Source organism: Mercurialis annua, linkage group LG3 (genome assembly GCF_937616625.2).
Source record: "Mercurialis annua linkage group LG3, ddMerAnnu1.2, whole genome shotgun sequence".
Lineage (NCBI taxonomy): Eukaryota > Viridiplantae > Streptophyta > Magnoliopsida > Malpighiales > Euphorbiaceae > Mercurialis > Mercurialis annua.
The window spans coordinates 18,804,981-18,877,069 of NC_065572.1; the positions used below are offsets into that span (position 1 = coordinate 18,804,981).

At 31.4% G+C, this 72,089-nt stretch overlaps 2 protein-coding genes across 2 annotated transcripts; one reads left to right on the forward strand and one right to left on the reverse strand.

Moving 5' to 3' along the window:
• Positions 1 to 30,850: 30,850 nt before the first annotated feature.
• Positions 30,851 to 39,837, forward strand: LOC126673970 (uncharacterized). The gene is made up of 12 exons (XM_050368305.2): positions 30,851 to 31,120; positions 31,711 to 31,863; positions 31,970 to 32,136; positions 36,314 to 36,406; positions 37,534 to 37,695; positions 37,780 to 37,962; positions 38,086 to 38,331; positions 38,420 to 38,629; positions 38,713 to 38,805; positions 38,906 to 38,963; positions 39,126 to 39,456; positions 39,567 to 39,837. The coding sequence occupies exons 7-11, from the start codon at positions 38,230 to 38,232 to the stop codon at positions 39,161 to 39,163; spliced, it is 501 nt and encodes a 166-aa protein (XP_050224262.1). The 5' UTR covers positions 30,851 to 31,120; positions 31,711 to 31,863; positions 31,970 to 32,136; positions 36,314 to 36,406; positions 37,534 to 37,695; positions 37,780 to 37,962; positions 38,086 to 38,229; the 3' UTR covers positions 39,164 to 39,456; positions 39,567 to 39,837.
• On the reverse strand, positions 35,321 to 36,166 carry LOC126672414 (uncharacterized). The gene has a single exon (XM_050366364.1). The coding sequence runs from the start codon at positions 36,164 to 36,166 to the stop codon at positions 35,321 to 35,323; it is 846 nt and encodes a 281-aa protein (XP_050222321.1).
• Positions 39,838 to 72,089: the final 32,252 nt, after the last annotated feature.

The following is a 72,089-nucleotide window of genomic DNA, read 5'->3' on the forward strand; positions in this document are numbered from 1 at the left end:
TTTTGTAACGTTTGTAAACGTTTGGCTTAAATTTCAAAAAAGGTAAAACACTTGAATTTGATTCAGAAATTATTATTTGTAAACGTTTGGCTTAAATTGCTAAAAAGGTGAAACGCTTGGATTTGTTTCGTAACGTTTGTAAACGTTTGGCTTAAATCGCTAAAAAGGTGAAACAGTTGAAATTGTTTCAGAACATTCGTAAATGTTTGGCTTAAATTGCTTAAAAGGTGAAACGCTTGGTTTTGTTTCGTAACGTTTGTAAGGGTTTGGCTTAAATCGCTAAAAATGTGAAACGTTTGGATTTGTGTCGTAACGTTTTAAACGTTTGGTTTTGTTTCGTAGCGTTTGTAAACTTTTGGCTTAAATCGCTAAAAAGGTGAAACATTTGGATTTTTTTCGTAACGTTTGTAAACGTTTGGCTTATATCGCTAAAAAGGGGAAACGTTTGGATTTGTTTCATAACATTTGTAAACGTTTGGCTTAAATTGCTAAAATAGTGAAACGTTTCGATTTCTTTCGTAACGTTTGTAAACGTTTGGTTTAAATGGCTAAAAAGGTAACACGTTTGGATTTGTTTCTTAGCCTTTTGTAAACGTTTTGCTTAAATCGCTAAAAAGGTGAAACGTTTGGTTTTGTTTTTATACCTTTGTAAACGTTTGGCTTAAATCGCTAAAAAGGTGAAACGTTTGGATTTGTTTCGTAACGTATGTTAATGTTCTGCTTAAATTGCTAAAAAGATGACATGTTTGGATTTGTTTCGTAACTTTTGTAAACGTGTGGCTTAAATCGCTAAAATTATGAAATGTTTGGATTTGTTTCGTAACGTTGCTAAACATTTGGGTTAAATCGCTAAAAAGGTGAAACGTTTGGATTTATTTCATAACCTTTGTAAACGGTTGGCTTAAATCGCTAAAAAGGTGAAACGTTTAGATTTGTTCTGTAACGTTTGAAAACATTTAGCTTAAATCGCAAAAAAGGTGAACCGTTTAGTTTTGTTTCGTAACGTTTGTAAACGTTCGGCTTAAATCGCTAAAAATGTGAGACGTTTAGATTTGTTTCGTAACGTTTGTAAACGTTTGGCTTAAATAGCTAAAAATGTAAAACATTTGGATTTTGCTAAAAAGGTAAAACGTTTGGTTTTGTTTCGTAACATTTGTAAACGTTCGGCTTAAATCGCTAAAAAGTGAAACATTTAGATTTGTTTTGTAACGTTTGTAAACGTTTGGCTTAAATAGCTAAAAAGGTGAATTGTTTGGATTTGTTTCGTAACGTTTTAAACGTTTGGCATAAATAGCTAAAATGAGGGAACATTTAGATTTGTTTCACAACGTTTGTAAATGTTTGGCTTAAATTGCTAAAAAAGTGAAATGTTTAGTTTTGTTTCGTAACGTTTGTAAACGTTCGGCTTAAATCGCCAAAAAGGTGAAATGTTTGGATTTGTTTCGTAACGTTTGTAAACGTTTGGCTTAAATTACTAAAATAGGGAAACATTTCGATTTCTTTCGTAACGTTTGTAAACGTTTGGCTTAAATGGCTAAAAAGGTGACACGTTTGGATTTGTTTCGTAACCTTTTGTAAACGTTTGGCTTAAATCGTTAAAAAGGTGAAACGTTTGGTTTTGTTTTTATACCTTTGTAAACGTTTGGCTTAAATCGCTAAAAAGGTGAAACGTTTGGATTTGTTTTGTAACGTATGTAAACGTTCTGCTTAAATTGCTAAAAAGATGACATGTTTGGATTTGTTTCGTGACTTTTGTAAACGGGTGGCTTAAATCGCTAAAATGGTGAAACGTTTGAATTTGTTTCGTAACGTTGGTAAACATTTGGCTTAAATCGCTAAAAAGGTGAAACGTTTGGATTTTTTTCATAACGTTTGTAAACGGTTGGCATAAATCGCTAAAAAGGTGAAATGTTTGGATTTGTTCTGTAACGTTTGAAAACATTTGGGTTAAATCGCAAAAAAGGTGAAACATTTGGTTTTGTTTCGTAACTTTTGTAAAGGTTCGGCCTGAATCGCAAAAAAGGTGAAACGTTTGGTTTTGTTTCGTAACTTTTGTAAACGTTTGGCTTAAATCGCTAAAAATGTGAGACGTTTAGATTTATTTCGTAACGTTTGTAAACGTTTGGCTTAAATTGCTAAAAATGTAAAACGTTTGGATTTGTTTTGTAACGCTTTAAACGTTTGGTTTAAATTGCTAAAAAGGTGAAACGCTTGGATTTTTTTAGTAACGTTTGTAAACGTTTGGCTTAAATTGCTAAAAAGTTGAAACGTTTGTAAATGTTTGGCTTAAATCGCTAAAAACGTGAAACGTTTGGATTTTGCTAAAAAGGTGAAACGTTTGGTTTTGTTTCGTAACATTTGTAAACGTTCGGCTTAAATCGCTAAAAAGTGAAACGTTTAGATTTGTTTCGTAACGTTTGTAAATGTTTGGCTTAAATAGCTAAAAAGGTGAATTTTTTGGATTTATTTCATAACGTTTTAAATGTTTGGCTTAAATAGCTAAAATGAGGGAACATTTGGATTTGTTGCATAACGTTTGTAAATGTTTGGCTTTAATTGCTAAAAAAGTGAAATGTTTAGTTTTGTTTCGTAACGTTTGTAAACGTTCGACTTAAATCGCTAAAAAGGTGAAACGTTTGGATTTGTTTCATAACGTTTGTAAACGTTTGGCTTAAATCGCTAAAATTGGGAAACCTTTCTATTTCTTTCGTAACGTTTGTAAACGTTTGGCTTAAATGGCTAAAAAGGTGACACGTTTGGATTTGTTTCGTAACCTTTTGTAAACCTTTGGCTTGAATAGCTTAAAAGGTGAAACGTTTGGTTTTGTTTTTATACCTTTGTAAATGTTTGGCTTAAATTGCTAAAAAGGTGAAACGTTTGGATTTTTTTGTAACGTATGTAAACGTTCTGCTTAAATTGCTAAAAAGATGACATGTTTGGATTTTTTTCGTAACTTTTGTAAACGTGTGGCTTAAATCGCTAAAATGGTGAAACTTTTGGATTTGTTTCGTAACGTTGGTAAACATTTGGCTTAAATCGCTAAAAAGGTGAAACGTTTAGATTTATTTAATAACGTTTGTAAACGGTTGGCTTAAATCGCTAAAAAGGTGAAATGTTTGGATTTGTTCTGTAACGTTTGAAAATATTTGGGTTAAATCGCAAAAAAGGTGAAACGTTTTGTTTTGTTTCGTAACATTTGTAAACGTTCGGCTTAAATCGCTAAAAATGTGAGACGTTTAGATTTGTTTCGTAACGTTTTTAGACGTTAGTCTTAAATTGCTAAAAATGTAAAACGTTTGGATTTTTTTGTAACGCTTTAAATGTTTGGTTTAAATTGCTAAAAAGGCGACACGCTTGGAATTTTTTAGTAACATTTGTAAACGTTTGGCTTAAATTGCTAAAAAGTTGAAACGCTTGGATTTGTTTCGTAACGTTTGTAAACATTTGGCTTAAATCGCTAAAAATCTGAAACGTTTGGATTTTGCTAAAAAGGTGAAACATTTGGTTTTGTTTCGTAACATTTGTAAACGTTCGGCTTAAATCGCTAAAAAGTGAAACATTTAGATTTGTTTTGTAACGTTTGTAAACGTTTGGCTTAAATAGCTAAAAAGGTGAATTGTTTGGATTTGTTTCGTAACGTTTTAAACGTTTGGCATAAATAGCTAAAATGAGGGAACATTTAGATTTGTTTCACAACGTTTGTAAATGTTTGGCTTAAATTGCTAAAAAAGTGAAATGTTTAGTTTTGTTTCGTAACGTTTGTAAACGTTCGGCTTAAATCGCCAAAAAGGTGAAATGTTTGGATTTGTTTCGTAACGTTTGTAAACGTTTGGCTTAAATTACTAAAATAGGGAAACATTTCGATTTCTTTCGTAACGTTTGTAAACGTTTGGCTTAAATGGCTAAAAAGGTGACACGTTTGGATTTGTTTCGTAACCTTTTGTAAACGTTTGGCTTAAATCGTTAAAAAGGTGAAACGTTTGGTTTTGTTTTTATACCTTTGTAAACGTTTGGCTTAAATCGCTAAAAAGGTGAAACGTTTGGATTTGTTTTGTAACGTATGTAAACGTTGTGCTTAAATTGCTAAAAAGATGACATGTTTGGATTTGTTTCGTGACTTTTGTAAACGGGTGGCTTAAATCGCTAAAATGGTGAAACGTTTGAATTTGTTTCGTAACGTTGGTAAACATTTGGCTTAAATCGCTAAAAAGGTGAAACGTTTGGATTTTTTTCATAACGTTTGTAAACGGTTGGCATAAATCGCTAAAAAGGTGAAATGTTTGGATTTGTTCTGTAACGTTTGAAAACATTTGGGTTAAATCGCAAAAAAGGTGAAACATTTGGTTTTGTTTCGTAACTTTTGTAAAGGTTCGGCCTGAATCGCAAAAAAGGTGAAACGTTTGGTTTTGTTTCGTAACTTTTGTAAACGTTTGGCTTAAATCGCTAAAAATGTGAGACGTTTAGATTTATTTCGTAACGTTTGTAAACGTTTGGCTTAAATTGCTAAAAATGTAAAACGTTTGGATTTGTTTTGTAACGCTTTAAACGTTTGGTTTAAATTGCTAAAAAGGTGAAACGCTTGGATTTTTTTAGTAACGTTTGTAAACGTTTGGCTTAAATTGCTAAAAAGTTGAAACGTTTGTAAATGTTTGGCTTAAATCGCTAAAAACGTGAAACGTTTGGATTTTGCTAAAAAGGTGAAACGTTTGGTTTTGTTTCGTAACATTTGTAAACGTTCGGCTTAAATCGCTAAAAAGTGAAACGTTTAGATTTGTTTCGTAACGTTTGTAAATGTTTGGCTTAAATAGCTAAAAAGGTGAATTTTTTGGATTTATTTCATAACGTTTTAAATGTTTGGCTTAAATAGCTAAAATGAGGGAACATTTGGATTTGTTGCATAACGTTTGTAAATGTTTGGCTTTAATTGCTAAAAAAGTGAAATGTTTAGTTTTGTTTCGTAACGTTTGTAAACGTTCGACTTAAATCGCTAAAAAGGTGAAACGTTTGGATTTGTTTCATAACGTTTGTAAACGTTTGGCTTAAATCGCTAAAATTGGGAAACCTTTCTATTTCTTTCGTAACGTTTGTAAACGTTTGGCTTAAATGGCTAAAAAGGTGACACGTTTGGATTTGTTTCGTAACCTTTTGTAAACCTTTGGCTTGAATAGCTTAAAAGGTGAAACGTTTGGTTTTGTTTTTATACCTTTGTAAATGTTTGGCTTAAATTGCTAAAAAGGTGAAACGTTTGGATTTTTTTGTAACGTATGTAAACGTTCTGCTTAAATTGCTAAAAAGATGACATGTTTGGATTTTTTTCGTAACTTTTGTAAACGTGTGGCTTAAATCGCTAAAATGGTGAAACTTTTGGATTTGTTTCGTAACGTTGGTAAACATTTGGCTTAAATCGCTAAAAAGGTGAAACGTTTAGATTTATTTAATAACGTTTGTAAACGGTTGGCTTAAATCGCTAAAAAGGTGAAATGTTTGGATTTGTTCTGTAACGTTTGAAAATATTTGGGTTAAATCGCAAAAAAGGTGAAACGTTTTGTTTTGTTTCGTAACATTTGTAAACGTTCGGCTTAAATCGCTAAAAATGTGAGACGTTTAGATTTGTTTCGTAACGTTTAGACGTTAGTCTTAAATTGCTAAAAATGTAAAACGTTTGGATTTTTTTGTAACGCTTTAAATGTTTGGTTTAAATTGCTAAAAAGGCGACACGCTTGGAATTTTTTAGTAACATTTGTAAACGTTTGGCTTAAATTGCTAAAAAGTTGAAACGCTTGGATTTGTTTCGTAACGTTTGTAAACATTTGGCTTAAATCGCTAAAAATCTGAAACGTTTGGATTTTGCTAAAAAGGTGAAACATTTGGTTTTGTTTCGTAACATTTGTAAACGTTCGGCTTAAATCGCTAAAAAGTGAAACATTTAGATTTGTTTTGTAACGTTTGTAAACGTTTGGCTTAAATAGCTAAAAAGGTGAATTGTTTGGATTTGTTTCGTAACGTTTTAAACGTTTGGCATAAATAGCTAAAATGAGGGAACATTTAGATTTGTTTCACAACGTTTGTAAATGTTTGGCTTATATTGCTAAAAAAGTGAAATGTTTAGTTTTGTTTCGTAACGTTTGTAAACGTTCGGCTTAAATCGCCAAAAAGGTGAAATGTTTGGATTTGTTTCGTAACGTTTGTAAACGTTTGGCTTAAATTACTAAAATAGGGAAACATTTTGATTTCTTTCGTAACGTTTGTAAACGTTTGGCTTAAATGGCTAAAAAGGTGACACATTTGGATTTGTTTCGTAACCTTTTGTAAACGTTTGGCTTAAATCGTTAAAAAGGTGAAACGTTTGGTTTTGTTTTTATACCTTTGTAAACGTTTGGCTTAAATCGCTAAAAAGGTGAAACGTTTGGATTTGTTTTGTAACGTATGTAAACGTTCTGCTTAAATTGCTAAAAAGATGACATGTTTGGATTTGTTTCGTAACTTTTGTAAACGTGTGGCTTAAATCGCTAAAATGGTAAAACGTTTGGATTTGTTTCGAAACGTTGGTAAACATTTGGCTTCAATCGCTAAAAGGTGAAACGTTTAGGTTTATTTCATAACGTTTTTAAACGGTTGACTTAAATCGCTAAAAAGGTGAAATGTTTGGATTTATTCTGTAACGTTTAAAAACATTTGGGTTAAATCGCAAAAAAGGTGAAACATTTGGTTTTGTTTCGTAACGTTTGTAAACGTTCGGCTTAAATCGCTAAAAATATGAGACGTTTAGCTTTGTTTCGTAACGTTTGTAAACGTTTGGTTTAAGCTGCTAAAAATGTATAATGTCTGGATTTGTTTTGTAACGCTTTAAACGTTTGGTTTAAATTGCTAAAAAGGTGAAACACTTGGATTTTTTTAGTAACGTTTGTAAACGTTTGGCTTAAATTGCTAAAAAGTTGAAACGCTTGAATTTGTTTCGTAACGTTTGTAAATGTTTGGCTTAAATCGCTAAAAATGTGAGACGTTTGAATTTTGCTAAAAAGGTGAAACATTTGATTTTGTTTCGTAACATTTGTAAACGTTAGGCTTAAATCGCTAAAAAGTGATACGTTTAGATTTGTTTTGTAATGTTTGTAAACGTTTTGCTTAAATAGCTAAAAAGGTGAATTGTTTGGATTTGTTTCGTAACGTTTTAAACGTTTGGCATAAATAGCTAAAATGAGGGAACGTTTGGATTTGTTTCATAACGTTTGTAAATGTTTGGCTTAAATTGCTGAAAAAAGGAAATGTTTAGTTTTTTTCGTAACGTTTGTAAACGTTCGGCTTAAATCGCCAAAAAGGTGAAACGTTTGGATTTATTTCATAACGTTTGTAAATGTTTGGCTTAAATCGCTAAAATAGGGACACATTTCGATTTCTTTCGCAACGTTTGTAAACGTTTGGCTTAAATGGCTAAAAAGATGACACATTTGGATTTGTTTCGTAACCTTTTGTAAACGTTTGGCTTAAATCGTTAAAAAGGTGAAACGTTTGTTTTTGTTTTTATACCTTTGTAAACGTTTAGCTTAAATCGCTAAAAAGGTGAAACGTTTGGATTTGTTTTGTAACGTATGTAAACGTTCTGCTTAAATTGCTAAAAAGATGACATGTTTGGATTTGTTTCGTAACTTTTGTAAACGTGTGGCTTAAATCGCTAAAATGGTGAAACGTTTGGATTTGTTTCGTAACGTTGGTAAACATTTGGCTTAAATCGCTAAAAAGGTGGATTAGTGCAATTATTGGTAGCATTATATTGAAGATTCCAAAGAATTCCATACTTATACTGAGTTTGGGTTTTTTGATTATTCCCAACCCATATAATGAATAATGAAATCGAATCGAATACCATATCTTTTCCGGTAACGCATACACAAATAAAATTTGTATTTATTTGTATGTACCATACAAAATAAATACAAATTGTTTTAATAGAATCCTTTAAATCTGAAAAGTCTCTTTTTTTTGCTTCGATTTTGTGCAATCTCAATTACAAATTTGAATTTGAAACAATCTATCTCATTAAAATTCAAATTGGTAGAAATTTCTCGTTCGAAAGGAAGTAGACTACTCAAGAATTTCACATTTCATGGGAATCCTACAAGATCCATTCGTTCTTTTTTCTCTGACTGATCGTCAGAACTTCATCTGGGTTCGAATCCTACGGTCGTAACGTTTGTAAACGTTCGGCTTAAATCGCTAAAAAGGTGAAACATTTGGATTTGCTTCGAAATGTTTGTAAACGTTTGGCTTAAATCGCTAAAATAGGGAAACGTTTCGATTTCTTTCGTAACGTTTGTAAACATTTGGCTTAAATGGCTAAAAAGATGACACGTTTGGATTTGTTTCGTAACCTTTGGTAAACGTTTGGCTTAAATCGCTAAAAAGGTGAAACATTTGGATTTGTTTCGTAACGTTTGTAAACGTTTGGCTTAAATTGCTAAAAAGGTGACATGGTTTTGTTTCGTAATGTTTGTAAGGGTTCGGCTTAAATTTTTAAAAATATGAAACGTTTGGATTTGTTTCATGACGTTTTAGACGTTTAGTTTTGTTTCGTAACGTTTGTAAACGTTTGGCTTAAATAGCTAAAAAAGTGAAATGTATGGATTTGTTTCGTATCGTTTGTAAACGTTTGACTTAAATTGCTAAAAAGGCGAAATATTTGGATTTGCTTCGTAATGTTTGTAAACGTTTTGCTTAAATCACTAAAAGGAACGTTTGGCTTAAATCGCTAAAAGGAACGTTTGTCATAAATCGCTAAAAGCGTGAAACGTTTGGATTTGTTTTGTAACGTTTGTAAACATTTGGCTTATATCGCTAAAAAGGTGAAACGTTTAAAATTTCGTAACGTTTGTAAACGTTTGGCTTAAATTGTTAAAACGGTGAAACGATTGGATTTGTTTCGTAAAGTTTGGAAACGTTTGGCTTAAATTGCTAAAAAGGTAAAACGTTTGGAGTTGTTTTGTAACGTCTGGTTTTGTTTCGTAACATTTGTAAACGTTCAGCCTAAATCGCTAAAAATGTGAAACGTTTGTATTTGTTTCGTAACGTTTGTAAATGTTTGGCTTAAATCGCTAAAAAGGTGAAATGTTTGGATTTGTTTCGTAACTTTTGTAAGCGTTTGGCTTAAATTGACAAAAAAGGTAACACGTTTGGAATTGTTTCATAACCTTTGTAACCGTTTGGCTTAAATCGCTAAAAAGGTGAAACGTTGGATTTTGTTTCACAACCTCTGTAAACATTTGGCTTAAGTCACTAAAAAGGTGAAACGTTTGGATTTGTTCCGTAAGGTTTGTAAACGTTTTGCTTAAATGGCTAAAAAGGTGACACATTTGGATTTTTTCGTAACCTTTATAAACTTTTGGCTTAAATCGCTTAAATAGTAAAACGTTTGGATTTGTTTTGTAACGTTTATAAACGTTTGGCTTAAATCGCTAAAAAGGTGAAACGTTTGGTTCTGTTTCATAATTATTGTAAACATTTGGCTTAAATCGCTAAAAAGGTGAAACGTTTGGATTTGTTCCGTAACGTTTGAAAACGTTTGGCTTAAATCGCAAAAAAGCTTAATGTTGGTTTTGTTTCGTAACGTTTTCAAACGTTCGGCTTAAATCGCTGAAAAGGTTAAACGTTTGGTTTGTTTGTAACATTTGTAACGTTTGGCTTAAATCGTTAAAAAGGTGCAACGATTAGATTTGTTTCATAATGTTTGTAAACGTTTGGCTTAAATTAATAAAAATGTGAAATGTTTGGATTTGTTTCGTAACGCTTTAAATGTTTGATTTAAATTGCTAAAAAGGTGAAACACTTGGATTTGTTTCGTAACTTTTGTAAACGTTTGGCTTAAATTGCTAAAAAGTTGAAACGCTTGGATTTGTTTCATAACATTTGTAAATGTTTGGCTTAAATCGCTAAAAAGGTGAAATGTTTGGATTTGTTACGTAACGTTTGAAAACATTTGGCTTAAATCGCAAAAAAGGTGAAACATTTGGTTTTGTTTTGTAACGTTTGTAAACGTTCTGCTTAAATTGCTAAAAAGTTGAGACGTTTAGATATGTTTCGTAACGTTTGTAAACGTTTGGCTTAAATTGCTAAAAATAAGAAATGTTTGGATCTGTTTTGGAACGTTTGTAAACGTTTGATTTTAATTGCTAAAAAGGTGAAACACTTGGATTTGTTTCATAACATTTGTAAACGTTTGGCTTAAATCGCTAAATATGAGAAACATTTGGATTTGTATCGCAACGTTTTAAACGTTTGGTTTTGTTTCAACGTTTGTAAACGATTGGCTTAAATCGCTAAAAAGGTGAAACATTTGGATTTGTTTCATAACGTTTGTAAACGTTTAGCTTAAATTTCTAAAAAGGCGAAACTTTTGGATTTGTTTCGTAACATTTGGTAAACGTTTGGCTTAAATAGATAAAAAGGTGAAACTTTTGAATTTGTTTCGTAACATTTAAAAATGTTTGGCTTACATCGCTAAAAAGGAGAAATATTTGGATTTGTTTTGTAACTTTTGTAAACTTTTGGCTTAAATAGCTAAAAGGGGAAACGTTTGGATTTGTTTCGTAACATTTGTAAACGTTTGGCTTAAATTGCTAAAAAGGTGAAACGTTTGGATTTGTTTCGTAACATTTAAAAATATTTGGCTTAAAATGCTAAAAAGGAGAAACGTTTGGATTTGTTTTGTAACGTTTGTAAACGTTTGGCTTAAATCGCTAAAAAGGAGAAACATTTGGATTTGTTTCGTAACATTTGTAAATGTTTGGCATAAATCGCTAAAAAGGTGAAACGTTTGGTTTTGTTTCGTAACCTTTGTAAAAGTTCGGCCTAACTCGCTAAAAAGGTGAAACAATGTGATTTGTTTCGTAACATTTTAAACGTTTGGATTTGTTTCGAACGTTTGGATTTTATTCGAAACTTTTGGATTTGTTTCGTAACGTTTGTAAACGTTTAGCTTCAATCACTAAAAAGGTGACAGTTGGATTTGATTCGTAACATTTGTAAACGTTTGGTTTAAATCAATAAAAATGAGAAACGTTTGAATTTGTTTCCTAACGTTTTTTTCGTAACGTTTCAAACGTTACTTTTTGTTTCGTAACGTTTGTAAAGATTTGGTTTAAATCGCTAAAAAGGTGAAACGTTTGGTTTTGTTTCGTAATGTTTGTAAGCGTTTCGATTTTTTTCGTAATTTTTCAAACGTTTGGTTTTGTCTTGTAACGTTTGTAAACGTTTTGCTTAAATCGCTAAAAAGGCGAAACGTTTGGTTTTGTTTCGTAATTTTTGTAAATGTTTGGCTTATATCGCTAGAAAGGGGAAACGTTTTGATTTGTTTCGTAACGTTTGTAAACGTTTGGGTTCAATCGATAAAAAAGTGAAACGTTTTGGATTTGTTTTGTAACGTTTGTAAACGTTTGGCTTAAATCGTTAAAAAGGTGAAACGATTAGATTTGTTTCGTAACGTTTGTAAACATTTGGCTTAAATTGCTAAAAATATGAAATATTTGGATTTGTTTCGTAACACTTTAAACGTTTGATTTAAATTGCTAAAAAGGTGAAATACTTGGATTTGTTTCGTAATTTTTGTAAACGTTTGTCTTAAATTGCTAAAAAGTTGAAACCCTTGGATTATTTCATAACGTTTGTAAACGTTTGGCTTAAATCGCTAAAAAGGTGAAACGTTTGGATTTGTTCCGTAACGTTTAAATACATTTGGCTTAAATCGCAAAAAAGGTGAAACGTTTGGTTTTGTTTCGTAACGTTAATAAACGTTCGGCTTAAATCGCTAAAAAGGTGAGACGTTTAGATTTGTTTCGTAACGTTTGTAAATGTTTGGCTTAAATTGCTGAAAATGTGAAATGTTTGGATCTGTTTCGGAACGTTTGTAAAAATTTGGCTTAAATCGCTAAAAATGAGAAACGTTTGGATTTGTATCGCTACGTTTTAAACGTTTGGTTTTGTTTCGAAACGTTTGTAAACGATTGGCTTAAATCGCTAAAAAGGTGAAACATTTGGATATATTTCCTAACGTTTGTAAACGTTTGGCTTATATTTCTAAAAAGGTGAAACTTTTAGATTTGTTTTGTAACATTTGGTAAACGTTTGGCTTATATCACTAAAAAGGTGAAACGTTTGAATTTTTTTCGTAACATTTAAAAATGTTTGGCTTATATCGCTAAAAAGGAGAAACGTTTGGATTTGTTTTGCAACGTTTGTAAACGTTTGGCATAAATCGCTAAAAAGAGGAAACGTTTGGATTTGTTTCGTATCGTTTGTAAACGTTTGGCTTAAATCGCTAAAAAGGTGAAAGGTTTGGATTTATTTCATAACATTTAAAAATATTTGGCTTAAATTGCTAAAAAGGAGAAACGTCTGGATTTGTTTTGTAACGTTTGTAAACGTTTGGCTTATATCGCTAAAAAGGGGAAACATTTGGATTTGTTTCGTAACGTTTGTAAATGTTTGGCTTAAATCGCTAAAAAGGTGAAACATTTGGTTTTGTTTCGTAACCTTTGTAAACATTCGGCCTAAATCGCTAAAAAGGTGAAACAGTGTGATTTGTTTCGTAAAGTTTTAAACGTTTGGATTTATTTCAAAACGTTTGGATTTGTTTCGAAACGTTTGGATTTGTTTCGAAAATTTTGGATTTTGTTTTGTAACGTTTGTAAACGTTTGACTTCAATCACTAAAAAGGTGACGTTTGGATTTGATTCGTAACGTTTGTAAATGTTTGACTTAAATCAATAAAATTGCGAAAGTTTGGATTTGTTTCGAAACGTTTGTAAACATTTGGTTTTGTTTTGTAACGTTTCTAAATGTTTGGTTTTGTTTCGTGACATTTCTAGACGTTTGGATTTGTTTCGTAACATTTGTTTCGTAACGTTTTAAACGTTATGTTTTGTTTCGTAACATTTGTAAACGTTAGGGTTAAATCGCTAAAAAGGTGAAACGTTTGGTTTTTTTTCGTAATGTTTGTAAAAGTTTCGATTTGTTTCGTAACGTTTGTTTCGCAACGTTTTAAACGTTTGGTTTTTTTTCGTAACGCTTGTAAACGTTTGGCTTAAATCGCTAAAAAGGCGAAACATTTGGTTTTGTTTCGTAATGTTTGTAAACGTGTGGCTTAAATTGCTAACATGGTTAAACGTTTGGATTTGTTTCGTAGTGTTTGTAAACGTTAGGGTCCAGTCGATAAAAAGGTGAAATGTTTGGATTTGTTTCGTAGCGTTTGTAAACGTTTGGCTTAAATCGCTAAAAATGTGAAACGTTTGGTTTTGTTCCGTAACGTTAGTAGAACGTTTGGCTTAAATTGCTAAAAAGGTGAAACGCTTGGATTTTTTTCGTAACGTTTGTAAACGTTTGGCTTAAATAGCTAAAAAGGGGAAACGTTTTATTTTGTATCGTAACGTTTGGCTTAAATTGCTATAAAGGTGAAACTTGGATTTGCTTCGAAACTTTTGTAAACGTTAGGCTTTGTTTCGTAACGTTTATTAACGTTTGCCTTAAATCGCTAAAAAGGTGAAACGTTTGAATTTGCTTCATAACGTCTTAGACATTTGGATTTGTTTCGTAACATTTGTAAATGTTTGGCTTCAATCACTAAAAAGGTGAAATGTTTGGATTTGTTTCATAACGTTTGTAAACGTTTGGCTTAAATTGCTAAAAAGGTTAAACGCTTGGATTTGTTTCGTAACGTTTGAAAATGTTTAGCTCCTGTTGCTAAAAAGGTTTAACATTTGGATTTGTTTCGTAACGTTTGTAAAAAGGAGAAACATTTGGATTTTTTTGTAACGTTTGTAAACGTTTGAGTTAAATAGCTATAAAAGGGAAACGTTAGGATTTATTTTGTAACGTTTGTAAACGTTTGGCTTAAATTGCTAATAAGATGAAACGCTTGGATTTGTTTCGTAACGTTTATAAACGTTTACTTTAAATTTCTAAAGAGGTGAAACGCTTGGATTTGTTTAGTAACGTTTGTAAACATTTGGCTTAAATTGCTAAAAAGGTGAAACGCTTGGATTTGTTTCGTAACGTTTGTAACGTTTGGTGTAAATTGCTAAAAAGATGAAACGCTTGGTTTAACGTTTGTAAACATTTGGCTTAAATCGCTAAAAATGTTGTTTTGCAACGTTGTAAACGTTTGGTTTTGTTTCGTAACGTTTGTAAAAGTTGTTCTTTAATCGCTAAAAAGGTGAAACGTTTGGATTTGTTTTGTAATGTTTGTAAACCTTTTGCTTAAATTGCTAAAAAGGTGAAACGCTTGGATTTGTTTCGTAACGTTTGTAAACGTTTGGCTTAAATTTCTAAAAAGGTGAAATGCTAGGTTTAGTTTGGTAACGTCTGTAAACGTTTGGCTTAAATCGCTATAAATGTGAAACGTTTTGATTTGTTTCGGTACGTTTTAAACGTTTGGTATTTTTTCGTAACGTTAGTAGAAGTTTGGCTTAAATCACTAAAAAGTTGACACGTTTGAATTTGTTTCGTAACGTTTGTAAACGTTTGGCTTAAATCACTAAAAAGGGGAAACATTTGGATTTGTTTCGTAACGTTTGTAAACGTTTGGCTTAAATCGCTAAAAAGGTGAAAAGTTTCGATTTGTTTCGTAACGTTTGTAAATGTTTGACTTAAATTGCTTAAAAGGTTAAACACTTGGATTTATTTCGTAGCGTTTGCAAACGTTTGGGGTAAATTGCCAAAAAGGTGAAACGCTTGGATTTGTTTCTTAACGTTTGGCTTAAATTGCTAAAACGGTGAAAAATTGGATTTGTTTCGTAACCTTTGTAAACGTTTGCCTTAGATCGCTAAAAAGGGGAAACGTTTGGATTTGTTTCATACGTTTGTAAATGTTTGGCTTAAATCGATAAAAAGGGGAAATTTTTGTTTCGTAACGTTTGTAAACATTTGGCTTAAATTTCTAAAAAGGTGAAACGCTTGGATTGGTTTCGTAACGTTTGTAAACGTTTGGCTTAAATTGCTAAAATGTTGAAACTTTTGGATTTGTTTCTTAACCTTTGTAAAGGTTTTTCCTAAATAGATGAAAATGGGAAACGTTTGGATTTGTTTCATAACGTTTTAAGCATTTGGTTTTGTTTCGTAATGTTTGTAAACGTTTGTCTAAAATTGCTAAAAAGGTGAAACATTTGGATTTGTTTCATAACGTTTGTAAACGTTTGGCATGAAATGCAAGAAAGGTGAAACGTTTGGATTTGTTTTGTAACATTTGTAAACGTTTGGCTTCAATCGCTGAAAAGGTGAAACGTTTGGATTTGTTTTGTAAAGTTTGTTAACGTTTGGCATAAATCCCTAAAAGGGTGAAATACTTCGATTTGTTTCGTAATGTTTTAAATGTTTGGCTTGATCGCTAAAAAGGGGAAACGTTTGGATTTGTTTGGTAACGTTTGTGAACGTTTGGCTTAAATCGCTAAAAAGGTGAAACGTTTGGATTTTTTTCGTAACATTTAAAAATATTTGGCATAAATTGCTAAAAAGGAGAAACATTTGGATTTGTTTCGTAACGTTTGTAAACGTTTGGCTTAAATCGCTAAAAAGGGGAAACATTTGGATTTGTTTCGTAATGTTTGTAAACGTTTGGCTTAAATCGCTAAAAAGGGGAAACGTTTGGTTTTGTTTCGTAACCTTTGTAAACGTTCGGCCTAAATCGCTACAAAGGTAAAACAGTTTGATTTGTTTCATAATGTTTTAAACATTTGGATTTGTTTCGAAACGCTTGGATTTATTTCTAAACTTTTGGATTTGTTTCGTAACCTTTGTAAATGTTTGGCTTCATTCACTAAAAAGGTGACATTTGGATTCGATTCATAACGTTTGTAAACGTTTGGCTTAAATCAATAAAAATGCGAAACGTTTGGATTTGTTTCGTAACATTTGTAAACATTTGGTTTTATTTTGTAACGTTTGTAAATATTTGGTTTTATTTCGTGAGGTTTCTAGACGTTTGGATTTGTTTCGTAATGTTTTAAACGTTACGTTTTGTTTCGTAACGTTTGTAAACGTTTGGCTTAAATCGCTAAAAAGGTGACACGTTTGGATTTGTGTTTCGTAACGTTTATAAACGTTTTGATTTGTTTAATCACGTTTGTTTCGTAACGCTTTAAACGTTTGGTTTTGTGTCGTAACGTTTGTAAAAGTTTGGCGTAAATCGCTAAAAAGACGAAACTTTTGGTTTTGTTTCGTAATTTTTTGTAAATGTTTGGCTTAAATTGCTAAAAAGGGGAAACGTTTGGATTTGTTTCGTAGCGTTTGTAAACATTTGCGTTCAATCGATAAAAAGGTGAAACGTTTGGATTTGTTTCGTAGCGTTTGTAAACGTTTGCCTTAAATCGCTAAAAAGGTGAAACGTTTGAAATTGCTTTGTAACGTTTTAATCGTTTGGATTTGTTTCGAAACGTTAGGATTTGTTTCGTGACATTTGTAAATGTTTCGCTTCAATCACTAAAAAGGTGAAATGTTTGGATTTGTTTCGTGACGTTTGTAAATGTTTGGCTTAAATTGCTAAAAAGGTGAAACGCTTGGATTTGTTTCATAACCTTTATAAACCTTTGGCTTGAATCGCTCAAAAGGAGAAACATTTGGATTTTTTTGTAACGTTTGTAAACGTTTGGCTTATGTAGCTCAAAAGGGGAAACGTTTGGATTTGTTTCGTAACCTTTGTAAACGTTCGGCCTAAATCGCTACAAAGGTAAAACAGTTTGATTTGTTTCATAATGTTTAAACGTTTGGATTTGTTTCGAAACGCTTGGATTTATTTCTAAACTTTTGGATTTGTTTCGTAACCTTTGTAAATGTTTGGCTTCATTCACTAAAAAGGTGACGTTTGGATTCGATTCATAACGTTTGTAAACGTTTGGCTTAAATCAATAAAAATGCGAAACGTTTGGATTTGTTTCGTAACATTTGTAAACATTTGGTTTTATTTTGTAACGTTTGTAAATATTTGGTTTTATTTCGTGAGGTTTCTAGACGTTTGGATTTGTTTCGTAATGTTTTAAACGTTACGTTTTGTTTCGTAACGTTTGTAAACGTTTGGCTTAAATCGCTAAAAAGGTGACACGTTTGGATTTGTGTTTCGTAACGTTTATAACGTTTTGATTTGTTTAATCACGTTTGTTTCGTAACGCTTTAAACGTTTGGTTTTGTGTCGTAACGTTTGTAAAAGTTTGGCGTAAATCGCTAAAAAGGCGAAACTTTTGGTTTTGTTTCGTAATTTTTTGTAAATGTTTGGCTTAAATCGCTAAAAAGGGGAAACGCTTGGATTTGTTTCGTAGCGTTTGTAAACATTTGCGTTCAATCGATAAAAAGGTGAAACGTTTGGATTTGTTTCGTAGCGTTTGTAAACGTTTGCCTTAAATCGCTAAAAAGGTGAAACGTTTGAATTTGCTTTGTAACGTTTTAATCGTTTGGATTTGTTTCGAAACGTTAGGATTTGTTTCGTGACATTTGTAAATGTTTCGCTTCAATCACTAAAAAGGTGAAATGTTTGGATTTGTTTCGTGACGTTTGTAAATGTTTGGCTTAAATTGCTAAAAAGGTGAAACGCTTGGATTTGTTTCATAACCTTTATAAACCTTTGGCTTGAATCGCTCAAAAGGAGAAACATTTGGATTTTTTTGTAACGTTTGTAAACGTTTGGCTTATGTAGCTCAAAAGGGGAAACGTTTGGATTTGTTTCGTAACCTTTGTAAACGTTCGGCCTAAATCGCTACAAAGGTAAAACAGTTTGATTTGTTTCATAATGTTTTAAACGTTTGGATTTGTTTCGAAACGCTTGGATTTATTTCTAAACTTTTGGATTTGTTTCGTAACCTTTGTAAATGTTTGGCTTCATTCACTAAAAAGGTGACGTTTGGATTCGATTCATAACGTTTGTAAACGTTTGGCTTAAATCAATAAAAATGCGAAACGTTTGGATTTGTTTCGTAACATTTGTAAACATTTGGTTTTATTTTGTAACGTTTGTAAATATTTGGTTATATTTCGTGAGGTTTCTAGACGTTTGGATTTGTTTCGTAATGTTTTAAACGTTACGTTTTGTTTCGTAACGTTGGTAAACGTTTGGCTTAAATCGCTAAAAAGGTGACACGTTTGGATTTGTGTTTCGTAACGTTTATAAACGTTTTGATTTGTTTAATCACGTTTGTTTCGTAACGCTTTAAACGTTTGGTTTTGTGTCGTAACGTTTGTAAAAGTTTGGCGTAAATCGCTAAAAAGGCGAAACTTTTGGTTTTGTTTCGTAATTTTTTGTAAATGTTTGGCTTAAATCGCTAAAAAGGGGAAACATTTGGATTTGTTTCGTAGCGTTTGTAAACATTTGCGTTCAATCGATAAAAAGGTGAAACGTTTGGATTTGTTTCGTAGCGTTTGTAAACGTTTGCCTTAAATCGCTAAAAAGGTGAAACGTTTGAAATTGCTTTGTAACGTTTTAATCGTTTGGATTTGTTTCGAAACGTTAGGATTTGTTTCGTGACATTTGTAAATGTTTCGCTTCAATCACTAAAAAGGTGAAATGTTTGGATTTGTTTCGTGACGTTTGTAAATGTTTGGCTTAAATTGCTAAAAAGGTGAAACGCTTGGATTTGTTTCATAACCTTTATAAACCTTTGGCTTGAATCGCTCAAAAGGAGAAACATTTGGATTTTTTTGTAACGTTTGTAAACGTTTGGCTTATGTAGCTCAAAAGGGGAAACGTTTGGATTTGTTTCGTAACGTTTGTAAATGTTTGGCTTAAATTGTTAAAAAGGTGAAACGCTTGGATTTTTTTGGTAACGTTTGTAAACATTTGGCATAAATTTCTAAAAAGGTGAAACGCTTGGATATATTTCGTAACGTTTGTAAAAGTTTGACTTAAATTGCAAAAAAGGTAAAACGCTTGGATTTGTTTCGTAACGTTTGTAAACGTTTGGTTTAAATTGCTAAAAAGGTGAAACACTTAGTTTTGTTTTGTAACGTTTGTAAACGTTTGGCTTATATCGCTCAAAATATGAAATCTTTAGATTTGTTTTGTATCGTTTGTAAAGGTTGTGCTTAAATCGCGGAAAAGGGGAAACATTTGCATTTGTTTCGTAATGTTTGTAAACGTTTGGCTTAAATTGCTAAAAAGGTGAAACGCTTGGATTTGTTTCGTAACGTTTGTAAACGTTTGGCTTAAATTGCTAAAAAGGTGAAACACTAGGTTTTGTTTCGAAACAAATCCAACCGTTTCACTTTTTTAGCGATTTAAGCCGAACTATTACAAACTTTATGAAACAAAACCAAATGTTTCACCTTTTTTGCGATGTAAGCAAAACGTTTTCAAACGTTACGGAACAAATCCAAACGTTTACAAACGTTTATAAACTTATTTGAATGCTAAAAAGGTGAAACGTTTGGATTTGTTTCCTAACGTTTGTAAACGTTTGGCTTAAATTGCTAAAAATGTGAAACGGTTGTTTTTGTTCTGTAATGTTTGTAAACGTTTGGATTTATTTCGTAACGTTTTAAAGATTTGGCTTAAATCGCTAAAAGGTTAAACGTTTGGTTTTGTTTCCTAACATTTGTAAACGTTTGGCTTAAATTGCTACAAAGGTGAAACGTTTGGATTTATTTCGTAACGTTTGTAAATGTTTGGCTTAAATAGCTATAAAGGTTAAACGCTTGGATTTTTTTCGTAACTTTTGTAAACTTTTGGCTTAAATCGCAGAAAAGGTGAAACGCTTGGATTTGTTTCGTAACATTTATAAACGTTTGGCTTAAATCGCTAAAAATGTGAAACGTTTGGTTTTGTTTTATAACGTTTGTAAACGTTTGGCTTAAATCGCTAAAAATAGGAAACGTTTGGATTTATTTAATAACGTTTTAAACGTTTAGTTTTGTTTCTTAACATTTGTAAACGTTTGGCTTAAATCGCTAAAATGGGGAAACTTTTGAATTTGTTTCGTACCATTTGTAAATGTTAGGCTTAAATCGCTGAAAAGGTGAAACGTTTGGATTTGTTTCGTAACATTTTTAAACGTTCGTCTTAACTCGCTAAAATGGGGAAACGTTTGGATTGGTTTCGTAACGTTTGTATACATTTGGCTTAAATCGCTAAAAAGGTGAAACGTTTGGATTTGTTTCATAACGTGTGTAAACGCTTGGCTTAATTTGCTAAAAAGATGAAACGTATGGATTTGTTTCGTGACGTTTGTAAACGTTTGGCTTAAATCGCTTAAAAGATGAAACGTTTGGATATATTTTATAACATTTTTAAACATTTGGCTTAAATCGCTAAAAAGGTGAAACGTTTGGTTTTGTTTCGCAACGTTTGTAAAAGTTCGAATTAAATCGATGAAAATGTGAAACATTTGTTTTTGTTCCGTAAAGTTTATAAAAGTTTGGCTTAAATCACAGAAAAAGTATAATGTTTGGATTTGTTTCATAACGTTAGTAAATGTTTGGCTTGTATTTGTTTCGTAACTTTTGTAAATGTTTGACTTAATCGCTGAAAAGGTGAAACGCTTGGATTTGTTTCGTAACGTTTGTAAAGGTTTTGCTTAAATCGCTAAAACGTTTGGATTTGTTTTGTAACGTTTGTAAACGTTTGGCTTAAATTGCTAAAGAGGTGAAACGCTTAGATTTATTTCGTAACGTTTGTAAACGTTTGGCTTAAATTGCTAAAAAGGCAAATGTTTGATTTGTTTCATAACGCTTGTAAACTTTTGGCTTAAATCGCTAAAAAGGGAAAACGTTTGGATTTATTTCGTAACGTTTGTAAACATTTTGTTTTATTTCGTAACCTTTTGAAACGTTTGGCTAATAAACGTTTGTCTTAAATAGTTAAAATGGCGAAACGTTTGGATTTGTTTCGTAACGTTTGTAAACATTTGGATTCATTCCGTAATGTTTGTAAACGTTTGGTTTTGTTTCGTAACGTTTATAAACGTTTGGCTTAAATCGCTAAATTGGGGAAACGTTTGGATTTGTTTCGTAACATTTGTAAATGTTTGGCTGTAATCGCTAAAAATGTTAAACGTTTGGATTTGTTTCGCAAGGTTTGTAAACGTTTGGCTTAAATTACTAAAAATATGAAACATTTATTTTTTTTCGTAATGTTTGTAAACGTTGGTTTATTTCGTAACGTTTTAAGTTTTGGCTTAAATCGCTAAAAGGGTTAAACATGTGGTTTTGTTTCGTAACGATTGTAAACGTTTGGCACAAATCTCTAAAAATGGGAAACGTTTGGATTTGTTCCGTAACGTTTGTAAATATTTAGCTTAAATCGCTAAAAATGTGAAGCGTTCGGATTTGTTTCGTAACATTTTAAACGTTTGGTTTTTTTTCTTTACGTTTATAAAAACGTTTGGATTTGTTTCGTAACGTTGGTAAAACGTTTGGCTAAAATCGCTAAAATGGGGAAATGTTTGGATTTGTTTGGTAACGTTTGTAAATGTTTGGCTTAAATCGCTAAAAAGGCGAAACGTTTGAATTTGTTTCCTAACGTTTGCAAACGTTTGGCATAAATCGCTAAAAAGGTGATATGTTTGGATTTGTTTCGTAACGTTGTAAGCATTAGGCTTAAATCGCTAAAATGGGGTAACGTTTGGATTTGTTTCTTAATGTTTGTAAACGTTCGGCTTAAATCGCTAAAAACGTGAAACGTTTGGATTTGTTTCGTAACATTTGTAAACGTTTGGCTTAAATTGGTAAAAGGGTGAAACGCTTGGATTTGTTTCGGAACGTGTGTAAACGCTTGCCTTAAATTGCTAAAACGATGAAACGATTGGATTTATTTCGGAACATCTGTAAACGTTTGGCTTAAATTGCCAAAAAGGTGAAACACTTGGATTTGTTTCGTAATGTTTGTAAACGTTTGGCTTAAATTGCTAAAAAGGTGGAACTCTTGGTTTTATTTCGTAACGTTTGTAATGGTTTGGCTTAAATCAATAAACGTTGGAAACGTTTGGATTTGTTTCGTAACGTTTTAAACGTTTGGTTTTGTTTCGTAATGTTTGTAAACATTTGGCTTAAATCGCTAAAACGGTGAAATGATAGGATTTGTTTCATAACGTTTGTAAACGATTCACTTATATTACTAAAAAGTTGAAATGTTTGGATTTGTTTCGTAATATTTGTAAAGGTTTGGCTTCAATCGCTAAAGAGGTGAAACGTTTGGATTTGTTTTGGAACGTTTGTAAACGTTTGGCTTAAATCGCTAAAAAGGTGAAACTTTTGGATTTGTCTCGTAACGTTTTAAACGTTTGTCTTAAATCGCTAAAATGGGGAAACATTTGGATTTGTTTCGTAACGTTTGTAAACGTTTGGCTTAAATCGCTAAAAAGGTGTTTGGCTTAAATTGGTATAAAGGGTAAATGCTTAAATTTGTTTCTTAACTTTTGTAAACATTTGGCTTAAATCTCTAAAAAGGTGAAATGCTTGGATTTGTTACGTAACGTTTGTAAACGTTTGGCTTAAATCGCGAAAAATATAGAACGTTTGGTTTTGTTCCGTAACGTTTGTAAACGTTTTGCTTAAACCGCTAAAAATGTGAAACGTTTGGATTTGTTTTGTAACGTTTTAAAAGTTTGCTTTTGTTTTTTAATGTTTTTAAACATTTGGCATAAATTGTTAAACAGGTGAAACGTTTGGATTTGTTTCATAACCTTTGTAAGACGCTTGGCTTAAATCGCTAAAATTGGAAAATGTTTGCATTTGTTTCGTAACGTTTGTAAACGTTTGGCTTAAATAGCTAAAAAGGCAAAAATTTTGGATTTGGTTCGTAACATTTGTAAACGTTTGGCTTCAATCGCGATAAAGGTGAAACGTTTAGATTTGTTTCGTAACGTTTGTAAACGTTTTGCTTAAATTGCTACAAAGGTGATACGTTCGGATTTGTTTCGTAACGTTTGTAAACGTTTGGCTTAAATTTCTAGAAAGGTATAACGCTTGGATTTGTTTCGTAACGTTTGTAAACGTTTGGCTTAAATCGCTAAAAAGGTGAAACGTTTGGATTTGTTCCGTAACGTTTGAAAACGTTTTGCTTAAATCGCAAAAAAGGTGAAACGTTTGATTTTGTTTCGTAACGTTTGTAAAAGTTCGGCTTAAATCGCTAAAAAGGTGAAACGGTTGGATTTCTTTCGTAACGGTTTAAACGTTTGAATTTGATTCAAAATGTTTGGATTTGTTTCGTAATGTTTGTTAACGTTGGGCTTTAATCACTAACAAGGTGAAACGTTTGGATTTGTTTCGTACCGTTTGTAAATGTTTGTCTTAAGTCACTAAAAATGAGAAACGTTTGGATTTGTTTCGTAACGTTTACAAACGTTTGGTTTTGTTTCGTTATGTTTATAAATGTTTGGCTTAAATCGCAAAAATGGGAAAACGTTTGGATTTGTTTCGTAACGTTCGTAAACGTTTGGCTTAAATCGCTAAAACGGGGAAACGTTTGGATTTGTTTCGTAACGTTTGCAAACATTTGGATTTGTTTCGTAACGTTTGTAAACGTTTGGTTTTGTTTCGTAATGTTTAAAAACGCAGCTTAAATCGCTAAAATAGGGAAACGTTTGTATTTGTTTCGTAACGTTTGTAAACGTTTGGCTTATATTGCAAAAAATATGAAGAGTTTGTTTTTGTTCCGTAATGTTTGTAAACGTTTGGATTGGTTTCGTAACGTTTGTCAACGTTTGGATTAAATTGCTAAAAAGGTGAAACGTTTGGATTTTTTCGTAACGTTTGGCTTAAATCGCTAAAATAGGGAAACGTTTGGATTTGTTTCGTAACGTTTGTAAACGTTTGTTTTGTTTCGTAACGTATTTAAACGTTTGGCTTAAATCGCTATAATGGGGAAACGTTTGGATTTGTTTTGTAACGTTTGTAAACTGATTTCAATGCTAAAAAGGTGAAAAGTTTGGATTTGTTTCCAAACGTTTGTAAATGTTTGGCTTAAATTGCTAAAAATGTGAAACATTTGTTTTTGTTCCGTAATGCTTGTAAACGTTTGGATTTATTTCGTAACGTTTTAAAGATTTGGCTTAAATCGCTAAAAGGTTAAACGTTTGGTTTTGTTACGTAACATTTGTAAACGTTTGCCTTAAATTGTTAAAAAGATGAAACGTTTGGATTTGTTTTATAACGTATGTGAACGTCTGGCTTAAATTCCTAAAATGGGAAAACTTCTGAATTTGTTTCGTACCGTTTGTAAATGTTAGGCTTAAATCGCTAAAAAGGTGAAACGTTTGGATTTGTTTCGTAACGTTTGTAAACTTTCGTCTTAACTCGCTAAAATGGGGAAACGTTTGGATTGGTTTCGTAACGTTTGTATACATTTGGCTTAAATCGCTAAAAAGGTGAAACGTTTGGATTTGTTTCGTAACGTGTGTAAACGCTTGGCTTAAATTAATGAAAAGATGAAACGTATGGATTTGTTTCGTAACGTTTGTAAACGTTTGGCTTAAATCGCTTAAAAGATGAAACGTTTGGATATATTTTGTAACGTTTTTAAACGTTTGGCTTAAATCGCTAAAAAGGTGAAATGTTTGGTTTTGTTTCGTAACGTTTGTAAAAGTTCGACTTAAATCGCTGAAAATGTGAAACATTTGTTTTTGTTTAGTAAAGTTTATAAACGTTTGGCTTAAATAGCAAAAAACGTTTAATGTTTGGATTTATTTCATAACGTTTGTAAATGTTTGGTTTGTATTTGTTTCATAACTTTTGTAAACGTTTGACTTAATCGCTAAAAAGCTGAAATGCTTGGATTTGTTTCGTATCGTTTGTAAACGTATGGCTTAAATCACTAAAACGTTTGGATTTGTTTCGTAACGTTTGTAAACGTTTGGCTTAAATTGCTAAAGAGGTGAAACGCTTATATTTATTTCGTAACGTTTGTAAACGTAATTGGCTTAAATTGCTAAAAAGGCGAACGTTTGATTTGTTACATAACGATGTAAACTTTTGGCTTAAATCGCTAAAAAGGTAAAACGTTTCGATTTATTTCGTAACGTTTGTAAACATTTGGTTTTGTTTCGTAACGTTTAGAACATTTGGCTTATAAACGTTTGTCTTAAATCGTTAAAATGGGGAAACGTTTGGATTTGTTTCGTAACGTTTGTAAACGTTTGGATTTGTTCCGTAATGTTTGTAAACGTTTGGTTTTGTTTCGTAACGTTTATAAACGTTTGGCTTAAATCGCTAAATTGGGGAAACGTTTGGATTTGTTTCGTAACATTTGTAAATGTTTGGCTTTAATTGCTAAAAAGGGGAAACGTTTGGATTTGTTTCATAAGTTTTGTAAACTTTTGGCTTAAATTACTAAAAATTTAAAACATTTATTTTTTTCGTAATGTTTGTTAATGTTTGGTTTATTTCGTAACGTTTTAAAGTTTTGGCTTAAATCGCTAAAAAGGTTAAACGTGTGGTTTTGTTTCGTAAAGTTTGTAAACGTTTGGCTTAAATCGCTAAAAATGGGAAACGTTTGGATTTGTTCCGTAACGTTTGTAACCATTTGGCTTAAATCGCTAAAAATTTGAAGCGTTTGGATTTGTTTCGTAACGTTTTAAACGTTTGGTTTTTTTTCTTTACGTTTATAAACGTTTGACTTATATTGTTAAAAAGGTGAAACGTTTGAATTTTCTTCGTAACGTTGGTAAACGTTTGGCTTAAATCGCTAAAATGGGGAAATGTTTGGATTTGTTTCGTAACATTTGTAAACGTTTGGCTTAAATCGCTAAAAAGGCGAAACGTTTGGATTTGTTTCCTAATGTTTGTAAACGTTTGGCATAAATCGCTAAAAAGGTGAAATGTTTAGATTTGTTTCGTAACGTTTTAAGCGTTTGGCTTAAATCGCTAAAATGAGGTAACGTTTGGATTTGTTTCGTAATGTTTGTAAACGTTCGGCTTAAATCGCTAAAATGGTGAAATGTTTGGATTTGTTTCGTAACGTTTGTAAACGTTCCGCTTAAATTGCTAAAAAGGTGAAACATTTGGATTTGTTTCGTAACGTTTGTAAACGTTTGGCTTAAATTGCTAAAAAGGTGAAACGCTTAGATTTGTTTCGGAACGTTGGTAAACGCTTGCCTTAAATTGCTAAAAAGATGAAACGCTTGGATTTGTTTCGGAACGTTTGTAAACGTTTGGCTTAAATTGCCAAAAAGGTGAAACGCTTGGATTTGTTTCGTAATGTTTGTGAATGCTTGGCTTAAATTGCTAAAACGGTGGAACTCTTGGTTTTGTTTCGTAACGTTTGTAAAGGTTTGGCTTAAATCGCTAAAAATGTGAAACGTTTGGATTTGTTTCGTAACGTTTTAAACGTTTGGTTTTGTTTCGTAACGTTTCTAAACATTTGGCTTAAATCGCTAAAACGGTGAAACGTTAGGATTTGTTTCATAACGTTTGTAAATGTTTCGCTTAAATTGCTAAAAAGTCGAAACGTTTGGATTTGTTTCGTAATATTTGTAAACGTTTGGCTTCAATCGCTAAAAGAGTGAAAGGTTTGGATTGGTTTCGTAACGTGTGTAAACGTTTGGCTTAAATTGCTAAAAAGGTGAAACGTTTGGATTTGTCTCGTAACGTTTTAAACGTTTGTCTTAAATCGCTAAAATGGGGAAACATTTGGATTTGTTTCCTAACGTTTGTAAACGTTTGTCTTAAATCGCTAAAAAGGAGAAACGTTTGGATTTGTTTCCTAATGTATGTAAACGTTTGGCATAAATCGCTAAAAAGGTGAAATGTTTAGATTTGTTTCGTAACGTTTTAAGCGTTTGGCTTAAATTGCTAAAATGAGGTAACGTTTGGATTTGTTTCGTAATGTTTGTAAACGTTCGTCTTAAATTGCTAAAATGGTGAAATGTTTGGATTTGTTTCGTAACGTTTGTAAACGTTCCGCTTAAATTGCTAAAAAGGTGAAACGTTTGGATTTGTTTCGTAACGTTTGTAAACGTTTGGCTTAAATTGCTAAAAAAGTGAAACGCTTAGATTTGTTTCGTAACGTTTGTAAACGCTTGCCTTAAATTGCTAAAAAGATGAAACGCTTGGATTTGTTTCGGAACGTTTGTAAACGTTTGGCTTAAATTGCCAAAAAGGTGAAACGCTTGGATTTGTTTCGTAATGTTTGTGAATGTTTGGCTTAAATTGCTAAAACGGTGGAACTCTTGGTTTTGTTTCGTAACGTTTGTAAAGGTTTGGCTTAAATCGCTAAAAATGTGAAACGTTTGGATTTGTTTCGTAACGTTTTAAACGTTTGGTTTTGTTTCGTAACGTTTCTAAACATTTGGCTTAAATCGCTAAAACGGTGAAACGTTAGGATTTGTTTCATAACGTTTGTAAATGTTTCGCTTAAATTGCTAAAAAGTCGAAACGTTTGGATTTGTTTCGTAATATTTGTAAACGTTTGGCTTCAATCGCTAAAAGAGTGAAAGGTTTGGATTTGTTTCGTAACGTGTGTAAACGTTTGGCTTAAATTGCTAAAAAGGTGAAACGTTTGGATTTGTCTCGTAACGTTTTAAACGTTTGTCTTAAATCGCTAAAATGGGGAAACATTTGGATTTGTTTCCTAACGTTTGTAAACGTTTGGCTTAAATCTCTAAAAAGGTGAAACGTTTGGATTTGTTTCGTAACGTTTGTAAACGTTTGACTTAAATTGGTATGCTTAAATTTGTTTCTTAACTTTTGTAAACATTTGGCTTAAATCTCTAAAAAGGTGAAATGCTTGGATTTATTACATAACGTTTGTAAACGTTTGACTTAAATCGCGAAAAATATGGAACGTTTGGTTTTGTTCCGTAACGTTTGTAAACGTTTTGCTTAAATCGCTAAAAATGTGAAACGTTTTGATTTGTTTTGTAACATTTTAAAGGTTTCCTTTTGTTTTTTAACATTTTTAAATGTTTGGCCTAAATTGTTAAAAAGGTGAAAAGTTTGGATTTGTTTCATAACGTTTGTAAGACGCGCTACAAGAATTAAGATATATTGTGACACATTATTTTTTAACAAAATTAAATTTGTCACAAAATATACACTTTTTATGACAAAATAATAATTAATCACTAAAGTAGATAGATTTGTGACTAAAACAATTTTGTCAAGTGATTTTGTTACAAGAATTGTGAAAAAATATATGTTGTGACAAAAAAAAAATTGTTATTATTATTTATCATCAATTGTTTTGGCGCCAATCAATAAAACATATTTTAACAAAAAAAAATTATCACTTTAAAAAATTTAATATATTGTGACAAATAATTTTTGACATAATCTATTTTATCACAAAATAATATATTTATTTTGACAAAGTAATAAACTGTAACAATAGATAAAAATATATTTTATTAATTTGTGATCAATATTTTTGTCAATAAATAAGATATATTTTAACGAAAGCATTTTTATCACTATAAAGATTTTTTGACAAATTATTTTTTGAAAAAGCTAATTTTATCATATATAAATATCTTTAATTATGACAAAACAATAATTTGTCATCAAATTACATAACTTTTTGATTAAAAAATTTGAAAATAAATTGTGGGGTTATTGATTCTGTGAGTCACTGTACTTTCCCAAAATTGCAAAATGGTCACCGAACAATTTTTTGTTCCAAAATGGTCACTGTACTTTGTGATTAGTAACTTTCGGCGATCACTAAATAAAATCCGGTGACTTTTGTCCTATGTGGCTTGCCGGAAGCTGACTCACACCTTTCTTTTTGCCGGAAAATGTTTAAAAAATTAGGGAAGAAGATGATGATGTAGAAAAATAAGAGTGATATCGACAATGACATGGCAAAAAGGAAGGTGTGAGTAAGCTTCCGGCAAGTCACATAGGACAAAAGTCACCGGATTTTATTTAGTGATCGCCGAAAGTTACTAATCACAAAGTACAGTGACCATTTTGGAACAAAAAATTGTTCGGTGACCATTTTGCAACTTTGGGAAAGTACAATGACTCCCAAAATCAATAACCCTAAATTGTGACAACAAATACGAAAATGAAATATTTTGATAAAAAAATTATTATAACAGTTTATTGCCAAAATATGTAATCAAGGATTTTTAATTCTATTTAATTTTGTTTAAAATAAAATATGTATTTTAATTTAAAAAGTTACAATTTTAATTCTAATAGTAATTAAAGAGTTTTATTATGTATGTCACCATTAGAGTTAATAGTATAAAAGTGAACCCAAAACACTGTACATTGAACAGTGTTTTGGGTTCACTTTTACGATTTACTCCTCACTTCTTGCTGATATTACAAAACATCAAAAGACCATGGACATTAAATTTTGCCTATTTCAGTAATTTTAAGTTTTTCGTAATAGAAAATCCCAATTGTATTCATTTAATTATGTTAAAACCAGCTCATATTTTTATTTTTGTTTTGTCTTTGCATTGGAAATGCAGATTTTATAAAAAGCCTTCTTTTCCACGTTATTTACAAAGAAAATCATTATAACTCCAAAAAAATTGAAGTCTATTTTGGTAAACTGCCATAGAAAGAGATAATCTCAGAGAAACTTAAGAGTTAAGACAATTCATGGCCATCTTTATAAGTCCTGTAAACTGTAATCATATTAGTGATCTTAGTGATGAAAGATTGATTACTTTTCATTAGTGTTTCAGTTATTCTTCAAAATGTGATATGTATCATTTCACCCGATACTTTATGGGTGTTATTTATATCTTAATTTGGAAACTAAGAGATTAGACCGAGACTTTTGAATCAGGTTATGCCAGCTTTCCCTTGCCAGAAAGCAAGAAGAAAATTCCAAGATATTTCTAATTTTATCATTCACTAATTCTGTAACTTGATGATTGACACGATATTTGTAAGCTGAAACGGAAAATTGTAAATGTATTTGATAATTTTACTTATTAATATTATTATGCAAACTTGCTTTCCAAGTTTTGTAATTTTGCTTTCAAGCAGTTTTTTTTTTATAATTATCAAATGTTTAAATTATCTTATTAAATTTTTTGTTTGTTCAAGTTTGTCACTGTTATCTTCGATAATCATAATAATTGTTATTGTTATAAAAAAAATATGTCATAAAAATTTGATGACACCAAATATTGATATGATTGAAATTTTATTTTTATTTTTCTAAAGTTTTTCGGTGTTATCTTTTGCAATAACGTTTTTTATTTTTAAAATAAATAGTTTCTCACGTCAAAAAATTGGACTATATCCTTTTTTTAAAAAAAAAAATTCGAGAAGCTTCTGTACTTTTTAAAATAGTTTCTTATGCTTGCTTTCCAAGTTTAGTTATTCTTCATTTCTTTATCTATTAACTCATTAAATAAATATTTAGTCAAATTATCATAATATCTAAAAAATTAAAAGTCATAAATTCTATGGCAATTCATAGTAATTAAATAAAAAACCCTATAAACTATCATATTATCTCAAGAAATTACTTGCTCTTCAAGTTTATATTCTAAACTTGCCCTTCAAGTTTATATATTTCATTATTTGTTGCCATGTTAAGCATATTTGTTAATCCTATAATAGTTTATAATAATTAAATAAATAAAACATTTACAAACTATCATAATATCACTAATAATAATTTGCTCTCCAAATTTATTTTAAGAACTTCCTCTCCTAATTTTTCGATTTATTATTCTAACTTGCTATTTAAGTTCCTATATGATTATTAATTTTGCTGGAAAAACATATTTTTAGTAGTTATACTAATATTTATGTTGAAAATTAAGTTGCAATTTTAATTTTAATTTATTCAGTTCCGAAGCGAAGCGAGGGTTTTTACACTAGTTAGAGTTAAAACTAAAAAAATGACAAGTCAACGTTGGTAAACACTAAATAAAAGTCCATGTCCATTTTCTTAAGAAAAGAAAAAAGAACAGTTCATATTCTTTTTGACATGTTCTGTCCATTTGCTTCGTTTCTTCTTCCCAGAGATATTCAAAAGTAAAATTTAATTTCCATCATCTCCAACACTTTTAAACTCAACAATATTGTTTTAATTGTCTCATCTTGAAATAATTTTTTTATATATCGTCTCTTTTCTGGATTTTAGAGAGATAAAATGATGAATGCATATTTTTTAGATCTCATGTTGATTATTTCTCTTCTTGAGATAAAATTAGTTCTTCTATACTCCAACATCTATGGTGATAATGAAGATGTAAGTCATTTCTTTTACTTGTAAATTTATACAGATCTATTGTTGCTATCTAAGTTATGCATATAAGTGTTCGATAAAATTCCTGAGAGAGGTTTGGTTCTGTATTTTTGAAAATTCAAGTACAAATTGAAAGTTCTTTTATATAGAATTTGTAAAGTTTTTTAGCTTAGAGATTAAATGAACAAATCTTCTATTTAGAGTGAACATTATTGTTAATTGCTATATAAAAACTTCACACAATTTTTGGCATGTGATTAGTTTGAATGAGTTAGAATAAGATAATATCGTGAATGGTTCTAAGAACATAGGAAAATATACTTGTGTATTTAATTCATTATTCATTCATAGATTAACCCACCTAGCAAATTTAGCTACCCCTCAGTGTTTAACCAGACCAACATAGCCATTAACCAACAAGTGATCATAAAGACCGTCCCCTGCCTTCATGTGAAAACCCCAAAAATTCAACATCATCAGGACATAGAGTTTTTTTTTTGTTATTTGTCTCACAAAAACAATAAGATTGGTCCCAATTCTAAAATTCATACGTTACATTAAATTGATGTGTTTGTCTTTGGCTGCTTTTTTAGGATGTGGAATGCAAAGCCATTAAAGAGCGTCTCATGAAATCTAAAATCAGTCTCACACTGTACTCGTCAAAAAGCTGTTCTGTTCCTTTATTTCTATGGATTCTCTTTCACTTTTAATTCTTGCAGCATATGGAGCCATTGTTAGCTTTACTGGTAACTACTTCCCTCTCTATTTTTTCACCTCATTTGACTTTGTTTCTTTTTATATTATTTTTTTTTCTATTATTTTTTGCATTTTTTAATTTATTTGTTATTGCAGGTATTGGTTATTGTGTTTGATAAGATTATAGTCAGCTATAAAAGCAATAACATCATTTGGATGTTCAACAAACTGAATTGGATGATGTTTTTATTGCGAATGGCGACCATCAGTTTTTAATAATGGCTAGTATGGTGACTCATAAGCCAATTTCAATACGAAAAGAGGTACCAATACTTATTTCACCTGTGAATTGAATTTTCTTTGCTTAAAGATTTTTATTGAAAAACATTTTTTCAATCTTGTATTGTTGATATGTTACTTGAATGAGGTTTAGTGAAGTTAGATAAAATTAGAACTTATATCTGTATGTACATGTTTAGAACTTAGCTAATCAATTTTAATACTAATATTTGTAAGAAAAATAATAATTAATAAAGGTCTTAAATTGTAAGTAAATAAATAAATGCTAACTGTACGTGGATATTTTTTATAGTATCAAAAAAGATAAAATTTATTCATCCTCATCCTCATCCTCTTCATATTCGCCATTTTTATCTTCTTCATCATCATCTTCTTCTTTATCTTCTTCTTTATCGTCATCACAATAATCGAAAATAGTATCATCCTCTTCATCATCTCTATCTGTCGAACTATCATCAGCTGTCCCAGTAGTTAGCCATGTCTCATTTTTTTGAATCACAATGCTAGCATCAATTTCCACAGGAAGTACATCTTCTCGATCCAAAGTCTACATTGATCTCATCTCTTTGTTCAATTCCATGAACACCATCTAATTCAGTTTGTTGATATGGTTCATCATTAAGAACTGATTGATCGCCATTCGCCGTTTCATTTTCTGGAACATTAAAGACATTTCGAGGATACGATTTTTGTACAATTTTCCAGTTACTGCCATTTTTTATATCTTGTACGTAAAATGCTTGGGATGTTTGATTTGCCAATACATAAGGATCTTCGCTGAACCATCTTTTACGTACATTAACACTCATTAAACCTCCAAATGTCTTCAAACCATTCTTTTTATCACCAATGTTCCACCAATCACATTTAAAAATGTAGATATGGTTACTATGGCAGTACTCAATCTCAATCTCAATTATATCTGTAAGTACACCATAAAAATCAATTTCTTGCGCATCATATTCTCCCTTCACTACAACACCTCTGCTTTGAGTTCGACGATGATTATCATGGTTAATAGTGTGAAATCTTATTCCATTTATAATTATGCCTTTGTATCTTGCAATACGTGCATCAGGACCTACTCCTAATATATTTAGATGATCTGTTGATGCCAATGAACCATTCAAAGCCAAGCCCACCACCTTTAAAAGAATAAAAAAGTAAATGTATAGCAAATAACACAATCATATGTTTAGAATATACTTACATAAAATACTTACATCTTTCTTAAACCAAGCTGGAAAACTTCTTGATGTCTCTTTTGAACATTATCAGGGCTTTGCTTTTCAACTTCTTCTTTTCGCAAACTGATAATAATTTCAAGATGTTATTATAATTATGGAATAATACGATTAATATTATTGAAATTATCAAATATAAAATATTAAATTAGTGTAACTTACTTTAAATATGTTTGTATCTCATCACAATTATTGAGTATATACTATTGGATTTTTTTTTTAAATCTGAATCAGATAGCACACCATATGTTGGAACTCCTAAAGTCCTTGCCTTTTGTGCAAAAGCTGAAAATTCATTTACTCTAGATAGCTAACCACCATCAAAGTTCCTCTCAATTTGAGTATATTTAGTCTCAACTTCACGAAAGTACATTGAACAGAAATTGAGGCACTCTTTAGCAATGTAGGCCTCAGCAATGGAGCCCTCAGGGCGAGCTCTATTACGCACTAAATTTTTTAAAGTACCTAAAAATCTGTTTTGATACAAAAATTATAAGATTAATCAGTAGATTTTGTATGTGTGTATATATTTATGTCTATAATTTACACAAACATTAAATACTAACCTTTCAACAAAGTACTTCCAACAATAATGAACTGGGCCTCCCAGTTCTACTTCACGCGGCAAGTGAACTAATAAATGTACCATAACCACAAAAAATGAAGGAGGATATATAGTTTCAAGCTTACACAAAACTAAAACTATATTATCTTGCAATTTCTTTAAACTGGATTTTTTAATTTTCTTTGAGCACAAGTCCATAAAGAAATAACTTAACTCTGACAAGACGAGAAAAACATCCTTCTTTAAATATCCATGTGCAACAACCGGAAGCAATCGTTGTAAAAAGATATGATAATCATGACTCTTCATTCCATGAATTTTACATTCATATGATTTACACATCTTGACAAATTGGAGGCAAATCCGTCAGGCAATTTAACTGATTTTAACCATTCACATAATTTTCTTCTTTCATAAGTAGGCAATGTATAACATGCTTGCGGCATTCGAAATTTATTACCTACTTGTTGTAAATGTAACTCTTTCTTTATGCCCATTTCTTCTAAGTCCATGCGAGCCTTGACATTATCTTTTATTTTCCCCTCAGTGTTCATTAATGTTCCTAAAATATTTTCAGAAATATTCTTTTCTATATGCATAACATCTAAATTATGGCGCAACTTTAAAGTTTTCCAATAAGGTAACTCAAAAATTATGCTCCTTTTAGTCCAATTCAGCTCTTCATTTGTACACTTGCGCTTCTTCATGTTAGGTGGCTTTCCAAATCTTACATTTTTTTGGAATATATGATGCTTGTTTGAGTATGTCGTTTCTTGTTAATTCTCTTGGCTTTAAACGATGCTCTACTTTACCGTCAAACTTTTTGCTTCTTCTCCATGGATGTTCTTTAGCCAAGTATCTACGATGACCCATATAACATTGTTTCTTTCCATGTGTTAGAGAAAGTGAACAGGCCCATTTGTTGCAAATTGGGCATGCTAATTTTCCCTTTGTACTCCATCCAGATAGCATTGCATATGCTGGAAAATCATTTATGTCCATAACAAAGCAGCATGTAATTGAAATTGCTCATTAGCATGTGCATCAAATGTCTCAATACCATCATCCCATAATTCATTTAACTCATTTATTAATGGTCTCAAGTACACATCAATATTATTGTTAGGAGAATCTTTACCAGGAATGAGCAAGGATAAGAATAAATAAGGTTCCTTCATACACTTCCATGGTGGCAGATTGTATGGTGTTACAATAACTGGCCACATACTATAACTAGTACTCATGTTCCCAAATGGGTTAAATCCATCACTTGCAAGTCCAAGTCGTACATTACGAGGGTCTTTGGCAAACAAATCATGTTCCTTATCAAATTCCTCCCATGCCTTAGCATCAGCTGGATGCCTAAGTGTATCATCTTTTTTGTCTTTTGTCTTCATGCTACCTCATATCTCTAGAGCTTTCTTTAGACATAAATAATCGTTGAAGTCTAGGTTTTAATGGAAAATATCTTAGTATCTTTTGTGCAATTTTTCTTCTTTTACCCAAATTGAGTTTCCACCTAGAGGCTCCACAATTAGGACTTGGACATTTGTCGAGATTTTCATGCTCTTTCCAATATAGTATGCAATCATTCACACATGCATTTATGGTGATATAACCAAGACCGAGGTCGCACATTAATTTTTTCACCTCATAGTAAGAATTAGGAAGTGTTTCCCCTTCTGGAAGAGCATCTTTGAACAATTCTAAGTTTAGACTAAAAGACTTGATGCTAGAGTTAGTAATTATTTTGTTGTACATCATCTTGAAAAGGAATGACAACTTTGAATATTTCTTACTGCTTGGATATAACTTGCATTCTGCATCATTAAACAACTTTGCAAATTTTTCCACTTCCTTTTCAGGCACACTTGTATTATGGCTGGTTTTGTTCCCAGCCATATTAGTTTCTATAAAAGCTGAATTTTGCATGTCAATTAACATTTCTGAAATTTCATCATGTTGGTCTTCTACTTGATTACGAATGTCATCATTACTATTATCAACCTGAGAACTCTCACCATGGTGTACCCATGTAGTATAATCTTCAAGAATACCATTTTGAAACAGGTCTCGTCGAACATCTGTTACTGATTTAAAGTAACAATTATTACACCGTTTGCAAGGACATCGAATTCTTCCATTACAATCGACTTGAACTTTTGCAACATCCAAAAAGTTACGAACTCCTTGAATATATTCAGAACTAAACTTATTCCTAAGTTTCATCCAACTTTTATCCATTTATCCACCTGAAATACTGAAGCATTAGGAGAAATTTATACAGATTTTTTATTATTTTATTAAAAATATATAAAAATAACATTTTCTTACCTTTTTATCTCTTCTTGCATGTTTTTTTATTTCTCGGTCGACTAATATGACTTGAAGCAAATAAGTGAAGATAAAAAGACAGTCTATCGAACAAGTTTTAGCTCCAACTTCAATCAACCTGCAGTGGTAGAAAAATTTATCACTTGAAAGGTAAGGTTTTATGTTCATATTTGGTGTTGAAAATTTAATTCTATATGGTGTTTTTTGGATTTTAATTATCAAGCTTAGTTTTCCTGTATCGTATAATATGACATATTTAGAAGCAATGAATTAGTCTTTCGCTTATTTTTTTTAGAAACATATTTTGTGTACGTATGTAAATAAATACAAAAAAGAGTGTAAATTAATATTAAAAAATTGTAAATTGTAAAAAGGCAAAAACTAATTAAAGGGTTCCTAATTTTGTTATCAAACATGTTCATAAAAAATCAGCAAAGAACTTTTTTGATTTATGTAAAATCAGAAAATAGGGAAGAAACATAAGATACATACGACTGTTTTCATAGAGGTTATTCCAAATAATAGAGCAACTTAAACAAAAGAACACTCATTTAAATAAGAATGAAAATTTAATATATACCAATAAATAAGAAAAAAAATAGGTAATAAAAAAGATAAAGATTTTATTAAATAAACTTGTTAGCCCAACAAGACAATTTATAGCCCAATATACCCTAACAAAATAACGTTAATTAACCTAGTTTCAACTCTTTAAACTCCTTATAAAAACCTTCTAAACAGACCAACTGTCATTGTCCTTTCCTTTTAAATTTTTTGACACGCACCAACAGTTATCTTATCAAATCAGCGCAAATTTATAGCGGGAGATTTTATTTCAAGAAGTTAAAATTTTAATAAAATTTCTAGTTTTGATGTACGCCAAAATTTATGGCGGCAAATTTCCACCCTAAATCACTACACGTTCTAAATTTTATAAAGATGGAATTTTTATTCTTCTCCTATTCCAGATTATATAAACAAGAAAAACCCTAAAATATTTCAGTGGCTCAACATTGGCTATTCACCCTGTAATCCAATGAATTCATGTAAGTGCTTTTGTTCCTAATTTGCTTTTTTGTCTTTAGCCATTAAAAAATTTTATGTGATTCAATCCCTAGTATAACTATATTTATTGAATTCTACAATTGTATATTACCCATTATTATGTCTCCAAAAAACTAAATTAATAGAAATTTATATTACGATCTTTAGTTTAAATGTTGAATTAGTGATGGTATACACTGTTTTTTGATGTGCATAATATCTTTCTGGCTCAGATTTTAAAAGCACTAGTTATGACGGCAAGAAAAAAACTTCTTCTGCACAAGAGATACACCCGCAGGTTCAATCAAATTCAATGTCGAAAAGTTCATTAAGTCAGAAAACTAGAAGCAAGTCATCGCCAAATTATATTAGGCCAATGACAATAACTAAAGAAGGTATATTTCTGAATAATTATAATTGTCATCCAATATCTAATAATGGAATTTTCTCACAATTTGTTTATATTCACACCATGCCAGTGTTAAGTAGAGTTTCTTCACCGTTGCAAACAACAACAAACAATGCTGCTTTACTCCCTCAAAATACACCTCCTTCAGTTGAGACCAATAATTTAATTGAAACATCTCTCCATTTAGATCAAGATCAAGATTTATCAGCAGTACCAAATGATTCCACTACAATTGGATCAACAACTCATGACGGTTGGTAACATATACAAATTTAAATACTATTTTAATGTTTATTGCCTAACAACTTATATTTATCTTATTATCGAGTGAACCCTTTTAGAGTATGTATTTGTTCTAAAATTTATTTCAATTCAGCTTCTCCTGTAAAAAAAGAGAGGTCGTGGTGTAACTACTAGATTTGAAGTTAAAAAGAGAGCAAAAGAAGGTACTAAAATAGGTGGAATTATCATTAAAAAGGGAATACATTTGCCCGTTGGTCCAGCTGAAAAAATATTTAAGATGGAGATTGGTGTTCTAACTCGCCAATATGCACCAAAAGGAGTTTTTTATTGGACTGATGTGACTGATGCGGATAAACAGCCTATATTAGTAAAACTTGCGGTAAGATTTTTTTGTATTTTAATATAAATTTTGCTATTGTTATACTCATGTTTTATATTCATTGAAACATTTTATTTGAAATTTTTAGGGTGAGTTTGACATAGACATAGAAGATCCTCATATAAAAAAGGTTATTGACAAGATCATGTCAAGACGCTTCACTAGTTTCAAACATCGTTGTCATATGCATTATAAGAAGTTTGAGACTTTTGATGAAGCAAGTAAACACCCCATTGACAATATCAAATCTGAAAATTGGATAACATTTTGTAAGCATTTCGAAGATGAAAAGTTCAAGGTAATATGTATCCTATCAATATTGATTGACAAAGTTTTAGTTATTTTCCAGATTTAGAGCTAATGTTTCTTATATATATCTAGGCTCAAAGCATAACAAACCGAGGTAACCGAGGCATGATGCAAGTTCCACATACTTCAGGTTCAAAGTCGTACTGTCAGCGCCTGTATGAAATGGTATGTGTGCTTGATTTTTTTTGTTGCATAAATTTTATAATCATTTCATACTAATAAAGAGACATTGATGTATTTATTATTTTTACATCACCTGTAATAGGAAATGATGGAACGTGATCTGGAAGAAAATACGGAAGATAATCAAGATGATATAAATCGTAAGCCAATTGAAATAAAACTTTAATTTGATACACATCATAAAAATGGAATTTGGATTCACTTGCAAGCTCAAGAAAACTATGTGAGTGTTTTCACTTTACTAAGTGATTGACTTATTTTATATGCTTTTTCATCTTTCAATAATTTATTTCAATTTGTAGGAGCAAATGAAAGCTATGAGGGAGAAGGCGATGGTTGATGGTGTTGAAATAACTGGACGTGAGATCCTTGAAAATGTGCTAAAACCAAAATCAGGTTATATTCGTGGGCTTGGATACGGTGTGAAGCCAAAAAAAATAAGAGAAGTAGAACTGGAATCTCTTTTGCAAGCTGAAAAGATCGAATCTCAGGCAATAAACGATGAGCTAACAAAGCAAATAGAAAGCCAACAAACGGTAATTAGCCGCTTACAAAATTCTTATGATGAATTAATGTTTAAAATTGACGAGTTAAAGCGTCAACAAGAAGGATGTGTCAGTTCTGCTACTCAAGGTATTATTACCAATTTATATATCTTATAATACAAATTCTATCCCTTTGAATAATGACATGTACTAGCTATTTGGTTATCTTATACGGATTTTGTTTTCTGATTCTTTTAGATTGAATTTGAAAAGCAAGCACTGGATAGATATTGTTGGTTTGCATCTCAACAAAACAAGAAGTTTATTATCTTTTATTTTATGTTTAGAAAATTAAATTTATATATTCTTAGGAATGATCCTTTATATTTTTATTGTAGAAATGGACTGATAGTTTTAGCAAGTATTTCATAGTGCATGGATTCTCTATAATTTATAATAGTATTGGATTGTATTAACAGTTGCGTTATATGCTTTCAATTGATCCGAATGATTCATTATTATATTTTCATTGAGCTGTATATTTGAGTTTCTAATGAGGTTTCATTGGAATAGATTAGCATTTCTTATTAAATTAGTGATAATAATGTTTATCACTGAAATGTATTATTTTTCTCATTTCAATTTTTTGTCAAAATTAATTTCCCCACAACTTAAATTATTAACAAAAGAAATTTGTCATGTAAGAGAAATATGACAAAATTTAAGTTGTCAATATATAAAACCGTTGTCAATATTGTTTTTGTCACTTAAAAAAATCGTGACAAATTAAATTAGTCACTTTTTCTAAGTACAACAAATAATTTTCTTCACAATAAAAAAATTTTACAGTCACAAAACTTTTTAGTCATAATACTTTGAGTTTTTGTGCCAAAATATTTTTTGTTGTAATAAAGTAAAATTCTTATTGTAATAAAGTATTTTGTCACAATAAATACCTTGGCCTAACAAAATATTGATTGTCACAAGACTTACGCATATCGTGAAGAAATCAATTTTTGTCACGAAAAACTTATTAGGACAAGGATGTTGCAACAAATTTAGTAACAAATTTTTTTCTCACAATATCATTATCGTGATAAGATTCTAATTTATTGTAATAAAATATTTTATGACAATATACCATTTTTTAAACGTTAGGCTTAAATGGGAAAATGTTTGGATTTGTTTCGTAACGTTTGTAAACGTTAGGCTTAAATCGCTAAAAAGGCGAAATTTTTGGATTTGGTTCGTAACGTTTGTAAACGTTTGGCTTCAATCGCGATAAAGGTGAAACGTTTAGATTTGTTTCGTAACGTTTGTAAACGTTTTGCTTAAATTGCTAAAAGAGTGACACGTTTGGATTTGTTTCGTAACGTTTGTAAACATTTGGCTTAAATTTCTAAAAAGGTGTAACGCTTGGATTTATTTCGTAACGTTTGTAAACGTTTGGCTTAAATCGCTAAAAAGGTGAATCATTTGGATTTGTTTCGTAACGATTGTAAACGTTTGGCTTAAATCGCTGAAAAGGTAAAACATTTGGATTTGTTCCGTAACGTTTGAAAATGTTTTGCTTAAATCGCAAAGAAGGCAAAACGTTTGGATTTGTTTCGTACCGTTTGTAAACGTTTGGCTTAAATTACTAAAAACGAGAAATGTTTCGATTTGTTTCGTAACGTTTACAAACGTTTGGTTTTGTTTCGTTAAGTTTATAAATGTTTGGCTTAAATCGCAAAAATGGGAAAACGTTTGGATTTGTTTCGTAACGTTCGTAAACATTTTTCTTAAATCGCAAAAATGGGGAAACGTTTGGATTTATTTCGTAACGTTTGTAAACATTTGGATTTGTTTCGTAACGTTTGTAAACGTTTGGTTTTGTTTCGTAATGTTTGTAAACGTTTGGCTTATATTGCAAAAAATGTGAAGAGTTTGTTTTTGTTCCGTAATGTTTGTAAACGTTTGGATTTGTTTCGTAACGTTTGTTAACGTTTGGATTAAATCGCTAAAAAGGTGAAACGTTTGGATTTTTTCGTAACGTTTGTTAACGTTTGGCTTAAATCGCTAAAATGGGGAAACGTTTGAATTTGTTTCATAACGTTCGTAAACTTTGGATTTGTTTCGTGACGTTTGTAAACGTTTTTTTTGTTTCGTAACGTTTTGAAACGTTTGGCTTAAATAGCTATAATGGGGAAACGTTTGGATTTGTTTTGTAACGTTTGTAAACTGATTTCAATGCTATAAAGGTGAAACGTATTGATTTGTTTCCTAACGTTTGTAAATGTTTGGCTTAAATTGCTAAAAATTTGAAACGTTTGTTTTTGTTCCGTAATGTTTGTAAACGTTTGGATTTATTTCGTAACGTTTTAAAGATTTGGCTTAAATCGCTAAAAGGTTATACGTTTGGTTTTGTTTCGTAACATTTGTAAAAGTTTGGCTTAAATTGCTATAAAGGCGAAACGTTTGGATTTATTTCATAACGTTTGTAAACGTTTGGCTTAAATAGCTGAGAAGGTTAAACGCTTGGATTTGTTTCGTAACTTTTGTAAACGTTTGGCTTAAATCGCAAAAAAGAATCCCTTGGATTTGTTTCGTAACGTTTATAAACATTTGGCCTAAATCGCTAGAAATGGGAAACGTTTGTTTTTGTTCTGTAACGTTTGAAAATGTTTGGCTTAAATGGCTAAAAATAGGAAACGTTTGGATTTGTTTAATAACGTTTTAAACGTTTGGTTTTGTTTCTTAACGTTTGTAAATGTTTGGCCTAAATTGTTGAAAAGATGAAACATTTGCATTTGTTTCATAACGTATGTAAACGTTTGGCTTAAATCGCTAAAATCGGGAAACTTTTGAATTTGTTTCGTACCGTTTGTAAATATTATGCTTAAATTGCTAAAAAGGTAAAACGGTTGGATTTGTTTCGTAACGTTTGTAAACGTTCGTCTTAACTCGCTAAAATGGGCAAACGTTTGGATTGGTTTCGTAACGTTTGTATACATTTGACTTAAATCGCTAAAAAGGTGAAACGTTTGGATTTGTTTCATAACGTGTGTAAACGCTTAGCTTAAATTGATGAAAAGATGAAGCGTATGGATTTGTTTCGTACTGTTTGTAAACATTTGGCTTAAATCGCTTAAAGATAAAACGTTTGGATATATTTTGTTACATTTTTAAACGTTTGGCTTAAATCGCTAAAAAGGTGAAACATTTGGTTTTGTTTCGTAACGTTTGTAAAAGTTCGACTTAAATTGCTGAAAATGTGAAACATTTGTTTTTGTTCCGTAAAGTTTATGAACGTTTGGCTTAAATCGCAAAAAAAGTGTAATGTTTGGATTTGTTTCATAACGTTTGTAAATGTTTGGCTTGTATTTGTTTCGTAGCTTTTGTAAACGTTTGACTTAATCGCTAAAAAGGTGAAACGCTTTGATTTGTTTCGTAACGTTTGTAAACGTATGGCTTAAATCGCTAAAAAGGTGAAACCCTTGGATTTGTTACATAACGTTTGTAAACGTTTGACTTAAATAGCGAAAAATGTGGAATGTTTGGTTTTGTTCCGTAACGTTTGTAAATGTTTTGCTTAAATCGCTAAAAATGTGAAACGTTTTGATTTGTTTTGTAACATTTTAATCGTTTCCTTTTGTTTTTTAACGTTTGGCCTAAATTGTTAAAAAGGTGAAACGTTTGGATTTGTTTCATGACGTTTGTAAGACGCTTGTCTTAAATCGCTAAAATGGGAAAATGTTTGGATTTGTTTCGTAACGTTTGGCTTAAATCGCTAAAAAGGCGAAATTTTTGGATTTGGTTCGTAACGTTTGTAAACGTTTGGCTTCAATCGCGAAAAAGGTGAAACATTTAGATTTGTTTCGTAACGTTTGTAAACGTTTTGCTTAAATTGCTAAAACGGTGACACGTTTGGATTTGTTTCGTAACGTTTGTAAACGTTTGGCTTAAATTTCTAAAAAGGTGTAACGCTTGGATTTGTTTCGTAACGTTTGTAAACGTTTGGCTTAAATCGCTAAAAAGGTGAATCATTTGGATTTGTTTCGTAACGATTGTAAATGTTTGACTTAAATCGCTAAAAAAGTAAAACGTTTGGATTTGTTCCGTAACGTTTGAAAACGTTTTTCTTAAATCGCAAAAAAGGTGAAACGTTTGGTTTTGTTTCGTATAGTTTGTAAAAGTTCGGCTAAAATCGCTAGAATAGTGAAACAGTTGGATTTATTTCGTAACGGTTTAAACGTTTGGATTTAATCCAAAATGTTTGGATTTGTTTCGTAATGTTTGTTAACGTTTGGCTTTAATCACTAAAAAGGGGAATCGTTTGGATTTGTTTCGTAACGTTTGTAAACGTTTGGCTTAAATCACTAAAAACGTGAAACGTTTGGATTTGTTTCGTAACTTTTACAAATGTTTGGTTTTGTTTCGTTACGTTTATAAATGTTTGGCCTAAATCGCAAAAATGGGGAAACGTTTGGTGTTGTTTTGTAACGTTTGTAAACGTTTGGATTTTTTCGTAACGTTTAAAACGTTTAGTTTTATTTCATAACGTTTGTAAATGTTTGGCATAAATCGCTAAAAAGGTGGAACGTTTGGTTTTGTTTTGTAACGTTTTTAAATGTTTGGCTTAAATCGCAAATAGGGCGAAATGTTTGGATTTATTTCGTAGAATTTGTAAACGTTTGGCTTAAATCACTAAAAAAGGTGAAACGTTTGGATTTGCTTCGTAACGTTTGTAAACATATGGCTTAAATCGCTAAAAAGGTAAACGTTTGGTTTTTTTTCGTAACGTATGTAAACATTTGGCGTAAAACACTACAAAGGTGAGATGTTTTGTTTGGTTTCGTAACGTTTGTAAACGTTTGGATGTGTTTCGTAATGTTTGTTTCGTAACATTTTAAACGTTTGGTTTTTTTTCGTAATGTTTGTTAACGTTTGGCTTAAATCGCTAAAAAGGTGAAATGTTTGGTTTTGTTTCGTAACGTTTATAAACGTTTGGCTTAAGTCGTTAAAAAGGTGAAACGTTTGGTTTTGTTTCGTAACGTTTGTAAACGTTTCTATTTGTTTCGTAACGTTTTAATCGTTTGGTTTTGTTTCTTAACATTTGTAAACGTTTGATTTAAATCGCTAAAAAGGCAAAACTTTTGGTTTTGTTTCGTAATGTTTGGCTTAAATCGCTAAAAAGGTGAAACGTTGGGATTTGTTTTGCAACATTTGTAAACGTTTGGGATCAATCGCTAAAAAGGTGAAACGTTTGGATTCGTTTCTTAGTATTTGTAAACGTTTGGCTTAAAACGCTAAAAATGTGAAACCTTTGGTTTTGTTTCGTAAAGTTGGTAAACGTTTGGCCTAAATTGCTAAACAGGGGAAACACTTGAATTTGTTTCGTTACGTTTGTAAACGTTTGACTTAAATCGCTAAAAAGGTGAAACGTTTGGATTTGTTTCGTAATGTTTGTAAACGTTTGGCTTATATTGCAAAAAATGTGAAGAGTTTGTTTTTGTTCCGTAATGTTTGTAAACGTTTGGATTTGTTTCGTAACGTTTGGATTAAATCGCTAAAAAGGTGAAACGTTTGGATTTTTTCGTAACGTTTGTTAACGTTTGGCTTAAATCGCTAAAATGGGGAAACGTTTGGATTTGTTTCATAACGTTCGTAAACATTTGGATTTGTTTCGTAACGTTTGTAAACTTTTTTTTTTGTTTCGTAACGTTTTGAAACGTTTGGCTTAAATAGCTATAATGGGGAAACGTTTGGATTTGTTTTGTAACGTTTGTAAACTGATTTCAATGCTATAAAGGTGAAACGTATTGATTTGTTTCCTAACGTTTGTAAATGTTTGGCTTAAATTGCTAAAAATTTGAAACGTTTGTTTTTGTTCCGTAATGTTTGTAAACGTTTGGATTTATTTCGTAACGTTTTAAAGATTTGGCTTAAATCGCTAATAGGTTATACGTTTGGTTTTGTTTCGTAACATTTGTAAACGTTTGGCTTAAATTGCTATAAAGGGGTAACGTTTGGATTTATTTCATAACGTTTGTAAACGTTTGGCTTAAATAGCTGAGAAGGTTAAACGCTTGGATTTGTTTCGTAACTTTTGTAAACGTTTGGCTTAAATCGCAAAAAAGAATCCCTTGGATTTGTTTCGTAACGTTTATAAACGTTTGGCTTATATCGCTAGAAATGGGAAACGTTTGTTTTTGTTCTGTAACGTTTGTAAACGTTTGGCTTAAATGGCTAAAAATAGGACACGTTTGGATTTGTTTAATAACGTTTTAAACGTTTGGTTTTGTTTCTTAACGTTTGTAAACGTTTGGCCTAAATTGTTGAAAAGATGAAACATTTGGATTTGTTTCATAACGTATGTAAACGTTTGGCTTAAATCGCTAAAATCGGGAAACTTTTGAATTTGTTTCGTACCGTTTGTAAATATTATGCTTAAATCGCTAAAAAGGTAAAACGTTTGGATTTGTTTCGTAACGTTTGTAAACGTTCGTCTTAACTCGCTAAAATGGGCAAACGTTTGAATTGGTTTCGTAACGTTTGTATACATTTGACTTAAATCGCTAAAAAGGTGAAACGTTTGGATTTTTTTCATAACACGTGTAAACGCTTAGCTTAAATTGATGAAAAGATGAAACGTATGGATTTGTTTCGTAACGTTTGTAAACATTTGGCTTAAATCGCTTAAAAGATAAAACGTTTGGATATATTTTGTAACATTTTTAAACGTTTGGCTTACATTGCTAAAAAGGTGAAACGTTTGGTTTTGTTTCGTAACATTTGTAAAAGTTCGACTTAAATTGCTGAAAATGTGAAACATTTGTTTTTGTTCCGTAAAGTTTTTGTAAACGTTTGACTTAATCGCTAAAAAGGTGAAACGCTTTGATTTGTTTCGTAACGTTTGTAAACGTTTGGCTTAAATCGCTAAAAAGGTGAAACGGTTGGATTTGTTACATAACGTTTGTAAACGTTTGGCTTAAATAGCGAAAAATGTGGAATGTTTGGTTTTGTTCCGTAACGTTTGTAAACGTTTTGCTTAAATCGCTAAAAATGTGAAACGTTTTGATTTGTTTTGTAACATTTTAATCGTTTCCTTTTGTTTTTTAACGTTTTAAACTTTTGGCCTAAATTGTTAAAAAGGCGAAACGTTTGAATTTGTTTCATGACGTTTGTAAGACGCTTGTCTTAAATTGCTAAAATGGGAAAATGTTTGGATTTGTTTCGTAACGTTTGTAAACGTTTGGCTTAAATCGCTAAAAAGGCGAAATTTTTGGATTTGGTTCGTAACGTTTGGCTTCAATCGCGAAAAATGTGAAACGTTTAGATTTGTTTCGTAACGTTTGTAAACGTTTTGCTTAAATTGCTAAAACGGTGACACGTTTGGATTTGTTTCGTAACGTTTGTAAACGTTTGGCTTAAATTTCTAAAAAGGTGTAACGCTTGGATTTGTTTCGTAACGTTTGTAAACGTTTGGCTTAAATCGCTAAAAAGGTGAATCATTTGGATTTGTTTCGTAACGATTGTAAATGTTTGACTTAAATCGCTAAAAAGGTAAAACGTTTGGATTTGTTCCGTAACGTTTGAAAATGTTTTGCTTAAATTGCAAAAAAGGTGAAACGTTTGGTTTTGTTTCGTATAGTTTGTAAAAGTTCGGCTAAAAAAGTTTGGCTTCAATCGCTAGAAAAGTGAAACAATTGGATTTATTTCGTAACTGTTTAAACGTTTGGATTTGTTCCAAAATGTTTGGATTTGTTTTGTAATGTTTGTTAACGTTTGGATTTAATCACTAAAAAGGGGAATCGTTTGAATTTGTTTTAGCGATTAAAGCCAAACGTTTACAAACGTTACGAAACAAATCCAAGCATTTTTCCTTTTTAGCAATTTAAGCCAAACGTTTACAAACATTCCGAAACAAATCCAAGTGTTTTCCCTTTTTAGCGATTCATGCCAAACGTTTACAAAGGCTATGAAACAAATCCAAACATTTCACCTTTTTAGCTATTTAAACCTAACGTTTACAAAAGATATGAAACAAATCCAAATGTTTCACCTTTTTAGCAATTTAAGCCAAACGATACGAAACCAATCCAAGCGTTTCACCTTTTTAGCAATTTAAGCGAAACATTTGCAAACGTTACGAAACAAATCCAAACGTTCCAGCTTTTTAGCGATTTAAGCCAAACATTTATAAACGTTACGGAACAAATCCAAACGTTTCCCCTCTTTAACGACATAAGCCAAACATCTACAAATGTTACGAAACAAATCCAAACATTTCGCTTTATTAGCGATTCAAGCAAAACGTTTACAAACGTTACGAAACAAATCCAAATGTTTCCCCTTTTTAGAGATTGAAGCCAAACGTTTACAAACGTTGTGAAACAAAACCAAACGTTTTCCCTTTTTAGAGATTGAAGCCAAACGTTTACAAACATTGCGAAACAAAACCAAACGTTTAAAATGTTACAAAACAAATCCAAACGTTTCACATTTTTTGCCATTTAGGCCAAACCTTTACAAATGTTACAAAACAAAACAAAGCGTTTCACCTTTTTAGCAATTTAAGCCAAACGTTTACAAACATTACGAAACAAATCCAATTTTTTTTACCTTGTTAGCAATTTAAGCCAAACGTTTACAAACGTTCCAAAACAAATCCAAGTGTTACACCTTTTTAGTAATTTAAGCGAAATGTTGACAAACGTTACGAAACAAATCCAAGCGTTTCATCTTTTTAGCAATTTAAGCCAAAAGTTTACAAACGTTAGGAAACAAATCCAGAAGTTTCACCTTTTTAGCAATTTAAGCCGAACGTATACAAACGTTACGAAACAAAACCAAACATTTCACCTTTTTAGCAATTTAATTCAAACGTTTACAAACGTAACGAAACAAATCCCAATGTTTCCCCATTTTAGCGATATAAGCCAAACGTTTAAAACGTTACGAAACCAATCCAAAGATTTCACCTTTTCAGCGATTTATGCCAAACGTTTACAAACGTTACGAAACAAATCCAAACGTTTCACCTTTTTAGCGATTTATGCCAAATGTTTACAAACGTTACGAAACAAATCCAAATGTTTCCCCTTTGTAGCGATTTAAGCCAAACGTTTACAAACGTTTCTAAACAAATCCAAACGCTTCACGTTTTTAGCGGTTTAAACCAGACGTTTACAAAGGTTATGAAACAAATCCAAATGTTTCACCTTTCTAGCAATTTAAGCCAAAATTTTACAAACGTTACGAAACAAATCAAAGCGTTTTACCTTTTTAGCAATTTAAGTCAAATATTTACAAACGTTACGAAACAAATCTAAGCGTTTCACCCTAAACGTTACGAAACAAATCCAAACAAGTCACCTTTTTAACGATTTAACCCAAACTTTTACATACGTTACGAAACAAAATCCAAACGTTTCACCTTTATAGCGATTTAAGCCAAATGTTTACAAACGTTGCGAAACAAATCCAAATGTTTCACCTTTTAAGCGATTTAAGCCAAACGTTTATAAACGTTACGAAACAAATCCAAATGTTTCCCCTTTTTAGCGATTTAAGCCTAACGTTTACAAACATTACAAAACAAAACCATACGTTTAAAACGTTACAAAAAAAATCCAATCGTTTCACATTTTTAGCAATTTAAGCCAAATCTTTACAAATGTTACGAAACAAATCAAAACGTTTCACCTTTTTAGCAATTTAAGCTTGTTTAGAAAAGTTCCGAAACAAATCCAAGTGTTTCACCTTTTTAGTAATTTAAGCTAAACGTTTACAAACGTTACGAAACTAATCCAAGCGTTTCACCTTTTTCGCAATTTAAACCAAACATTTACAAATGTTACGAAACAAAACAAAATGGTTCACCTTTTTAGCGATTTATGCGAAATGTTTACAAACGTTACAAAAGAAATCTAAACGTTTCACCTTTTTATCGATTTAAGCCAAACGTTTACCAATGTTATGAAACAAATCCAAATATTTCGCCTTTTTTGCGATTTTAGCCAAATGTTTCACCTTTTTACAGATTTAAGCCAAACGTTTACAAACATTACGAAACAAATCCAAACGTTTCTCCTCTTTAGCGATTTAAGACAAATGTTTACAAACGTTACGAAACAAATCCAAACGTTTCCCCTTTTTAGCTAATTAAGACAAACGTTACGAAAATAAATCCAAACGTTTTAAACGTTACGAAACTTTTTTTAGCAATTTATGCCAAACGTTTACAAATGTTACGAAACAAATCCACACGTTTCCCCATTTTAGCAATTTAAGCCAAGCGTTTACAAACGTTACGAAACAAATCAAAACGTTTCACCTTTTTAGCGAGTTTCAAAAAAAATACAAGCGTTTCACCTTTTTAGCCATTTAAGCCAAACGTTTACAAACGTTCCGAAACATATCCAAGCGTTTCACCTTTGTTTCAATTTAAGCCAAACGTTTACAAACTTCCTCCAAGTGTTTCACCTTTTTAGCAATTTAAGCCAAACGTTTGCAAACCTTATGAAACAAATCCAAGCGTTTCACCTTTTTAGCGATTTAAGCCTAACGTTTACAAAGGATAGGAAACAAATCCAAATGTTTACAAACGTTACGAAACAAATTCAAGCGTTTCACCTTTTTAACAATTTAAGCCAAACATTTACAAACGTCATAAAACAAATCCAAAGGTTTTGCCTTTTTAGCGATTTAAGCCAAACGTTTATAAACGTTACGAAACAAATACAAACGTTTCGCATTTTTAACGATTTAAGCCAAACGTTTACAAACGTTTCACCTTTTTAGAGATTGAAGCCAAACATTTGCAAACGATACGAAAAAACCAAACGTTTAAAACGTTACAAAACAAATCCAATTTTCACATTTTTAGCGATTTAAGCCAAATTAACCTTTACAAACGTTACGAAACAAAACCAAACGTTTTACCTTTTTAGCAATTTAAGCCAAATGTTTACAAACGTTATGAAACAAATCCAAGCGTTTTACCTTTTTAGCAATTTAAGCCAAACATTTAAAAACGTTACGAAGCAAATCCAAGCGTTTCACCCTTTTAGCAATTTAAGCCAAACGTTTACAAATGTTACGAAACAAATCGACACGTTTCTCCTTTTAACGATTTAAGCCAAACGTTACAAACCCTACGAATCAAATCCAAACGTTTCCCCTTTTTAGCGATTTATGCCAAACATTTACAAACGGTACGAAACAAATCCAAACGTTTAACCTTTTTAGCTATTTAAGCTAAACGTTTACAAACGTTACGAAACAAATCCAAACGTTTCACCTTTTTAGCGATTTAAGCTAAACGTTTACAAATGTTACGAAACAAATCCAAACATTTCACCTTTTTAGGGATTTAAGACAAACGTTTACAAACGTTACGAAACAAATCCAAACGTTTCCCCTTTTTAGCAATTTAACCCAAACGTTTACAAACATTACGAAACAAAACCAAACATTTAAAACGTTATGAAACTAATCCAAACGTTTCCTATTTTTAGCAATTTAAGCCAAACCTTTACAAGCATTACGAAACAAATCCAAGCGTTTTATCTTTTTAGCAATTTAAGCTTGTTTACAAACGTTTAGAAACAAATCCAAGTGTTTCACCTATTTAGTAATTTAAGCCAAACGTTTACAAACGTTACAAAATAAATCCAAGCATTTCACCTTTTTAGCAATTTAAGCCAAACGTTTACAAATGTTACGAAATAAATCCAACTGTTTAACCTTTTTAGCAATTTAAGCCAAACGTTTACAAACGTTACGAAACAAATCCAACCGATTAACCTTTTTAGCAATTTAAGCGAAACATTTACAAACGTTACGAAACAAAACCAAACGTTTCACCTTTTTAGCAATTTAAGCCAAACGTTTACAAACGTTATGAATAATCCAAATGTTTGAAACAAATCCAAACATTTAAACTTTTTAGCAATTTATGCCAAACGTTTACAAATGTAACGAAACAAATTCAAGCGATTCACCTTTTTAGCAATTTAAGCTAAACGTTTCAAACGTTACAAAATAAATCCAAATATTTCACCTTTTTAGCGATTTATGCCAAACGTTTACAAATGTAACGACACATATCCAAACGGTTCACCTTTTTAGCGATTTAAGCCAAACGTTTACAAATGTTATGAAACAAATCCAAACGTTCCGCTTTTATAACGATTTAAGCCAAGCATTTACAAACGTTAGGAAACAAATCCAAGCATTTCTCCTTTTTAGAAATTTAAGCCAAAAGTTTACAAACGTTACGAAACAAATCCAAGCGTTTAACCTTTTTAGCAATTTAAGTCAAACGTTTACAAAGGTTACGAAACAAATACAAATGTTTTACCTTTTTAGCGATTTAAGCCAAATGTTTATAAACGATACGAAATAAATCCAAACATTTCACCTCTTTAGTATTATAAGCCAAACGTTTACAAGCGTTACGAAATAAATCCAAACGTTTCACCATTTTAGCGATCTAAGCCAAACGTTTACAAACGTTTCGGAAACAAATCAAAATGTTTCACCTTTTTAGCGATATAAGCCAAACGTCTACAAACGTTACGAAACAAATCCAAACGTTTCACCTTTTTAGCGATTTAAGCCAAACGTTTACAAACGTTAAAAAACAAATCCAAAAGTTTCCGCTTTCTAGCGATTTAAGCCAAACGTATACAAATTTTACTAAACAAATCCAAATGTTTCACCTTTTAAGCGATTTAAGCCAAACGTTTACAAACGTTACGAAAAAAACTAAATGTTTAAAACATTACAAAACAAATCCAAACGTTTTCCATTTTTAGCGATTTAAGCCAAACGTTTACAAACGTTACGAAACAAAACCAAACGTTTCACCTTTATAGCAATTTAAGCCAAATGTTTACAAACATTACGAAACAAATCCAAACGTTTCCACTTTTTTGCGATTGAAGCCAAAGGATTACAAACGTTACGAAACAAATCCAAATGTTTCCACTTTTTAGTGATTTAAGCGAAACGTTTACAAACGTTACAAAACAAATCCAAGCAATAAATTCAAACGTTTACAAAGGTTAGGAAACAAATCCAAATGTTTCACCTTTTTAGAAATTTTAGCCAAACGTTTACAAACGTTACGAAACAAATCCAAGCGTTTGGCCTTTGTAGCAATATAAGCCAAATGTTTACAAACGTTACGAAACAAATCCAAACGTTTCTCCTTTTTAGCGATTTAAGCCAAACGTTTACAAACGTTACGAAACAAATACAAACGTTTCCCCTTTTTGGCAATTTAAGCCAAACGTTTACAAACGTTACGAAACAAATCCAAAGGGTTCGCCTTTTAAGCCATTTAAGCCAAACGTTTGCAAACGTTATGAAAGAAATCCAAGCGTTTCCACTATTTAGCAATTTAAGCCAAAATTTTACAAACGTTACGAAACAAATCCAAGCGTTTCCACTTTTTAGCAATTTAAGCCAAAATTTTGCAAACATTACGAAACAAATCAAAGCGTTTTACCTTTTTAGCAATCTAAGCCAAACGTTTACAAATATTACGAAACAAATCCAAGAGTTTAACCCTTAACGTTAAGAAACAAATCCAAACAAGTCACCTTTTGACGATTGAACCCAAACTTTTACAAACATTACGAAACAAATCCAAAAGTTTCACCTTTTTAGCGATTTAAGCCAAACGTTTACAAACGTTACGAAACAAATCCAAACGTTTCTCCTTTTTAACGATTTAAGCCAAACTTTTATAAACGTTACGAAACAAATCCAAATGTTTCCCCTTTTTAGCGAATTAAGCCTAACATTTACAAACTTTACAAAACAAAACCAAACGTTTAAAACGTTACAAAACAAATCCAATCGTTTCACATTTTTAGCGATTTAAGCCAAACCTTTACAAATGTTACGAAATAAATCAAAGCGTTTCACCTTTTTAGCAATTTAAGCTTACTTACAAAAGTTCCAACACAAATCAAAGCGTTTCACCTTTTTAGTAATTTAAGCCAAACGTTTACAAACATTACAAAAAAATCCAAGCATTTCACCTTTTTAGCAATTTAAGCCAAACGTCTACAAAAATTATGAAACAAATCCAACCGTTTAACCTTTTTAGCGATCAAACCGAAACGTTTCCAAACGTTATGAAACAAAACCAAATGTATCACCTTTTTATCAATTTAAGCCAAACGTTTACAAACGTTACGAAACAAATCCAAACGTTTCCTTATTCTAGCAATTTAAGCCAAGCATTTACAAACGCTACGAAACAAATCCAAACGTTTCACCTTTTTTGCGATTAAAGCCAAACGTTTACAAACATTACGAAACAAATCCAACCGTTTACCCTTTTTGGCGATTTATGCCAAACGTTTACAAACGTTACAAGACAAATATAAACGTTTTTGCTTTTTAGCGATTTAAGCCAAATGTTTACCAATGTTACGAAACAAATCGAAACGTTTCACCTTTTTTGCAATTCAAGCCAATCGTTTCACCTTTTTATAGATTTAAGCCAAACGTTTACAAACGTTACGAAACTGATCAAAACGTTTCACCTCTTTCGCGATATAAGCTAAACGTTCACAAACGGTACGAAACAAATCCAAACGTTTCTCCTTTTTAGCTAATTAAGACAAACGTTTACAAACGTAACGAAAATAAATCCAAACAAGTCACCTTTTTAACGATTTAACCCAAACTTTTACATACGTTACGAAACAAAATCCAAACGTTTCACCTTTTTAGCGATTTAAGCCAAATGTTTACAAAAGTTGCGAAACAAATCCAAACGTTTCACCTTTTAAGCGATTTAAGCCAAACGTTTATAAACGTTACGAAACAAATCCAAATGTTTCCCCTTTTTAGCGATTTAAGCCTAACGTTTACAAACATATACAAAACAAAACCATACGTTTAAAACGTTACAAAAAAAATCCAATCGTTTCACATTTTTAGCAATTTAAGCCAAACCTTTACAAATGTTACGAAACAAATCAAAACATTTCACCTTTTTAGCAATTTAAGCTTGTTTAGAAAAGTTCCGAAACAAATCCAAGTGTTTCACCTTTTTAGTAATTTAAGCTAAACGTTTACAAACATTACAAAAAAAAATCCAAGCGTTTCACCTTTTTCGCAATTTAAGACAAACGTTTACAAAAATTATGAAATAAATCTGTTTCACCTCTTTAGCGATTTAAGCGGAACGTTTACAAACGTTACGAAACAAAACCAAACGTTTCACCTTTTTAGAAATTTAAGCCAAACATTTACAAATGTAACGAAACAAATCCAAACGTTTCCCCATTCTAGCAATTTAAGCCAAGCGTCTACAAACGCTACGAAACATATCCAAACGTTTCACCTTTTTTGCGATTGAAGCCAAACGTTTACAAACATTACGAAACAAATCCAATTGTTTCCCCTTTTTCGCGATTTAAGCCAAACGTTTACAAACGTTACGAAACTAATCCAAGCGTTTCACCTTTTTCGCAATTTAAACCAAACATTTACAAATGTTACGAAACAAAACAAAATGGTTCACCTTTTTAGCGATTTATGCGAAACGTTTACGAACGTTACAAAAGAAATCTAAACGTTTCACCTTTTTATCGATTTAAGCCAAACGTTTACCAATGTTATGAAACAAATCCAAATATTTCGCCTTTTTGCGATTTTAGCCAAATGTTTCACCTTTTTACAGATTTAAGCCAAACGTTTACAAACATTACGAAACAAATCCAAACGTTTCTCCTCTTTAGCGATTTAAGACAAATGTTTACAAACGTTACGAAACAAATCCAAACGTTTCCCCTTTTTAGCTAATTAAGACAAACGTTTACAAACGTTACGAAAATAAATCCAAACGTTTTAAACGTTACGAAACTTTTTTTAGCAATTTAAGCCAAACGTTTACAAATGTTACGAAACAAATCCACACGTTTCCCCATTTTAGCAATTTAAGCCAAGCGTTTACAAACGTTACGAAACAAATCAAAACGTTTCACCTTTTTAGCGAGTTTCAAAAAAAAATACAAGCGTTTCACCTTTTTAGCCATTTAAGCCAAACGTTTACAAACGTTCCGAAACATATCCAAGCGTTTCACCTTTGTTTCAATTTAAGCCAAACGTTTACAAACTTCCTCCAAGTGTTTCACCTTTTTAGCAATTTAAGCCAAACGTTTGCAAACCTTATGAAACAAATCCAAGCGTTTCACCTTTTTAGCGATTTAAGCCTAACGTTTACAAAGGATAGGAAACAAATCCAAATGTTTACAAACGTTACGAAACAAATTCAAGCGTTTCACCTTTTTAACAATTTAAGCCAAACATTTACAAACGTTATAAAACAAATCCAAAGGTTTCGCCTTTTTAGCGATTTAAGCCAAACGTTTATAAACGTTACGAAACAAATACAAACGTTTCGCATTTATACGATTTAAGCCAAACGTTTACAAACGTTTCACCTTTTTAGAGATTGAAGCCAAACGTTTGCAAACGATACGAAAAAACCAAACGTTTAAAACGTTACAAAACAAATCCAATTTTCACATTTTTAGCGATTTAAGCCAAATTAACCTTTACAAACGTTACGAAACAAAACCAAACGTTTTACCTTTTTAGCAATTTAAGCCAAATGTTTACAAACGTTATGAAACAAATCCAAGCGTTTTACCTTTTTAGCAATTTAAGCCAAACATTTAAAAACGTTACGAAGCAAATCCAAGCGTTTCACCCTTTTAGCAATTTAAGCCAAACGTTTACAAATGTTACGAAACAAATCGACACGTTTCTCCTTTTAACGATTTAAGCCAAACGTTACAAACCCTATGAATCAAATCCAAACGTTTCCCCTTTTTAGCGATTTAAGCCAAACATTTACAAACGGTACGAAACAAATCCAAACGTTTAATCTTTTTAGCTATTTAAGCTAAACGTTTACAAACGTTACGAAACAAATCCAAACGTTTCACCTTTTTAGCGATTTAAGCTAAACGTTTACAAATGTTACGAAACAAATCCAAACATTTCACCTTTTTAGGGATTTAAGACAAACGTTTACAAACGTTACGAAACAAATCCAAACGTTTCCCCTTTTTAGCAATTTAACCCAAACGTTTACAAACATTACGAAACAAAACCAAACATTTAAAACGTTATGAAACTAATCCAAACGTTTCCTATTTTTAGCAATTTAAGCCAAACCTTTACAAGCATTACGAAACAAATCCAAGCGTTTTACCTTTTTAGCAATTTAAGCTTGTTTACAAACGTTTAGAAACAAATCCAAGTGTTTCACCTATTTAGTAATTTAAGCCAAACGTTTACAAACGTTACAAAATAAATCCAAGCATTTCACCTTTTTAGCAATTTAAGCCAAACGTTTACAAATGTTACGAAATAAATCCAACTGTTTAACCTTTTTAGCAATTTAAGCCAAACGTTTACAAACGTTACGAAACAAATCCAACCGATTAACCTTTTTAGCGATTTAAGCGAAACATTTACAAACGTTACGAAACAAAACCAAACGTTTCACCTTTTTAGCAATTTAAGCCAAACGTTTACAAACGTTATGAATAATCCAAATGTTTGAAACAAATCCAAACATTTAAACTTTTTAGCAATTTATGCCAAACGTTTACAAATGTAACGAAACAAATTCAAGCGATTCACCTTTTTAGCAATTTAAGCTAAACGTTTCAAACGTTACAAAATAAATCCAAATATTTCACCTTTTTAGCGATTTATGCCAAACATTTACAAATGTAACGACACATATCCAAACGGTTCACCTTTTTAGCGATTTAAGCCAAACGTTTACAAATGTTATGAAACAAATCCAAACGTTCCGCTTTTATAACGATTTAAGCCAAGCATTTACAAACGTTAGGAAACAAATCCAAGCATTTCTCCTTTTTAGAAATTTAAGCCAAAAGTTAACAAACGTTACGAAACAAATCCAAGCGTTTAACCTTTTTAGCAATTTAAGTCAAACGTTTACAAAGGTTACGAAACAAATACAAATGTTTTACCTTTTTAGCGATTTAAGCCAAATGTTTATAAACGATACGAAATAAATCCAAACATTTCACCTCTTTAGTATTATAAGCCAAACGTTTACAAGCGTTACGAAATAAATCCAAACGTTTCACCATTTTAGCGATCTAAGCCAAACGTTTACAAACGTTTCGGAAACAAATCAAAATGTTTCACCTTTTTAACGATTTAAGCCAAACGTCTACAAACGTTACGAAACAAATCCAAACGTTTCACCTTTTTAGCGATTTAAGCCAAACGTTTACAAACGTTAAAAAACAAATCCAAAAGTTTCCGCTTTCTAGCGATTTAAGCCAAACGTATACAAATTTTACGAAACAAATCCAAATGTTTCACCTTTTAAGCGATTTAAGCCAAACGTTTACAAACGTTACGAAAAAAACTAAATGTTTAAAACATTACAAAACAAATCCAAACGTTTTCCATTTTTAGCGATTTAAGCCAAACGTTTACAAACGTTACGAAACAAAACCAAACGTTTCACCTTTATAGCAATTTAAGCCAAATGTTTACAAACATTACGAAACAAATCCAAACGTTTCCACTTTTTTGCGATTGAATCCAAAGGATTACAAACGTTACGAAACAAATCCAAATGTTTCCACTTTTTAGTGATTTAAGCGAAACGTTTACAAACGTTACAAAACAAATCCAAGCAATAAATTCAAACGTTTATAAAGGTTAGGAAACAAATCCAAATGTTTCACCTTTTTAGAAATTTTAGCCAAACGTTTATAAACGTTACGAAACAAATCCAAGCGTTTGGCCTTTTTAGCAATATAAGCCAAACGTTTACAAACGTTACGAAACAAATCCAAACGTTTCTCCTTTTTAGCGATTTAAGCCAAACGTTTACAAACGTTACGAAACAAATACAAACGTTTCCCCTTTTTGGCAATTTAAGCCAAACGTTTACAAACGTTACAAAACAAATCCAAAGGGTTCGCCTTTTAAGCCATTTAAGCCAAACGTTTACAAACGTTATGAAAGAAATCCAAGCGTTTCCACTATTTAGCAATTTAAGCCAAAATTTTACAAACGTTACGAAACAAATCCAAGCGTTTCCACTTTTTAGCAATTTAAGCCAAAATTTTGCAAACATTACGAAACAAATCAAAGCGTTTTACCTTTTTAGCAATCTAAGCCAAACGTTTACAAATATTACGAAACAAATCCAAGAGTTTAACCCTTAACGTTAAGAAACAAATCCAAACAAGTCACCTTTTGACGATTGAACCCAAACTTTTACAAACATTACGAATCAAATCCAAAAGTTTCACCTTTTTAGCGATTTAAGCCAAACGTTTACAAACGTTACGAAACAAATCCAAACGTTTCTCCTTTTTAGCGATTTAAGCCAAACTTTTATAAACGTTACGAAACAAATCCAAATGTTTCCCCTTTTTAGCGAATTAAGCCTAACGTTTACAAACTTTACAAAACAAAACCAAAAGTTTAAAACGTTACAAAACAAATCCAATCGTTTCACATTTTTAGCGATTTAAGCCAAACCTTTACAAATGTTACGAAATAAATCAAAGCGTTTCACCTTTTTAGCAATTTAAGCTTACTTACAAAAGTTCCGACACAAATCAAAGCGTTTCACCTTTTTAGTAATTTAAGCCAAACGTTTACAAACATTACAAAAAAATCCAAGCATTTCACCTTTTTAGCAATTTAAGCCAAACGTCTACAAAAATTATGAAACAAATCCAACCGTTTAACCTTTTTAGCGATCAAACCGAAACGTTTCCAAACGTTATGAAACAAAACCAAATGTATCACCTTTTTATCAATTTAAGTCAAACGTTTACAAACGTTACGAAACAAATCCAAACGTTTCCTTATTCTAGCAATTTAAGCCAAGCATTTACAAACGCTACGAAACAAATCCAAACGTTTCACCTTTTCTGCGATTAAAGACAAACATTTACAAACATTACGAAACAAATCCAACCGTTTTCCCTTTTTGGCGATTTATGCCAAACGTTTACAAACGTTACAAAACAAATATAAACGTTTTACCTTTTTAGCGATTTAAGCCAAACGTTTACCAATGTTACGAAACAAATCGAAACGTTTCACCTTTTTTGCAATTCAAGCCAATCGTTTCACCTTTTCATAGATTTAAGCCAAACATTTACAAACGTTACGAAACTGATCAAAACGTTTCACCTCTTTCGTGATTTAAGCCAAACGTTCACAAACGGTACGAAACAAATCCAAACGTTTCTTCTTTTTAGCTAATTAAGACAAACGTTTACAAACGTAACGAAAATAAATCCAAACGTTTAAAAAGTTACGAAACCCTTTTTGGCAATTCAAGCCAAACGTTTACAAATATGACGAAACAAATCCACACGTTTCCCCATTTTAGCAATTTAAGCCAAGCGTTTTTGAACGTTACGAAACAAATCCAAACGTTTCACTTTTTTAACAGTTTAAGCAAAATGTTTAGAAACGTTATGAAACAAATCCAAATGTTTTACCTTTTTAGCGATTTTAGCTAAACGTTTACAAACGTTACGAAACAAATCGAAACGTTTCACCTTTTTAGTTAATTAATTCAAAAGTTTAAAAACGTTACAAAAATAAATCCAAACGTTTAAAATGTTACGAAACCCTTATTAGCAATTTAAGCCAAACGTTTACAAAGGTTACAAAACAAATCCAAACATGTCCCCATTTTAGCAAATTAAGCCAAACATTTACAAATGTTTCGAAACCCTTATTAGCAATTTAAGCCAAACGTTTACAAACATAACGAAACCTTTTTTAGCAATTTAAGCTAAACGTTTACAAACTTATGAAACAAATCCAAACATGTCCCCAACTTAGCGATTTAAGCCAAACATTTACAAACGTTACGAAACAAATCCAAACGTTTCACCTTTTTGTGATTAAAGCCAAACGTTTACAAACATTACGAAACAAATATAAACGTTTCCCCTTTTAAGCGATTTAAGCCAAACGTTTACAAACGTTACGAAACAAATCCAAGCGTTTCAACTTTTTAGCAATATAAGCCAAACGTTTACAAACATTACGAAACAAATATAAACGTTTCCCCTTTTAAGCGATTTAAGACAAACGTTTACAAACTCTACGAAACAAATCCAAGCGTTTCAACTTTTTAGCAATATAAGCCAAACGTTTACAAACATTACGAAACAAATATAAACATTTCCCCTTTTTAGCGATTTAAGTCAAATGTTTACAAAGGTTACGAAACAAATCCAAATGATTCTCCATTTTAGCGATTTAAGCCAAACGTTTAAAACATTACGAAACAAATCAAAACGTTCAACCTTTTTAGCGAGTTACAAAAAAAATACAAGCGTTTTGCCTTTTTAGCCATTTAAGCCAAACGTTTACAAACGTTCCGAAACAAATCCAAGCGTTTCACCTTTTTTGCAATTTAAGCCAAACATTTACAAACTTACGAAACAAATCCAAACGTGTCCCCATTTTAGCAATTTAAGCCAAACGTTTACAAGTTTTACGAAACAAATCCAAACGTTTCACCTTTTTCGTGATTGAAGCCAAACGTTTACAAACATTACGAAACAAATATAAACGTTTCCCCTTTTTAGCGATATAAGCCAAACGTTTGCAAACGTTACGAAACAAATCCAAGCGTTTCAACTTTTAGCAATATAAGCTAAAAGTTTACAGACATTACGAAACAAATATAAACATTTCCCCTTTTTAGCGATTTAAGTCAAATGTTTACAAAGGTTACGAAACAAATCCAAATGATTCCCCATTTTAGTGATTTAAGCCAAACGTTTAAAACATTACGAAACAAATCAAAACGTTCAACATTTTTAGCGAGTTACGAAAAAAATACAAGCGTTTCACCTTTTTTGCCATTTAAGCCAAACGTTTACAAACGTTACGCAACAAGTCCAAACTTTTCACCTTTTTAGCAAATTAAGCCAAACGTGTACAAGCTTTACGAAACAAATCCAAACGTTTCGCCTTTTTAGCGATTTAAGCCAAACGTTTACAAACGGTACGAAACAAATCCAAACGATTCCCCTTTTTAGCGATCTAAGCCAAACGTTTATAAACTTTACAAAAAACAAATCCAAACGTTTCTCCTTTATAGAAATTTTAGCCAAACGTTTCCAAACGTTACGAAACAAATCCAAACGCTTCCCTTGTTTTGCGATCGAAGCCAAACGTTTACAAACATTACGAAACAAATCCAAATGTTTCACCTTTTTAGCGATTTAAGCCAAATGTTTACAAACGTTATGAAAGTAATCCAAGTGTTTCACCTTTTTAGCAATTTAAACCAAATGTTTACAAACGTTACGAAACAAAACCAAATGTTTCACCTTTTTAGCGATTTATGCCAAACGTTTACAAACGTTAACAAAACAAATCTAAATGTTTTACCTTTTTAGCGATTTAAGCCAAATGTTTACAAACGCTACGAAATAAACCAAAACGTTACAAAACAAAACCAAACGTTTACAAATGTTACGAAACAAATCCAAACGTTTCTGCTTTTTAGCGATTTTAGCCAAACATTTATAAACGTTACGAAACAAATCCAAATGTTTCCCCTCTTTAACGATATAAGCCAAACGTTTACAAATGTTACGAAACAAATCCAAACGTTTCACCTTATTAGCGATTTAAGCATAACGTTTACAAACGTTACAAAACAAATCCAAACGTTTCCCCTTTTTAGAGATTGAAGCCAGACGTTTACAAACGTTACGAAACAAATCCAAACGATTCCCCTTTTTAGCGATCTAAGCCAAACGTTTATAAACTTTACCAAAAACAAATCCAAACGTTTCTCCTTTATAGAAATTTTAGCAAAACGTTTCCAAACGTTACGAAACAAATCCAAACGCTTCCCCTGTTTTGCGATCGAAGCCAAACGTTTACAAACATTACGAAACAAATCCAAATGTTTCACCTTTTTAGCGATTTAAGCCAAACGTTTACAAACGTTATGAAACTAATCCAAGTGTTTCACCTTTTTAGCAATTTAAACCAAATGTTTACAAACGTTACGAAACAAAACCAAATGTTTACAAACGTTACGAAACAAAACCAAATGTTTCACCTTTTTAGCGATTTATGCCAAACGTTTACAAACGTTAACAAAACAAATCTAAACATTTTACCTTTTTAGCGATTTAAGCCAAACGTATACCAACGTTACGAAACAAATAAGAACGTTTCCCCTTTTAAGCAATTTAATTCCATACGTTTCACCTTATTAGCGATTTAAGCAAAACGTTTACAAACGTTACGAAACAAATCCAAACGGTTCGCCTTTTTTGCGATTTAAGCCAAACGTTTCACCTTTATAGCGATTTAAGCCAAATGTTTACAAACGTTACGAAACAAATCCAAATGTTTCCCCTTTTTTAGCGATTTAAGCCAAATGTTTACAAACGTAACGAAATAAATCCAAACGTTTACGTTTTTAGCTAATTAAGACAAACGTTTACGTTACAAAAATAAATCAAAAATTTAAAACGTTAAGAAACCCTTTTTAGCAATTTAAGCCAAACGTTTACAAACGTTACGAAACAAATCCAACGTCTCCCCATTTTAGCAATTTAAGCGAAGCGTTTACAAACGTTACAAAACAAATCCAAACATTTCACCTTTTTTGCAATTGAAGCCAAACGTTGACAAACATTACGAAACAAATCCAAGCGTTTCACCTTTTTCAAATTTAAGCAAAACGTTTACAAACGTTATGAAACAAATCCAAACGTTTCACCTTTTTAGCGATTTCAGCTAAAGGTTTACAAATGTTACGAAAGAAATCCAAACGTTTCACCTTTTTAGCTAATTAATTCAAACGTTTACAAACGTTACAAAAATAAATCCAAACGTTTATAACGTCACGAAACCTTTTTAAGCAATTTAGGCCAAATGTTTGCAAACGTTACGAAACAAATCCAAGCGTTTCACCTTTTTAGACATTGAAGCCAAACGTTTACAAATGTTTCGAAACAAATCCACGCATTTCACCCTTAACATTACAAAACAAATCCAAACGTTTCACCTTTTTAACGATTTAACGCAGACGTTTACAAACGTTACGAAACAAATCCAAATGTTTCCCCTTTTTAGCGATTTAAGCTTAACGTTTACAAACATTACGAAACAAAACCAAACGTTTAAAACATTACAAAACAAATCCAAACGTTTCACATTTTTAGCGATTTAAGCCAAACCTTTACAAATGTTACGAAACAAATTAAAGCGTTTCACCTTTTTAGCAATTTAAGCATGTTTACAAACGTTCCGAAATAAATCCAAGCGTTTCACCTTTTCAGGATTTAAGCCAAATGTTTACATGAATTACGAAACAAATCCAACTGTTTCACCTTTTTAGCGATTTAAGCGGAACGTTTACAAACGATACGAAACAAAACCAAATGTTTCACCTTTTTAGCAATTTAAGCCAAACGTTTACAAAGGTTACGAAACAAATCCAAACATTTCCCAATTTTATCAATTTAAGCCAAGCGTTTACAAATGTTACGAAACAAATCAAAACGTTTCACCTTTTTTACTATTGAAGACAAACGTTTACAAACATTACGAAACAAATCCAACTGTTTCACCTTTTTAGTGATTTAAGCCAAACATTTACAAACGTTATGAAACTAATCCAAGTGTTTCACCTTTTTAGCAATTTAAACCAAATGTTTACAAAACGTTACGAAACAAAACCAAATGGTCCACCTTTTTAGCAATTTATGCCAAACGTTTACAAACCTTACAAAACAAATCTAAACGTTTCACCTTTTTAGCGATTAAAGCCAAACGTTTACCAACGTTACAAAACAAATCCAAACGTTTCGCATTTTTTGCGATTTAAGCCAAATGTTTTACCTTTTTAGAGATTTAAGCCAAACGTTTACAAACGTTACGAAAGAAATCCAAACGTTTCCCCTTTTTAGCGATTTAAGCCAAACGTTTACAAACGTTACGAAACAAATCCAAACGTTTCCCCTTTTAAGCTAATTAAGACAAACGTTACGAAAATAAATCCAAATGTTTAAAACGTTACGAAACCCTTTTTAGTAATTTAAGCCATACGTTTACAAACATTGCGAAACAAATCCAAACGTTTCACCTTTTTTGCGATTGAACCCAAACGTTTATAAACATTAGGAATCAAATCCGAACGATTCGCCTTTTTAGCGATTTAAGCCAAACTTTTACAAACGTTACGAAACAAATCCACGCGTTTTGCCTTTTTAGCAATTTAAGTTAAACCTTTACAAACAATCCAAAAAAATCCAAGCGTTTCCCCTTTTTAGCGATTTAAGCCTAACGTTTACAAAAGATAGGAAACAAATCCAAATGTTTCACCTTTTTAGCAATTTAAGCCAAACATTTACAAACGTTACGAAACCAATCCAAGTGTTTCACCTTTTTAGCAATTTAAGCCAAAATTTTACAAACATTACGAAACAAATGCAAACGTTTCTGCTTTTTAGCGATTTTAGCCAAACATTTATAAACATTACGAAACAAATCCAAATGTTTCCCCTCTTTAACGATATAAGCCAAACGTTTACAAATGTTACGAAACAAATCCAAACGTTTCGCCTTATTAGCGATTTAAGCAAAACGTTTACAAATGTTACAAAACAAATCTAAACGTTTCCCCTTTTTAGAGATTGAAGCCAGACGTTTACAAACGTTACGAAACAAATCCAAACGATTCCCCTTTTTAGCGATCTAAGCCAAACGTTTATAAACTTTACCAAAAGCAAATCCAAACGTTTCTCCTTTATAGAAATTTTAGCCAAACTTTTCCAAACGTTACGAAACAAATCCAAACGCTTCCCCTGTTTTGCGATCGAAGCCAAACGTTTACAAACATTACGAAACAAATCCAAATGTTTCACCTTTTTAGCGATTTAAGCCAAACGTTTACAAACGTTATGAAACTAATCCAAGTGTTTCACCTTTTTAGCAATTTAAACCAAATGTTTACAAACGTTACGAAACAAAACCAAATGTTTCACCTTTTTAGCGATTTATGCCAAACATTTACAAACGTTAACAAAACAAATCTAAACGTTTTACCTTTTTAGCGATTTAAGCCAAACGTTTACCAACGTTACGAAACAAATAAGAACGTTTCCCCTTTTAAGCAATTTAATTCCATACGTTTCACCTTATTAGCGATTTAAGCAAAACGTTTACAAACGTTACGAAACAAATCCAAACCGTTCGCCTTTTTTGCGATTTAAGCCAAACGTTTCACCTTTATAGCGATTTAAGCCAAATGTTTACAAACGTTACGAAACAAATCCAAATGTTTCCCCTTTTTTAGCGATTTAAGCCAAACGTTTACAAACGTAACGAAATAAATCCAAACGTTTACGTTTTTAGCTAATTAAGAGAAACGTTTACGTTACAAAAATAAATCAAAAATTTAAAACGTTAAGAAACCCTTTTTAGCAATTTAAGCCAAATGTTTACAAACGTTACGAAACAAATCCAATGTCTCCCCATTTTAGCAATTTAAGCGAAGCGTTTACAAACGTTACAAAACAAATCCAAACGTTTCACCTTTTTTGCAATTGAAGCCAAACGTTGACAAACATTACGAAACAAATCCAAGCGTTTCACCTTTTTCAAATTTAAGCAAAACGTTTACAAACGTTATGAAACAAAACCAAACGTTTCACCTTTTTAGCGATTTCAGCTAAAGGTTTACAAACGTTACAAAAGAAATCCAAACGTTTCACATTTTTAGCTAATTAATTCAAACGTTTACAAACGTTACAAAAATAAATCCAAACGTTTATAACGTCACGAAACCTTTTTAAGCAATTTAAGCCAAACGTTTGCAAACGTTACGAAACAAATCCAAGCGTTTCACCTTTTTAGCAATTGAAGCCAAACGTTTACAAATGTTTCGAAACAAATCCACGCATTTCACCCTTAACATTACAAAACAAATACAAACGTGTCACCTTTTTAACAATTTAACGCAGACGTTTACAAACGTTACGAAACAAATCCAAATGTTTCCCCTTTTTAGCGATTTAAGCTTAACGTTTACAAACATTACGAAACAAAACCAAACGTTTAAAATATTACAAAACAAATCCAAACGTTTCACATTTTTAGCGATTTAAGCCAAACCTTTACAAATGTTACGAAACAAATTAATGCGTTTCACCTTTTTAGCAATTTAAGCATGTTTACAAACGTTCCGAAATAAATCCAAGCGTTTCACCTTTTTAGGAATTTAAGACAAACGTTTACATAAATTACGAAACAAATCCAACCGTTTCACCTTTTTAGCGATTTAAGCGGAACGTTTACAAACGATACGAAACAAAACCAAATGTTTCACCTTTTTAGCAATTTAAGCCAAACGTATACAAACGTTACGAAACAAATCCAAACATTTCCCAATTTTATCAATTTAAGCCAAGCGTTTACAAACGTTACGAAACAAATCAAAACGTTTCACCTTTTTTACGATTGAAGACAAACGTTTACAAACATTACGAAACAAATCCAACCGTTTCACCTTTTTAGCGATTTAAGCCTAACATTTACAAACGTTATGAAACTAATCCAAGTGTTTCACCTTTTTAGCAATTTAAACCAAACGTTTACAAACGTTACGAAACAAAACCAAATGGTCCACCTTTTTAGCAATTTATGCCAAACGTTTACAAACCTTACAAAACAAATCTAAACGTTTCACCTTTTTAGCGATTAAAGCCAAACGTTTACCAACGTTACAAAACAAATCCAAACGTTTCGCATTTTTTGCGATTTAAGCCAAATATTTTACCTTTTTAGAGATTTAAGCCAAACGTTTACAAACGTTACGAAAGAAATCCAAACGTTTTCCCTTTTTAGCGATTTAAGCCAAACGTTTACAAACGTTACGAAACAAATCCAAACGTTTCCCCTTTTTAGCTAATTAAGGACAAACGTTACGAAAATAAATCCAAATGTTTAAAACGTTACGAAACCCTTTTTAGTAATTTAAACCATACGTTTACATACATTACGAAACAAATCCAAACGTTTCACCTTTTTTGCGATAGAACCCAAACGTTTATAAACATTAGGAATCAAATCCGAACGTTTCGCCTTTTTAGTGATTTAAGCCAAACTTTTACAAACGTTACGAAACAAATCCACGCGTTTTGCCTTTTTAGCAATTTAAGTTAAACCTTTACAAACAATCCGAAAAAAATCCAAGCGTTTCCCCTTTTTAGCGATTTAAGCCAAACGTTTATAAACGTTACGAAACAAATCCAAACATTTCACCTTTTTAGCGATTTAAGCCTAACGTTTACAAAAGATAGGAAACAAATCCAAATGTTTCACCTTTTTAGCAATTTAAGCCAAACATTTACAAACGTTACGAAACCAATCCAAGTGTTTCACCTTTTTAGCAATTTAAGCCAAACATTTACAAACGTTACGAAACAAATCCAAACGTTTCTGCTTTTTAGCGATTTTAGCCAAACATTTATAAACGTTACGAAACAAATCCAAATGTTTCCCCTCTTTAACGATATAAGCCAAACGTTTACAAATGTTACGAAACAAATCCAAACGTTTCGCCTTATTATCGATTTAAGCAAAACGTTTACAAACGTTACAAAACAAATCCAAACGTTTCCCCTTTTTAGAGATTGAAGCCAAACGTTACGAAAAAAAACCAAACGTTTAAAACGTTACAAAACAAATCCAAACGTTTCATATTTTTAGCCATTTAAGCCAAACCTTTACAAACGTTACGAAACAAATCGAAGCGTTTCAACTTTTTAGCAATTGAAGCCAAACATTTACAAACGTTACGAAACAAATCCAATTGTTTTGCCTTTTTAGCAATTGAAGCGAAACGTCAATAAACGTTCCGAAACAAATCCATGTGTTTCACCATTTTAGTAAATTAAGCGAAATGTTGACAAACGTTACGAAACAAATCCACGCGTTTCATCTTTTTAGCAATTTAAGCCAAACGTTTACAAACTTTAGGAAACAAATCTAAACATTTCACCTTTTTAGCGATATAAGCCGAACGTTTACAAACATAACGAAACAAAACCAAACATTTCACCTTTTTAGCAATTTAGCTCAAACGTTTACAAACGTTACGAAAAAAATCCCAACGTTTCCCCATTTTAGCGATATAAGCCAAACATTTAAAACGTTACGAAACCAATCCAAATATTTCACCTTTTTAGCGATTTATGCCAAACGTTTACAAACGTTACAAAACAAATCCAAACGTTTCACATTTTTAGCGATTGAAGCCAAACGTTTACAAACGTTACGAAACAAATCCAAACGTTTCCTCTTTGTAGCGATTTCAGCCAAACGTTTACAAACGTTTCGAAACAAATCCAAACGTTTCACGTTTTTAGCGATTTATGCGAGATGTTTACAAAGGTTACGAAACAAATCCAAATGTTCCTCCTTTTTAGCAATTTAAGCCAAAAGTTTACAAATGTTACGAAACAAATCAAAGCGTTTTACCTTTTCAGCAATTTAAGCCAAACGTTTAGTAATGTTACGAAACAAATCCAAGCGTTTCACTGTTAACGTTACGAAACAAATCCAAACAAGTCACCTTTTTAACGGTTAAACCCAAACTTTTACAAACATTACGAAATAAATCCAAACGTTTCACCTTTTTAGCGATTTAGGCCAAACGTTTACAAACGTTACGAAACAAATCCAAATGTTTCACCTTTTTAGCGATTTAAGCCAAACGTTTATAAACGTTTTGAAATAAATCCAAATGTTTCCCCTTTTTAGCGATTTAAGCCTAACGTTTACAAATATTACAAAACAAAACCAAACGTTTAAAACGTTACAAAAAAAATCCAATCGTTTCACATTTTTTGTGATTTAAGCCAAACTTTTACAAGTCAAAGTGTTTCACCTTTTTAGCAATTTAAGCTTGTTTACAAAATTTTCGAAACAAATTCAAGCGTTTTACCTTTGTAGTAATTTAAGCCAAACATTTACAAACATTACAAAAAAAATCCAAGCATTTCACCCTTTTAGCAATTTAAGCCAAACGTTTATAAAAATTACGAAACAAATCCAGCCGTTTCACCTTTTTAGCGATATAAGCGGAACTTTTACAAACGTTACGAAACAAAACCAAACGTTTCACCTTTTTAGCAATTTAAGCAAAATGTTTACAAGCGTTACGAAACAAATCCAAACGTTTCCCCATTCTAGCAATTTAAGCCAAGCGTTTACAAACGCTACGAAACAAATCCAAATGTTTCACCTTTTTTGCGATTGAAGCCAAACGTTTACAAACATTACGAAACAAATCCAACCGTTTCCCCTTTTTCGCGATTTAATTAAAAACCTAACGAAACTAATCCAAGCATTTCACCTTTTTAGTAATTTAAACCAAACGTTTACAAATGTTACGAAACAAAACAAATGGTTCACCGTTTTAGCGATTTATGTCAAACGTTTACAAATGTTACAAAACAAATCTAAACGTTTCACCTCTTTAGCGATTTAAGCCAAACGTTTACCAATGTTACGAAACAAATCCAAACGTTTCGCTTTTTTGCAATTTAAGCCAAATGTTTCATCTTTTTACAGATTTAAGCCAAACGTTTATAAACGTTACGATACAAATCCAAACGTTTCACCTTTTTAGCGATTTAAGCCAAACGTTTACAAACATTACAAAAAAAATCCCAACGTTTCCCCTTTTTAGATAATTAAGACAAACGTTTACAAACGTTACAAAAATAAATCCAAACGTTTAAAACGTTACGAAACCCTTTTTAGCAATTTCAGCCAAATGTTTACAAATGTTACGAAACAAATCTACACGTTTCCCTATTTTAGTAATTTTAGCCAAGCGTTTACTAACGTTACGAAATAAATCCAAATGTTTCACCCTTTTAACAATTTAAGCAAAACGTTTAGAAACGTTATGATACAAATCCAAATGTTTCACTTTTTTAGAGATTTCAGCCAAATGTTTACAAACGTTACAAAAATAAATCCAAACGTTTAAAACGTTAGGAAACCCTTTTTAGCAATTTAAGCCAAACGTTTACCAAGGTTACGAAACAAATCCAAACATGTCCCCATTTTAGCAAATTAAGCCAAACGTTTTACAAACGTTACGAAACCCTTTTTAGCAATTTAAGCAAAACGTTTAAAAACATTACGAAACCCTTTTTAGCAATTTAAGCGAAACGTTTACAAACTTACGAAACAAATCCAAACGTGTCCCCATTTTAGCAATTTAAGCCAAACGTTTACAAACGAAACAAATACAAATGTTTCACCTTTTTTGTGATTGAAGCCAAACGTTTACAAACATTACGAAAAAAATCTAAACGTTTCACCTTTTAAGCGATTTAAGCCAAACGTTTACAAACGATACGAAACAAATCCAAGCGTTCCAAATTTTTAGCAATATAAGCCCAATGTTTACAAACGTTACGAAATAAAACCAAACGCTTAAACTTTACTAAACAAATCCAAACGTTTCAAATTTTTTAGCGATTTAAGCTAAACCTTTACAAATGTTACAAAAAAAAACCAAGCGTTTCACCCTTTTAGCAATTTAAGCCAAACGTTTACAAACGTTACGAAACAAATCCAGTCGTTTTACCTTTCTTGCAATTTAAAACGTTACGAAACAAATCCAAACGTTTCACATTTTTAGCACTTTAATCCAAACGCTTACAAACATTGGGAAAAAAACCAAGCGTTTCACCTTTTATCAATTTAAGCCAAACGTTTACAAACGTTACGAAACATATCCAAGCATTTCCACCTTTTTAGCAATTTAAGCCAAACGTTTAAAAACGTTACGAAAAAAATCCAACCGTTTCACCTTTTTAGCGATTTAAACCAAACGTTTATAAACGGTATGAATCAAATCCAAATGTTTCAACTTTTTAGTGATTTAAGCCAAATGTTTATAAACACTACGAAACAAATCCAAAGCGTTTCACATTTTTAGCAATTAAGCCAAACGTTTACAAACGTTACGAAACAAATGCAAGCGTTTCCCCTTTTTAGCAAATTAAGCTAAACGTTTACAAACTTTCCGACAAAATTCCAAACGTTTCACTTTTTTAGCGATTTAAGCCATACGTTTACAAAGATTATGAAACAAATCCATATGTTTCACCTTTCTAGCAATATAAGCCAAACGTTTACAAACGTTACGAAACAAATCCAAGCGTTTCCCCTTTTAGCAAATTAAGCCAAACGTTTACAAACGTTTGGAAACAAATCCAAGCGTTTCACCTATTTAGCAATTTAAGCCAAACATTTACAAACGTTCAAAACAAATCCAAGCGTTTCACCTTTTTAGCTATTTAAGCCGAACGTTTACAAACGTTACGAAAAGAAACCAAACGTTTCACCTTTTTAGCGATTTTCGCCAAACGTTTACAAACGTTACGAAACAAATTCAAACGTTTCCCCATTTTAGCGATTTTAAGCCAAATATTTAAAACGTTACAAAACAAATCCAAACATTTCTAATTTTTAGCAGTTTAAGCCAAACGTTTACAAACGTTACGAAACAAATCCAAACGTTTTACCTTTTTAGCGATTGAAGCCAAACGTTTGTAAACATTACGAAACAAATCCAAACGTTTCATATTTTTAGCAATTTAAGCCAAACGTTAACAAACGTTACAAAACAAATCCAATTGTTTCCACCTTAATTGAAATTAAAGCCAAACG

Coding starts and splice junctions, on each gene's coding strand:
- LOC126673970 (XM_050368305.2), top strand. CDS start 38,230: ATGGAGATTGGTGTTCTAACTCGCCAATATGCACCAAAAGGAGTTTTT. Junction 38,806..38,905: donor GTCAGCGCCTGTATGAAATG/GTATGTGTGCTT, acceptor CACCTGTAATAG/GAAATGATGGAACGTGATCT. Junction 38,964..39,125: donor TAATCAAGATGATATAAATC/GTAAGCCAATTG, acceptor TTCAATTTGTAG/GAGCAAATGAAAGCTATGAG.
- LOC126672414 (XM_050366364.1), bottom strand. CDS start 36,166: ATGGATAAAAGTTGGATGAAACTTAGGAATAAGTTTAGTTCTGAATAT.